Consider the following 72,089-nt stretch of genomic DNA (forward strand, 5'->3'; position numbering starts at 1 on the left):
TAATTAAAACTGAACCTAACCATCTTTCACTAAGAAGATTATTGCATTTGAAAACCTTTATGCATACGCATACGCATGCATATTTTTTTATAACAGGGGCAGAATCGTCTTAGGCAATGGTCAAAGGTCGAGACAAGGTTAAAGGCAAAAACCAATCGAGGTAAGACGACGACACAGCCACGATTTGCCACGTATTATTTGTTTCCTACTTTCAGGTACTTAGGGACGGACGCAAGTAGAGGTTAGGGTCACGACCGATAGATCGTCATCCCTTGCCTAGCTTTGGACAAATGGAAAGCGCCGCTGCAAGGCAGCCTAGTATCCTTTGAATTCCCGGTAGTTATTACTGTTGCGTCTTTAAAGTAAGTATTGAATGCCTAATCCACCCTAAGGGGGGTTCGAGTAAGCGAACCCGATCCACAGAAAGCATTATTTGTTTCCACCAAAAAAAAATAAAAAAATAGTACAGGTTAGCTCGCCTGGGCGAGCACCCCTGCACCCGCAAATAAAAAATGAGGGAGGGGGAGTTTTCTGCACCCCAAAAAACTTCCCCCCCCCCCCTCATTCAAAAAAGAAAGCTCACGGGAATTGAGGATTTTCACCCCTAGGCCACTATTTTTGCGCTTTTGCTTCCATTCTTAGTGTTGCTACTCACTCCATCAAGTAAGCATCTCATTCTTGAGCTTTCTAGCTTTCCATTGATGTATCTTGGTCTTCTTTTGGTGCTCTAAATTGTGTGAATATGCCCAAGTCTATGGGGCAATTTTGGCTTTGTTTCATGCTTGATTGGTGTGAGTTAGGGGGTTGTACGGGATGGCCCTAGGCCTAAGTTGCATTCTGGAGTAATGGGGCATGCCACATTGCCCCCATTCTCTTGCTATTCATGCCAAAACATGCGCCCACCAAGTGCTCGATGAAATGCCTCAATGACATATGGGCATGGTTTTGTAAGCTTGGGATTGTGGGACTGTTTTATATGTATAGGGACAGCATGAAGGATTTAAAATGAGTGCCCGAATGTGATTCTAGGCCTAGGAACCCAAGCTTTTAATTCCAATACAAAGAAGTATGACTTACGCCTAGGAATCTAAGTTTGGGTTTTGAATGCAAAAAGGCATGAATATTAGGACATGTTTGAGAGGTTTCTATTAGAATTTAAATTTGGCTGCCCCATGAGGAATACCTTGCACCTAGGTAGCATGGAAAATACCTTTCAACGGTATGTATATATGTGAATATGTATAGCATGGAAATGCCTTGCAAAGTGTGTGAATATATGGCATAAAAATACCTTGCAAAGTGTGAATGTATAGCAAATAATGCATTTCAAAAATCGGTATATGTAGGATAGGTAGCGTAAAAATGCCTTTCAAAATATGTATATTGGTGGATAGGTAGCATAAGGAGCCTTTCAAAAATGTACCCATGTCGAAAATGGCACGAGAATGCTTCCCAAATGAATATATGATGTGGAATTGCCTTTCAAGTGTAGATAGATGACATGAAAGTTCCTTCTCAAATAAATGCAAGTGTGTGCATGACATGAGTTTTGCTCTCCAATGTGCATATATAAACAAATATGAAACAACAAAAATGTATATATTAATAAAATACTCCAAATGTGCGTAGGTAGTTTGTGGTAGCAAAATACTTAGGATATGAACATGTGTAATTTTGACACAATACCTTGAGCATGCGTATATGTATTCTTTCCAAAAAATATATGTGTGGTAACTAGAATGTTTTGAATATCCTTGTGTGTTGATATAAATAGTAGGATATTTTACGCATACGCACGTTGGTAAATGTTCTTTTAAGGAAATGTGTGCACAAGTTTGTTCTAAATCGAAAAGATCAGCATACCATTTTTTCTTTAAAGTAGCATTTCCTTGTAAACTAAACTTTACAAATGTTTGTCCTCGCAGGAAATGGCTCCGAGAAAGCTTTCCGCAAAGAGATCTAGGAAGGACGTCGCGGCTGAAGGGACCAATGCCGCCCCCGAGTTTGACAGCCATCGTTTCAGGAGTGCTGAGCACCAACAACGTTTCGAGGCCATCAAAGGATGGTCGTTCCACCGAGAAAGACGCATCCAGCTCAGGGACGATGAGTACGCTGATTTTCAGGGAGAGATAGCTCGTCGGCGTTGGACATCACTGGTCACTCCCATGGCTAAGTTCGACCTAGATGTAGTCCTAGAGTTTTACACCAATGCTTGGCCCACGGAGGAGGGTCGTGCGGTCATGGGTAAGGGGCCAGTGGATTCCTTTTGATGCAGACGCCCTCAGCCTGTTCCTGGGAGACCCGCTAGTGTTAGAGGAGGGCCAAGAGTGCGAGTATAGTCAGAGAAGGAACCGGGCCGATGGATTTGAGGAGGAGGTCATTGCCCAGCTGCTATGCATACCGGGTCAGGATTTTTCCCGGACCGCTGCCGGGAGGCGGGTGTGGATCATGCGCACCAGCATGACCACCTTGACTCAGATGTGGATGACGTTGTTGCTCAGCAACGTCCTGCCCAGCGATCATAACTCCGACCTCCCTCTGCCAAAGTGTCAGCTGGTGTACGCCATCCTGACACGGATGAGTGTCCATGTGGCTCAGTTGATCGCTGACGCCATTTATTTATTTGCAGGTATGCCACCAACCAGGCACCCTCTAGACCCAGATAAGTCTAATAGGGCCCTGGGGTTTCCAGCGTTGATCACGGGCCTCTGCCAGTCATTCGGGGTTCCCGTCACACCTAGTAAGGTGATTCGACCGCCGATCACCCGGGCCTTTATTGAGAAGTATTGCATGCCTAGACAAGCGCAGGGTGATGCACCGCAGGCCGTAGACGCACCACCACCACCTCGTCAGGCTGATCCAGCTGGGTCATTTGGCATGGAGCAGTATGTACAGCACTTGGTTCGCCAGCAGCCGGCCAACCACAGGGGGTAGGTGCAAACCCATGAGTGTCTCTACCAGCTCAGCCTCAGTCTCTATCAGTTCAGGGCAGAGGTTGCATGGCCTGGAGATTGGCCTGAGGCCTAGGCAGGGGAGGCGCCCGTAGAGGCTCCCGATGATGCAGAGGAGGGCCGCATGGATGAGGAGATGACAAATTTACTCAATTTCTTGGGAGGGAGCGGAGCCACATGACCAGGGAATCCCCAGATTCATATTCTCTTTTATGTTTCCTCTTTTATCTGTTACATATCATTTTATTTTTATAACTTGAGGGACTAACGTTTGTTTTGGTTTTTTGATTGTCTTTTGTTTTGTGCATATGTTGTTGGACTGTTGCGTTAGTGCTTACTTCGTTATTGTCAATAATGTTTGTTGAAATTCCGGAACCGTGTAGAGTTTTCATTTAGGAACGTCGTCCTAAAAATAAAATGAACTAAAAAATCATGATAACGCCAAGAATAGAAAAAAAGAAAGAGGTGTTGTGAACAAATGTTGTGTCTATATATAAAGAAAAGAAAATAGTTTTTTATATGTAAAAAATGTATGGAAAGATTTTGTGTGTGTGTAAATAAGGTGTGAAAAGAAATTCTTGTGTGTGTGTTTAAATAAGGTGTGAAAAGAAATTCTTGTGTGTGAGCAACGAGTGTATACAAAGAAATTTTTGTATAAACCATGAGTGTATGTTGAAAAAACGAAAAAGAAATCTTTGAACAGGAATAGAGTTTGTATATAGACCGTGTTGATATAAGGAGAAAGAGTTTTAATGCGTGTGTATACAAAGAAAGTTTGTCGTGTATAGGAATGCAGGTGTACAAAGAAAAAGTTTTTCTCATAGATAATGATGGATGTATAGTTTTTGCAAACATAGAAAAAATAAAACAAAAAAAAAAGAAAAGAGAAAGAAAGACCTCGAAGGTTGGCATGTTATGGTCATAGGAAGCATAAATCATTCGTAGAGAGCAAACATATCTTTTGGAAGCAAGAGACTGACGCTAAGAGTTTATTTTCCTGAATAACCGAGATGAAAATGGATGGATTCGTTGAACTGATGAAAGAACATAATTTGGAAATATTGGGTCTACTTGTGTAAATCCCAAGCCTTAGTATCACGATGCCATAAACTGGATGCTTGAGTACCCACCTAGCTGTGGCCATGACTAATTATGCACGTTGTTTCCAAATCATCATTGTTACGCGTGCCTCGTGGAAATAATATGGAAATTCAACCCGAGACCGACACCTTGACACACGAATTTGTTTTGCCCTGGATATCAAAATCGGGCTCGCACGATGAAAAGACCATGTTGAGACACAACCTTAAGCTACTTTGAACCTTGGGCCGTGAAAATAATCCTCATCCTTTCCCCCGAAGAAAACGACAGCAGAATCTCCTCAAGGGAGAGCGAATAACGAATGCTAAAATCAGAATTCCCAATCAAAGATCGGAAAGGAAGAAATGAAAAGAAAGAAAAGAAAAGGAAAAGAAGGATTCCCGATTGAAGAACGAATGAAAGTAAAAAAGAAAAAAAGATCGGAGGAAAAACAGAATAATTCCCGATCAATACAGGAAATCAGGAAAGAGAACAGAAGATCTTCCGACCAGATAAATTTTTGACAGGGCAAATGACTGTCGGCAAAGGAAAACCCATTTTTAAAGTGGTTCTTTCTTTGGGATTGCCATTCAAAGTCGCTCTCAACTGGTCATATCCCGCCCCACATAAACAAAGAGGAAAAGACCGAAACACCCAGCTTCCTCTCCAAAAACACTACCCTTGAGGAAATCCTATTGATCCATGATCGTGCGTGTGATCTTTTGGTTCGATAGGAAGTCATGTGCAAAATAAAGTCATGGTGCAGCTATGGTTTGGGATTAGGGTAAAACACTTACCTGTGTGAGTCTTTATACACTATGAGTGATTTTATTCTCAGTTTCAGTTTGACCCGACGTTTCCCCTGAATGTTCATTTAAAAGCTAAATGTTGACATCTCGCCATTCGTTTTCAGTTACAAGGAAAATTACTTTTGGCATAAGCATATTGTTTCTCAAAAATATGGTGCTCTCGTGAATGATTTATTTTTCCTTATTAAAGCATGTTCGCCTTTTAGGTGAAAGAACCTGGCGGACCATTCGGTCCATCCTCAAATCTTATTCGGAGACCCATGAATTTATTGCCTAGCATTGTTCATGCGTCCTCCACCATCGAGTCTGGAGCCCCGCGAATTGATTGCCTAGCGCTGTTCGCCTATCCTCCACCCTCAAATCTTATTCGGAGACCCATGAATTGATTGCCTAGCGTTGTTCATGCGTCCTCCACCATCGAGTCTGGAGCCCCGCGAATTGATTGCCTAGAGCTGTTCGCCTATCCTCCACCCTCAAATCTTATTCGGAGACCCATGAATTGATTGCCTAGCGCTGTTCATGCGTCCTCCACCATCGAGTCTGGAGCCCCGCGAACTGATTGCCTAGCGCTATTCGCCTATCCTCCACCCTCAAATCTTATTCGGAGACCCATGAATTGATTTCCTAGTACAGTTCATGCGTCCTCCACCATCGAGTCTGGAGTCCCGCGAATTGATTGCCTAGCGTTGTTCGCCTGTCCTCCACCCTCAAATCTTATTCGGAGACCCATGAATTGATTGCCTAGCGCTGTTCATGCGTCCTCCACCATCGAGTCTGGAGCCCCGCGAATTGATTGCCTAGCGCTATTCGCCTATCCTCCACCCTCAAATCTTATTCGGAGACCCGTGAATTGATTTCCTAGTACAGTTCATGCGTCCTCCACCATCGAGTCTGGAGTCCCGCGAATTGATTGCCTAGCGCTGTTCGCCTATCCTCCACCCTCAAATCTTATTCGGAGACCCATGAATTAATTGCCTAGCACTATTCATGCGTCCTCCACCATCGAGTCTAGAGCCCCGCGAATTGATTGCCTAGCGCTGTTCGCCTATACTCCACCCTCAAATCTTATTCGGAGACCCATGAATTGATTGCCTAGCACTGTTCATGCGTCCTCCACCATTGAGTTTGGAGCCCCGCGAATTCATTTCCTAGTGCTGTTCGCCTATCCTCCACCCTCAAATCTTATTCGGAGACCCGTGAATTGATTGCCTAGCGCTGTTCATGCGTCCTCCACCATCGATTCTGGAGCCCCGCGAATTGATTGCCTAGCGCTGTTCGCCTATCCTCCACCCTCAAATCTTATTCGGAGACCTATGAATTGATTGCCTAGTGTTGTTCATGTGTCCTCCACCATCGAGTCTAGAGCCCCGCGAATTGAATGCCTAGCGCTGTTCGCCTATCCTCCACCCTCAAATCCTATTCGGAGCCCCGCGAATTGATTGCCTAGCGCTGTTCGCCTATCCTCCACCCTCAAATCCTATTCGGAGACCCATGAACTGACTGCCTAGCACTGTTCGCCTATCCTCCACCCTCAAATCCTATTCCGTTATCAAGCGCGGAACCTTCGGTGATTGGGAAATATGGTTTTTTTTAATTATTTTCCCAATTGGTTCGTTCGCCAAACATGTGTATATGTGTATATTATGTTATTGGTGTTTTTTGTTTGTGTTTTGTTTTGTGTTGTGCAGAGAAAAAGGAAGAGAGACGGGAATCGTCATAGACTAATCACGGAAAAGGCGAAGACGGACGAAATCAGTGTTTTATCTTTGCTTTCCTCTTATCTCCGATAAAAGGTAAGTAAAGAGGGACAACTGTCATACCCTAATTTCGTCCGGGGACTATTGTTTGATGGCATGCAACCTTTGGTTGACCGCTTCGAGGTACTTGGCACCCTTTGTTGCACAATACGTGAAGTTCTAAGACATGCTGGAAATCAAAAGGAAGCATTGTTACGCAATCCGTGAAATTCCGTAATGTGCCGGAAATCAAAAGGAAGTGTTGTTGCTCAATCCATGAGTTTCCGTAACATTCCGAAAGCTAAAAACGGAGTAATTGCATGATCTGTAAGGTTTTGTAACCTTACGGAAAGAAAAAAAGTGTCGTTACGAAATTCGTAAAGTTTCATAACGTTACGGAAAAAGAATCACCAAAAAAAGCAAAGGGGGTGTATTAGTAAAAAAAAGGGTGCAAATAGCAACCAGGCCCACTTGGGCCTTCCAGATTGTTCCTCTAGAAGGCGGTTGCTTCTGGAGGAAGAAACCTGGCTCGCCTGGGCGAGCTGGGTGGCAAGCTCCTCCCCTATTTTCCTATAAATAGAGGGAGGAGTGAAGAAGGAAAGGGTTAAGCCTTCTTGGCATTTCGTAATCACTTAAAATTAGTGAGGAAAATTGTTTCCGTGAAGAAAATCCAAGCCGAGGTGCTTCCGTAACATTTTCGTGGGTGATTTCGCGAAGATTTTCAACCGTTCTTCGTCGTTCTTCGGTCTTCAACTAGTAAGTTCCCGAAATCAAACTTTTCAATTCAATCTATGTACCCATGGTGGTCCCCATTTGTTTCGTGTACTTTTATTCTCGTTTCATTTACTTTCCGTACCCCCTTTAGACGTGCTTCAGTCATTTACTTAAGTCATTTTCTCGCCTAATCAAAAAATAAAATAAATTTCCACTGATCATTTGATTAGTAATATCTGTTAATTTCTGTTAAAATGAAATCCGACCGTTCGGTCATGCCGTAACCACGTTGGAAACCAAAAAGAGGTAAAATAATAATATAATAATAAAAAATATCTTTTAGTAAAATAAACCAAAAAAAAAAAATCAATCGGACGTTTCTCTTTGGGATTTCTCTTTCTTAATTGAATTGACTAATAACTAAAGTGAAACTAAGGCTAAAATCAACTCGAAAAGTCAAGCTCGTCCGCAAAAAATCACTAAAAAGGATTTTAAGGTTCAATACCTCAGTTTTTCTCAGCAAGTAAAAATGGGTCATTTTAAGGTCCAACGCCTTAAAAGGACCTCCTTCTAAGTAAAAAGAATCGCTTGATTCACGCTTTAGAAAGAACTACGTGGATCTGATTTCCTCTTCGATGGAGGGTACATAGGAGCAAGAGCCCCGCTTTTGTCGACTTGAAAAATAAAAAAGAAATAAAAGTTTAAGTACACAATTTCACACAATTCTAAAATTAAGGTTGTTGTCCTTTGGGACAAACGTGAGAGGTGCTAATACCTTTCTCAAACGTAAATACAACTCTCGAATCTGGAATATTCTTCATGACCGGTTTCCTTCGGTTTTTTCGACGTTTTCCACAAATAAACGTTGGTGGCGACTCCGCGCATTTTCCTCCTTCGGAAGATACACCCATGAGCTTCGCCTCGCTCGCCCGCAAAGGGTAGGTTGCGACATATGCTTTTATGTATTTTCCCTTTTTTATGTTTTTTTCTTTTTATGGGTCTTTTGTATTTTTTTATCTTTTTGTGGTCGACAAAGGTGTTTCCCTCACTCCTACGTATCCTCAATTGCGATGAGGAAATCAGGCCTACGTAGTTTTTTCAGAACTAAACGTTGGTTAATTTGTTTTTATCCTATTTTCGCAAGATTGATTTTAACTGAACATAAGTCGTTTAAGGCATTGGAATATTAAACTATCTTTTATTTTTTTTTAAAGGAGAGAAACGTTAAGGCATCGGAAGCGTTATGGAAGTACCTCGGCTTGGATTTTCTTCACGGAAACACGTTTTTTCACCCAAAACACCTTAAATGCATAGCATAGGGATCATGGACCCTTTGGAACAGCCCCCCTTAGCCTATTTATAGAAAAAGGGGGTGGTGCTTGCCGCCCAGCTTGCCCAGGCGAGCAGGTGGCTTCCTCAGGACGCTTTCTGAGGCACCCCCCTTTTTACTAAGTTCACCCCCTTTTTTCGTAATTTATGGAAAAGTTATGGAAGCATATCGGACTTGATTTTCTACTTTTTTCTCTTCCTTCTAACCCATCTTAAGTGAAATATGCTTATTCAAGGTTACGGGAATTTTACGGAAGCCTCGGAAACCATTTTTCAACAAAACGAGGGAGGAGGTTGCCGCCTAGGTGACCTAGGTTGCTTCTTCCTTAAGCAACCCAGCTTCCAAAATGTTTTGGCGTAGATTCAAAAATTTCTATTTACACCCCTATCTTGATAAGTTCACCTCCCGTTTTTGTGTTTTTTGGCTGTTTTCCTTCCAAATCCTCACGGAACTTTATGGATTCCACAGAGATGGATGTTAAGCCTTCTGAAGCGATCAAAAACGGTCCCCGAATGAAATTAGGGTGTAACAATCTATTTACACACACCCCACTTTGCTAAATATACTCCCATTTTCGTGTTTTTGGCCGGTTCTCTCCGAAACATCCTGAAACTTTATGGATTCCACGGTGATGGATGTTAAACATTTTGAAGTGGTCATACGAAGGTCGCATGCCGACAAACAATGGTCCCCGGACGAAATTAGGGTATGACAACTAGTATACTAGTGTAGACACCCACTAACAGTTTGAAGGGGATTTTTCTTCATTATTCAAGAAAATGCTTGTCTATGCTTGACAAAAAAATTACAATTTGAAATACTTTTGGGGGTTAAATTAAAAATCTGATCCCTAAATTTGATGCTACTTTTCATTTTTGTTCCTATATGGAAAAACATTTTATTTCTACATGAAAAGTCGATTACAAATTGTTTCATCGTTTGCCAACGTTATAAAGCTATTAGATTTAGTCCTTTTGCTTGCTAATATTTTTTTATTTTGTCCCTACACGAAACAGATATATACTTTGTTTTGATCCTTGCAAGATAGAGAGAGATTTCATCCACACACTTGTTGTTAAATCTAAGTATTTGGTAAATTTCCCATCGTGTTATTTATTGTTTTTGTAATTCTACTGATATACTTGATCATATCATTAATCATAATATTTTATTAATTTGGTTGCAGCTTGCAGCAAAGTTCCGTAACTGTGGACAAACATGTGTTTGTGCAAATAGAATTATTGTGCAAGAAGGTTAGATGAAAATGATAGTAAAATATCAATTTTACCATTACATTGCATTTATCTGATTTGCCATCTCTTAAAAACTTTTCATTTGAATATAACATGTTTATGGTTCTGAATTTATGAATACTTTTAGGAGAATTTGATACTTTGTTGTTTTCTAATAGCTCCTTCTCCTAAATGGTATGAGTTTCCGGAATGTGTTACAGTCACACAGTAGTTGTTTCATGAAAAGTGCTCTTGTATTAGCATTATTGATATAATCAAGATGACATTGTGAATCTTTGCAGAATGCTTACATAGCCTTTTGTAACCTTGTCATTATATTATATGGAATTTGTAGTGTTTTGAAAAATAAAAAAATTTCAGAATTGAAAACAGAACACAAGATAACGAATAAAGGGCATTACAATGACATTCTTATGAGATTTTTCCTCCGAAGTGTTTGTGTCCTATTGATTGTTTGGCTGTTTGAAGTTCACACCAATGTGAAAATGTGCATTTAGATACATTATTTGTTTAATATTTATTGTTTTTTTAACCAAGTTTCTTTGTGAAGATATATGTGAGAAGTTTGCAAATGCTTTACGTGATGTTGTTCATAATATGAAAGTCGGGGATGGTTTTAGTGAAGGTGTGTCACAGGTAGTTATTGGTCTTTCTATTTAAAATAATTTATATTAGTTTCTGTTTTTCTATTGAACCAACTGCCTGTGGATATTGCCTATCTTGCATCTCTGTTTTTCCATGGTAATATTCATTCATATGGACTTCAGGTACTTTCTGATAAATATTTCCTTTCCAATATTCCCGTTATAATATGTTTTTGAGTGTCATTACTCTGTAGAGTCCTCTCCTAAATTGATAGAAAATGAGTCATGGTGTAACTCATTTCATATCCATCTCTAAACAGGGTCCTCTAATAAATGAAGTTGTTGTAAAAAAGGTTTGTGTTTCTCTTAGTATTTCATTTTCTTTTTGCATTGTTTTGAAAAAGTGGAGACCAAACATCAGAGAGAGGATGTCAAGAGTTTGAATGGGAGAGTGGGGAGTTACAAATGAAGCAGCTGAAGAATAAATTTGGTAATAAAATGTGTAAACCAAAAAGGGTGTATTGCCTTTATAATTTTTATAGATTATAGATGAGGCTAATATCTACAAAATACAAACTGCGATTGAGTTTGGTAGAAACACAATTGTGCAGAACTATTGAATCTTTTCACTGCACTATCATTATATCTTCTGTAAAGCTAGTCTTCACCTCTCTTTGGTGATATGAGGATTCAAACCAATGTAGTTTATATAGTTTACAGTGTTGTGTTGCATACTTCCTATATTCTATATGTGTAGAAATTATGATATGGTTTATTTCACTTTGCCTTGTTATCATCAAATGGAATTTTGTTGTTAATTTTTGCTTGCTGGACTTTTTTTTTGTTAATTCACCTAAATGATTTGGCTTAAACTAGAGAGGAAGCATTTGGACTTGTTGCACCCCTTTTGTGATTCAAAACTAAAGAGGAAGCTATCAGAATTGCTAACGACACTAACACAGGTCGTTCGTTTGGTTCTTCTTTATACAGCCTTGAAGAATGGTTTTTGCTCTCCCTCCCCCTCCTATACAGCCTAGGTTAATAGTTTTGTCATATTTGGTCACTCTTGGTTTAATGCTGTGAAACTTTGGAACATGGAATTGCTTGTACATATGAAGGTTTGGGTTCATATGTATTTACAAACAGTATCCAACGATCGTGGCGTGTTGCTGAGGCTCTTGAATATGGACTAGTGGGTGTTAATGAAGGAGTAATTTCAACTGAGGTGCATCTCATTCCTTATTAAGTGATATCAAGTAACAATGGAATTTTTGTTGATGCATTTATCTACGTGCATGTGTTGATGTAGGTGGCTCCATTTGGTGGTTTTAAATAGTCTGGCCTCAGAAGAGAAGACTCCAAATATGGGATGGATGAATATTTAGAGGTAAGGACAAATCTAAAGTATTCATTTATGTAATTTTCCTGTTACTTAATAAAAGACTGCTTCATAATCCATAAGCATAGCCATTGATTATACTTGTGCAACTTTTGTCCTTTGAAGTTTGTAAAACTGAGTTTGGTTATGGTTTGAAGAATCTAGAAAAGATGGCATATTTGTGTAGAATTATGTGTGGTGGGTAGTTAGGGGATTGTGTTGAATTGTTAATAGCACTTTTAGATGTTTTGGGTCAGTGGGAATGGGCTGATACCCGGTATACAAAATAATGTTATTCTTCATTGGGTCTAAGATGTTTACCAAATAAAGTTTTCACAGTAAGATGATTCAGCTATTTCGTATATATACTAATAGAAACCTCCACATACCTTCCAAATAAAAAATAAATAAATTTATAGCATGAACGTGTTAAGCTCTCTATATATCTGAGATAAAAAACTCAATTAAAATATATCATGAAGATAAGTAACTTAACTGGATACAACACTGGTTGTTGGATTTGTCAACAACAATTTTTCAACTCTTTTAAACAACATTTTTTTATCCATTTTTGTTAGTGAATGTCAGTTCCATCCTTTAACATTTGTATTAATTTTCCATTAATTATCAGGCATGTTCTAGCATGAAAGTTTCATTGTTTCATTGATTATTGGTTTCTCTTCACAACTTACACCAAACTTATAGCATGACACTCAGTGAAAATGAACAGAAGATGATTTTGTGGGGAGAATTTCAGGGAAACCACTCACACAAGATGATTATTGTAGGTAAGCATAAGTTAATGACTTTTACCTACAGTTGGAGGTTGTAGGTACAAGTTAATGTTTTGACCTACAGTTAGAGATTATAGAAATAAGTTAATGGTTTTTACCTACACATATTGTGAATTGTATGAATGATATATAGCGACAATCAAATGTAATTGTAGGTGAAAGTAAATCCGTAGGTAAAACCTCCACTAACAGACTATAATCCATCACTGTATGTCCCCTCAAAGTTGACGATCAAAATATCCGTAGAACAAAGTCTTTATTACATTTACCTACGTATTTTTAACATCTAGTGATGATTTTTGTCCGTAGGCAAAAGTCATTTTTCTTGTAGTGAGAAAAAGTTTAACAAATTATAGAGATATATAAAGGGTATATTAATTAGGAAGTTACACGTAATATATTTTATGAAATTTAAAGTATTAATTAGATTTTTTAATACCAATGCCAAAACCTTAAATATCATATTAAAAAGGACTTGATGGAGTACATTGCTTTATATTTTGTATTTTTTTCCTCTCAGAAAAGAAAAAACTATCTTGATTTTTTTTTAGCTTTTAAAAATAAAAAGTTAACAAATATAACGTTCAAATGTTATTATTGATTTTGCATAGGCATTTCTCTGTAATATTGCAATAGCACATTCTACAGAGGAATATTAAAAGCCCTGCAATTCCTTCTTACATCACCTTCGTTTCCATCCAAAACACCAATGCTCCCCAACTTTATCATGGCATTTGCAAATCTCTCTTGAAATGTACCATCATTTGCCGCAAAATCCTCCACAATGTCCCTTGACAATGAGTCGAAAGCCAATTGCTGATCAAGGTGAAGTACCCCTCTCCTAAGCCTCATTTGGTTGTAAAATTGATTGTCAAATAAAAAAGAAGAGTTTTGATCCAAAAACACACGAGGGTCACTCAATGATGGCCTATTGGACTCACAAATTTGCACCAGCTTTGCATCCAATTCAGGATCCATTGTAGGATCAACTCTTCCTTGAACACTTGAAAGCCTCTCTTGAAACACACTACAGTGAGCAAAACCAACGGTGTGTCCTCCCAAAAGGGTCACCATGTCCTCTAGTGTCAACCCTCTTGCGGTGAAAAACTGAAGAGCACCTTGTACAGACAATGATGGTGCTGGAAGGATTACTAAGGAAGGATCGGCTAATAGACCATCTTTTCTTCCCGTGGGGATGCTGTACCTTATCCCTCCTGCCAGTGCCACTGCATCTCTTGTGGCAAGTGCTATGATATCTGCGCATGAAACAGTTAAAGGGCACGCTTGTTCTAAGATTGCTTTTGCTTCATCAATGATCTCAAATCCACGAACAGTTTGGTTTGGCCCTGCAATCTTCTCTGATGTTCTAGTGCTTGTTGGATCTATTAGTATTGAGGCATCACAACCCTGAAACCAAAATGCTAAAAAATATTAATTATATATAACATCATAATTTCGACAATCGATCTGCATGAAACATGGTAATTGTGGCATTATCAGTCACATTTATACATAATTTTTTAAAAGAAATTAACTTAAAACATCATAATTAACTTAAATTATCAGTCACCAGTTTAATTTATTAAATAGGGTGTGGGCGTGTTGTAAACTCCCTCACACGGGTATTTAGTTCCTACGTATTAACAAAGTCACAATTTATCCACTTTTATGGTTTTAAAAAGTTATTTGTGACCACAACATCATAATTTTTTTAATACTATTAATGATGACAATAAATTAAGCTGTAACTACAATTTAAAACCGTACGTAACAACATGGCATAGATAGCATTAATCAGATAGAAATTAATTAACTTAAATAACCTCATCTATATATTGAAAGAAAATGAGTGTGTAAATACGAACTAATTAACACGTTTTTCAACGAGTATATATAGTTTTGGTCTTACTCTAACAAAGCAATCGTGAAAGTGCATGCGAAGAAGGGCTGCGACAATGGATTTATCCTGGCTGAAACGCCTTTGCACAACTTCACCTACAATTGTCTCTGCTCTTGGACATGTTGCGGTATAGAATCCAACGCGCAGGTTAGCAAATGTGAACGGAAGGGCAAAGATGAAGAAGATTAAGATGGTAGTGAGCTTCATTTTGGGTATTGCACTGCCTTGAGTCTCTTGCAAATGCCATTTATTTCATTATAAATAACATTGTTTTGGTGATAAAACTTTATGGGCCATGCTATTAAATACTTCTTTCTTTTTCTTCTTCTTCTTTTTTTTTTTAATCAAAAACGTTTCATATTAAAAGAGATGATGCATGCAATTAGTTGTTGTTTTTGGCAGGATGCTAGAAGGGTCGGTTGCTTAAATATTTTCCTTTTTCCACATAACAACGATATTGAATACTATGATAGTGAGAATTAGCTACATTTATGTCCACTTTAGTTGTAGTTGATGGATTCATAAATCCTAGGCTGAATTTTTTTATAACTGTTTAAATGTTAAACTTTAATAAATAATAATTTTTTAAAAATTACTATTTTTACATATAAAATTAAAATTAACTAATAAACATATAATTAGTTTTATACAAATTAAATTTTCACTGATTATCACTTTAATCATTACAATAAAATAACAAATCCAACTAATTTTACATAATTTTATACTAATTAACATTAACCATTATTATAATAACAACATATAAAATACATGTCATATGATATTGAGAAAAAAGTTAGTTCATAGATTTATTTTTGAGTAAGGGAACTACACGATCTTCCGTCCTTATTTTTAAGATGAAGTTTTGAAAAAAAATATTTCTTTTTATAAGACTTGATTTCTCTCTCTTATGGAGATGGAATAAGATAGATAGACTTCCAATAACATTAAGGACAAATTTGGAAAGACAAATGCTAATTAGTGTTCTTTTGGCATTGCTTTAATAATTAAAAAAAAAGTATTTTTATTGAGATGTGTAAAATGTTATATGTGTAAATAGTTAGCAACACTCATTGAAAATATATAATTACAAACAAGTTTAATGTTAATAATTAAGTTTAACTAATTTTTTTAATAAGCATAAATTAGTCAATAATATTTGATAAATAAAAGTGAAGAGGGTATTTGTTTTTTTAAAGAGGGGGTGAGAGGAATTTTAATAAATGGGAAGGGAGGTAGTAATTTTCTTATTTATTACATAATGGAAGGAAAGATTTTAAAAAATTATTCTTCCTTTATATCCTTGTAATTTTAATTTGAAAACATTAGTATTTTTTAGTAAGCATATTTTAGTCATCAATTACCTACTATTATTATTATTATTATTATTATTATTATTATTATTATTATCTATACTAAGTCTTATAAATGAGATGTATATGGAAAAGGCTATTATGCCCATGCTCTAGTTGTTGACATGTGTTCAATTTATTGGTTTTTTGGGCATTTTTGTATCACACTTCCAGATCTGTTGGTTGCTCCACGTATTATTGCACGCGTCTTTTTTTTTCTTAAATTGCTTACAGGTGTCATGTGTTGCTGTATTGCCCGTCCATTCTTCACCAACTGCGTTTCCTTTCTTTCTTCTTCGTTGCGTTTTGCTTTCTTTCTTCTTTGTTGCCTTTGTTTCTTCTTCATTTTGCTTTCTCCGTTTCTTTCCTTTCTTTTTTTTTTGGTGTTTTTCATGTCAGGTCTGGGTTTTGTTTTCTTTATGCTTAAATACTTAAAGTTTGTTTTTTTTACTACCCTTTGGTTTTTCCCCTTTGTGAATCTTGAGACTTTGTGCATGGGTATGTATGGACTCTGGGTAATTTTAGTGTGTGACAGGTTTAAATTTTTTGTTGTTGTGGTTTTTGCTTTAGGGTTTTCAATTTGATTTGGGTTTTGGATTATGTGTATTTGGCAGTGGAATTTTGCAATTTGGATTAATGGGTTTCGACATTTGCATTGTGAATGGTTCGTGCACTCACGAATGGAGAAAGGGGTGGCCTCTGCGATCTGGTGGATTCGCTCAACTATGCTGCAAGTGTGGGTAAATTTGAATCCTTTTCTCATACTATGATACTATAGCTACACTTCCCACTGTGTCTTAGGGTCTGTGACACACAGACTCACTTCAAGTTCCCAGCTTTTGCCATTTTTTTCCACTCTCCTTTTTTGCATGTCGATTTTTTTTCCTCCATTAATTGGATTTAACCCCTTTGTATTTTTTTAATGGATTTTGGATTTAATAATAACTTCTTTATTTTTCAATTTGAAAAACTGTTGGTTTGTATGTGCTTGATCTTGATTATATAGTTTCTTTTCAATAAATAAATAAATTTTCAATTTTGGGTGTGGAGTGTTTTGACTAACTGACGCAATGCTCTTTTTTTTCTTTTTGCTTGCATGTGCTTGGCCTGTTTTAATAGATGATTTTGTTAAGCATATGCACAGGTTTGATTTCTTTATGGCCAAACAAAGCATCTTAAATTTTTAGGCAATTTTGCAATAAGCCAGTTTTAGGCATTGTTTTGTGATTAATTTTATATGTATTGGATTATATTGTCCAGCAGGATGCAAGGATCGTATTATGATTAATTTTAGGCAATTTTGCAATAAGCCAGTTTGGTACATTGTCCTGCAGGATGCAAGGATTGTATTATGATAATTCCAACTTCCATTGTAACTGTGATGATCCAGGATCTCACCCACGGATCTTTCATTCACGTTGTTCAGTAATTTTTTTAAATGTTTCCTTGCAAGACATCATTGAAATACCATCGTCTTGCCATCAGTAGTGCGCATAGAAATTATTGTGCGTCAAATAACATCAAAAGTCTTGATTTCCGAAGATGGAATGTGTAATGTTTTATTGTCCAGTGAACTAATTGGATTGTTGTGAGCCGAACGAGTAGGGCGTTCCTTTCCATTCATTCCGTTATGGATCAGTCGTGGTTTCACAAGTTCTACCAATGGTATAGACGAACCCATTGCTTCATAGAAATGCGTAATGTTAGTAACATTGATTTACTTAAAACTTCCTAGGATGTTTCCGGAGGATTTGTTGTTTTATTATTTTATTATCTTTATTTTTCCACTATATTAGGTCTGAAAAACTTTGGCTTTATTCAAAAAATTGCTAATCATCTTTTAATGAATATTTTTAAGTCATACTGCAGCTATGATTTTGTGTTCCTTTTAGTGTGTATTTGGTTCAAATTGTCTCAATGTCTCCAAAAAATTTACCGTGATTTTTCTTATTAATATAATCTTTTAAATTTTAGGCTAATTAAATTTCTTTTGCTCATCATTTTGTTGTTTCATTTAAAGTAACAACTATAATAATATTTTGTCTGACAAACGAATTGAATGGTCATTAAGGATAAAATAAATCAAGTTTGTTACTAAATTTCATAATTCCTACAGTACTCAAGAGTTTTGTAGACTAACTTGATAATTGATATTATATTATCTTTGTCATATGCAGGGTAAGTCAACAGAGAAGCAATGTCCCATTGTAATGAGTGTTAGTATCAGATTCTTGCCTTATCCATGACCAATGATTATTCTTTTCAAATTTTGTTAAGCTCAATCAAAATGGACTGAAGAACACTGCATGTGCAGTCATTTGGAGTTCATTGTTTGTTGGTACTTGGTGGCACTTAAAAAAATCAATTTGTTTAAAATATATTTTGTTGGTATCTAAGAGCACAATTGAACTTGATCCAGTCAATGCTTGTGATTCAAATTTGATCCACACTTGATATAAAGAATTCTACAAATTTTGTGAGCGTTATTTTGCTTTGTATTTAAAAACCCTGTTCAAAAGAAGTGTATATAACAATGTTTAAAACACACATTTTGTAACCTGTCCAAATTTTGTGAGCGTTATTTTGCTTTGTATTTACTGGGATCCGTTTTCAATTGTCTTTACAATGAGTTATGAACCTTTTTCATGTTAATGTAAACAAAACAAGTCTGAAAGCTTCTCTAAATTTATATTGCAAAACAGAGTATCTAGACATAGTTGTACTCAAATATATTATGTAGCTATCCTTAATGTTTTGTGTAATATATTTTCTGTTTCTCCTCTGGCAGCTTAAACGATGGGAGCGGAAGGAGTGTAAACCAAACAGTCTTCCTATCTTGCACAAAATGCAGGAGATGCGGTTTAAGTCATATTTGGACGAGAAAGGGGTAAAGTTGGGGAGATTACTGAAATCTTCAAGCATGACAACAGTGTTATAGTGAAAGATTTAAATTTGAAGACAAAGCATGTCAAGAGTAGAGAAGAGGGTGAACCGGGGCAAATTATTAAGGTTGTCTTCATTTCCCTTGCTTCATTGTTATAGTTATAAAGTCTTTTTTCCACTTTTGCATGCTCTTCAAGAAATGAAAGTAAGCTAAACAAACATCACAATTTCCCAAAATGATGTCCTTTTCTTTGTGGAGTTGTTTGTGCTGCTACCACACACAAAGGTCATTTCAACAACTATAGTAATTCCATTTTTCTGCGGTGCAGTTGTCATCCCAAGGACCAACACATGATGAGATTCATTTTGAGTTTTTGCGAAACCTAAGTGGGGACCCTTATATTCTGCGCACAAACATCTTCACCCAAGGCAAAGGTAACAGGGAGCAACAGTTCTATCTCTGGTTCGACCCCACCAGAAACTTCCACACTTATTCTATCATTTCGAAGCCCCAGCACATCATGTAAGTGATAATAAACAAATATTCAAAATACAAATTTTTGTTTATTAGTAAATAGTCTATCAACTAATATTGCAGAGTTCACTTTTCATTGCTTAATTTGCTTTCTAGATTATAATATATCTCATATTTATTGCTACTGGATGATACATAAATTAAATAAAAGGATGCAGACCTACGTTTTGGAAAATATTAAAATAAAGAAGCACGGATCTACGGAAGATTTCTTGAGCCTTCCTTACATTTGCACATTGCTTAATTGCTCCTTATGGACTTACTATGGAATCATAAAGGCTAGAGAGTACCTCGTGGCTACTGTCAATGGCTTTGGCATTGTGGTGGAGACAATCTATGTTATTCTATTTCTCATATATGCTCCAAAAGGGATAAGGGTATGTAGTATATATTTCATTTTTTTAAAGAACAAATGTTAATTATTAATATTCTTAGTTTTATTAGGAGAGAAAATCAAATTTATTTTTTCTCTCCTCTTTTTTCTTAACCATCCAACTTACCTTATATGTACTATATTAATGAATTAATTATATTATAACTATATAAGCCAGTTTCTAATTAATTCACCTTACAAAATCCCGTTTATTGTTAAGTGGTGATAGATTAATTTGAATATGATTTCAGGGTAGGACTGCCATTTTGGCTGTGATTTTGGATGTGGCAATTTCGGCAGAAGCAGTAGCTACTACTCAATTAGCATTGCAAGGAGAAGCTCGTGGTGGTGCTGTTGGTGTTATGGGAGCAGGCTTAAACATTGTTATATATTTCTCACCTCTCTGTCATGGTAAGTTGCACTAAATCTTAGCTTGCTATCATTAATTTCCAAAGCTCCATTATATCTCACTATATAATATTTGGAAAATGTTTATCAGTACGAATTCGTTCTGGCACGAAATGCTTTACCACCTCTCACCACCATTAATTTGTGTCAAAGGATTTGATTACAAAATTGTTCATCTAAACTCGACCAATCACATTTCAACTTTTATTTTCTTATAGTGTTCATGCATAAAACTTTCGTGCTACATAGCATTGCTGATAATATTTATAGAATTGAATTTATAGATAGATAGTAATTAATATCCATAAGTTTACATAGATTTAAACTTAGATATATAATTTACCTCTTATCTGACATATGGCAATTTCCAAAAATCTCAAATATCACTTTATTGATCACTCATTCATAGTCCTTCTCCATATAAGTATTTATGTTCTAGCATCTCTGCAACTAAATTGATCATTTCCCTGAGTAGTAATTTTCTTTCTCTCAGATATAATTTGGAAAGTGACATACCCTAATTTCGTCTAGGGACGATTTTTTGATGGCATGCAACCTTTGCTTGACCGCTTCGAGGAACTTGACACCCATCGTTAAGTAATCCGTGAAGTTCCGTGACATGTCGGGACTCGAAAGGAAACATTATTGCGCAATCTGTAAAGTTCCGTAACATTCCAGAAGCCGAAGAAGGGGTGGTTGCGTAATCCGTAAAGTTTCGTGACATTACAGAAAGAAAACAAGTATCGTTATGTAATCCGTAAGGTTCCGTAACGTTACGGAAAAAGAATCAGCAAAGAAGGGGGGTGAACTTATCAAGATAGGGGTGTAAATAGCAATTTGAATCTAGGCCCTTCCGGAACATTTTGGAAGTTGGGTTGCTTAAGGAGGAAGCAATTGGGCGACAAGCTCCTCCACGTTTTTGAAAAATGGTTCCTGGGGCTTCCCTGGCTTCTGTAAAATTTCTGAAAACCTTGGGTAAGCATATTCCACTTAACATTGGTGAAAGGGAAGAGAAAAAAAGATGAAAGTTAAGTCATATATGCTTCCGTAACTTTTCCGTAATTTACGAAAGAAGGTGGGGTGAACTTATCAAGATAGGGGTGTAAATAGCAATTCGAGTCTAGGTTCTTCTGGAACATTTTGGAAGTTGGGTTGCTTAAGGAGGAAGCAACTGTGCGGTAAGCTCCTCCACGTTTTTGAAAAATGGTTTCCGGGGCTTCCGTTGCTTCCGTAATGCTTCCGTAAAATTTCTGAAAACCTTGGGTAAGCATATTCCACTTAACATTAGTGAAAGGGAAGAGAAAAAAGATGAAGATCAAATCTGTAACACTTTCGTAAGGCTTCCGTAACTTTTCCGTAAAATACGAAAAGGGGGGTGAACTTAGTAATTCGGGTGCGCTTAGAAATCTTCTTCATTAAGTCTCTGGGCGGCAAGCACTTCCCTTTTTTCCTATAAATAGGGGAAGGGGGAGCTGTTTCAAAATGTTGAAGACCCCTTGACTATGCATTTCGGCTATTTTGGGCAAAAAACACGTTTTCGTGAAGAAAAATCGAGTCGAAGTGCTTCCGTAATGCTTCCGTAAGCGATTTTGTGGAAATTCTTCATCATTCTTAGTCGTTCTTCACCGTTCTTCATCCGTTCTTCGTTCGTTCTTCGTTCTTCAATGGGTAAGTTTTCGAATTCGAGACTTTCACTTCATTTCTTGTTTTGTGTACTTTCACTTTAATTTCATTTACTTTCAGTTTTCTTTTCTTCTGTTTTTAACGTGCTTTAGTCATTTTCTCGCCTAATCGAAAAATAAAATAATTTTTCACCGATCATTTGAATTGTAACATCCGTTAATTTCTGTTAAAATGAAATCCGACCGTTCGGTCATGTCGTAACCACGTTGGAAACCAAAAGAGGTAAAATAATAATATAATAATCAAAAACATTTTTTAGTAAAATAAATAAAAAAAATCAATCGGACGTGTTTCTTTGGGATTTCTCTTTCTTAAATTGAATCGACTAATAACCAAAGTGAAACTAAGACTAAAATCAATTCATAAACCAAACTTTTGTCATTGCCTAAAAAAGCCATTTTCAAAGGTCCAACGCCTTGAAATGGTCTTTTCCGCTTTTATTGGTTAAGTGTAGATTTCTAAAAAACCTAAAATCAATATGTAACTTTGTTACCTCTTTCAAAAATAAAGAAATCATTAATGGTCCAATGCCTTAATGTTTTCTCACTTTTCAAAAGAATCGAAAGATTGTCTAATGGTGCAACGCCTTAAATGACCTTTCATTCAATAAAAACATATCTTGCAAAAAAGGATAAAAAAATAACTTAACCAAAACGCTTTGTTCACAAAAGAACTACGTAGGTCTGATTTTCTCATCACAATTGAGGAATACGTAGGAGCAAAGGGAAACACCCTTGTCGACCACAAAAGGATAAAAATATAAAAAGGCATAAAAAAGACATAAGAACGTAAAAAGGGAAGATAACATAAATTGAAGTCATATTTGCACATTTGATTAAAGGCTGCCGTCTCTTGTGACGGACGTGTGGGGTACTAATACCTTCTTCGTGCGTAAATACAACTCCCGAACCTTTCACTTAAAGTTCGTAGATCACGTCTTTTCCGGTTTTTCCGACGTTTTCCTCAAATAAACGTTGGTGGCGACTTCACGCGTATTCCTTTCTTGGAAGATGCACCCGGGAGCCTTCCCGTCGAAGGGTAGGTTGCGACAATTGACGACTCCACTGGGGACTATTTTTTGAGAGTTAGGCCATTTAATCTTGTGCAATGTTTTATCATGACATCCTCCTTTGTTGGTTTCCCTTTATTTTCCTTATGTTATTGTGTATATAACTCTTTGATGCTTTTAGTGTGTTTTAAAAGGTATGCATGAGGTAAATATTTTCATTTGATGCACACAAACACCAACACTATTTGCACACACGGTGATTTGAAAAAGGGCCCTATACCCGGGTTCCTGGGAACATAAGAAGTGGAGGTGAATCTGTGATCATGCTAGGTCTCCGACTTGCTTGATTACAGTGAACCCTCATCTAGAGTTTTTCTCTTTGATAACATATTGTTGCTAGTAGTCCCTACTGCTGCAATATGTTCTTTGAAGGGGATGATACCTCTAGAGACAATCAAGATAGATATGACCACCTTGGGAAATATCACTAAAGGCCTTTTTAGCTCCCTCCCTTGTAGGTCCCTAAAATAGGGGCACGGAGTAAACACGCTACGTGCCATTTTTCACACTGCCATACATAAGTGTCATGTACCCTTTTGCTTGTATTTGTTTGTGAACATCCACATGTTGTGCCTTTCGCATATGCATCATGCACGGGTTCTGTCTTGATCCCCTCTCTTTGGCAAACCAACGAAGGGTCCGTCTCACCTTCTTAAATACATACGTCGGGCACCGTGCTACCCCGAGACGTTGTATCTAAAAAGGAGACAATTTCCTGGGCTCCCGCATTCATAAATTGCATTTGTGTCATATGCATCTCTTCATGCATTCATCCATTTCACCCATGATAGATGTCAGAGTTTTGATTCGCACCGATTTTGTTTTACTTTAGTAAAACATGGGATCAAGTCAAACACCTTTGCTTAAAAAGAGGTTCTATCAAGTCAAGGTCAAGAGCCTAGGGACCACTAGTCTAAAGGAGTTAGGGTAGTTAATGGGTCAGCTCCAGCGGCAAGATTTTCGCAAAGCTTACGGTAAAATCTGGGACCTAGCCATGGTAGAAGTCTCCACCGAGTCCATTGCCTCCCTCGCCCAGTATTATGATCAGCCGTTGAGGTGCTTCACTTTTGGGCACTTCCAGCTATCACCCATGGTGGAAGAATTCGAAGAAATCCTAGGATGTCCTCTAGGGGGAAGGAAACCATACCTCTTCTCAGGGTTCTATCCCTCATTAGTTAGAATTTCTAAAATAGTTCAAATCTCGGCGTAGGAATTAGACCGCCAAAAGCAAGTCGAAAAAAGGGTGGTCGGGATACAGAGAAAATGTTTGGAGGCAAAAGCAAGAATCTTGGCAGGTAGAAGCGAATGGGCCCCGTTCATACACGTTCTCGCACTGTTGATCTTTGGAGGAGTCCTCTTTCTGAATGCGGATGGGTTGGTGGACCTGGCAGTGATTGATGCTTTTCTCGCCTATCATAACCACAAGGAAAGCCCGGTTGTCGCTATGCTAGCCGACCTATATGACACCTTCGAATGAAGATGTGAGAAGAGCAGTACGAGGATTGTCTGTTGTACTCCTGCTCTTTATGTATGGTTGGTTTCACACTTTTTTCGCCAGGAGGTAAGGCATGTTTGCCCGTTAGAAGGTCACCGTTCATGCACAGAGAAAGGAGGCGCAAATTGGGACTAACTCTTATCAAACAAAGAAAGAGCGTCTGTCAACTGGTTCCCTCGATGGAAGGAAGGAAGAACCGGAGTTCTTATTTCATGCGGAGGATTTCCAAATGTTCCCTTGATGGGGACGAGGGGTTGCATCAGCTACAATCCCGTTCTTGCTATAAGACAACTTGGCTACCCTATGAGAGGGGCACCACTAGAGGATGAGCTCGCACCTGTCATTTCACGAGGCTTCAATAAGACCAACGTGGAGACACTTCAGAAGGTTCGCAAGGCATGGGAGGTGTTGCAAAAGAAGGACAAGGAACTCAGGGGCAGTAACAATGGGCTCATCGGTGGCTATCGTAAGTGGTTAAAAGCCCACGTGCAAGGTTTGGATTGCCTCCCAAGTTTGAGAACCACTAAAAGAGAGGAAGTTGAGGCACTGAAGGAAGACGAAGAAGTGCAGGCCCTTAGGGCGGAACTCGAGCAAGCCCAAACAGTTAAAGAAAGGTTCAAATCAGCAGCTCTGAAAATCTGAAAATAGAATACCAGACTGAGAGATGTAAATGTGGCTACCACCAAAGCCTTGGAACGAGAAACCAAGAGGGCTCGTAGGGAAGAACACGGTCGGAACAAGTTCCGAGGGGCTCTGTGGGGCAGTAACAACGAGCTTAAGCTCCAGAGAGAGGAAAGGGACCAATCGCGAGTAGACAATTTGATCTTGAAGGATGAGTTGAAGGCTTGCTCGAGGTCCAAGAAAAGTTTGTCTCAGCGGTTATGCAAGATAGAGACCAACATGTTAGCCATCATCAGCAAGTACCAAGAAGAACTAAATCTAGCCACGGCCCACGAGCATAGAGTGGCGGACGAGTATGCCCAAGTGTACACGGAAAAGGAGGCTAGAGGAAGGGTGATCGACTCGCTACATCAAGAGGCAACGATGTGGATGGACCGATTCGCTCTTACCTTGAATGGGAGTCAAGAGCTTCCCCGATTACTAGCCAAGGCTAAAGCGATGGCAAACACGTATGATAGACTTAATGACCCATATAATTAGAAACCGCTAGGAAGTTTGTATTGTCGCTCAAATCTTGACTAGTTATAAACTTTCTGAATAAAATGAGTTTATCCCGCGTTTTTACTCCAGTGCGAATCAAGTCACTCCCACATTTTATCTCTAGCAGGCATTGTATGTTGGTCTCGTCCTTTGTCACGGGAAGCCGGAAGGTCCATATCACCTTCTTAACTGTACACATGGGGCACTACGCCCCCAAATGCGCAAGTAAGAAGAGATAATCTTCCGGGCTCTCGTGTCCGTAAATGCATTCATATCATGCGTCGTATAAGCATCTCTTCATGGCATCATAATGAACATATCATTCCTGCATTTGTCCGTTATCATATTCCAGCCTCACATTTTGCATGAGTCATTGCATCATCATGCATATGTGTTCAATATACTTTTTGTTCTACAAACTGCATACCTTTTGTTTTCATGTTCGCTCATGCATGATCCTTGCATTTTCCTCTGCAAAACAAAAACAAAATGGGGAAGCATGAAAATTCACGATGCATTCTTAGTTGCATATATTCGGTACCATGAGCCAACCATGTTGGGATCATAAACCCGTTTCACTTAAAAACAAAATGATTGAACATGGTACCTAATGCATGGTTAACAAGGAAATGATGTTTCTTCGGGCATCTCAATTTCATAATTACATTTTCCATGCATAGCTTAAAGTATGCCCGAGTCATTCATCCCTATGAAAGGTTGTTGAAGTATTGGTGATCAGAATTACCATTCCTTGGATTATAGGATTGAACTAAGCTCATGCTTTTTCGAAAAAAGTTCATCAAGTCAAGTTGAAGTATGGAAGTAACCATCTTGCAAAAATTGGGGCAAAAGATGAATCGAGTTACATCACTGCTTCGTCTACTGCCAAACACATTTAGGATTGTTGATGTCCTTGTTACTTCCAGTTTCACCTTGACCAAGATGTCATGAACCATGTTGAAAAATCTAAATTGATTCAACCCCATGTCCTGCGTAAAAATTCACAATACTTCAACTGTGCATCATTCGCATACATCCATGCTTTTCATTGGTTGCATTGCTCATTGCATTCTTTCCTTGAAAAAAAAATGAACTTAATCATTATTATCAAAAAGAAAAAAACACGCTTTACGACACCCTTACCGAACCTGTGCTAGAGCTAGAGTAATGGGTGAAGTAGAAGAGGTGCAAGAGCAAATGAAGGTCGACATGGAGGCCTTGAAAGAGAAAATGGCCACAATTATGGAAGCCATGATGAGCATAAAGGAGATAATGGAGGTCAGTGAGGCTTACCGAACCCGTGCTAGAGCTAGAGTAATGGGTGAAGTAAAAGAGGTGCAAGAGCAAATGAAGGTCGACATGGAGGCCTTGAAAGAGAAAATGGCCACAATGATGGAGGCCATGATGAGCATAAAGGAGATAATGGAGGTCAATGCGGCTTACCGAACCCGTGCTAGAGCTAGAGTAATGGGTGAAGTAGAGGAGGTGCAAGAGCAGATGAAGGCCGACATGAAGGCCATGAAAGAGAAAATCGCCACAATGGTGGAGGCCATGATGAGCATGAAGAAGATAATGGAAGCCAATATGGTTGCAGTTGCCGCTACCAGCGCTGTTGCTAAGGTGAACTCGATGCCCCCATCTGATCTCAACCAAATGAATCATCCAACCTCAGATATGGTGGGCAAAGATTTGGGAAGTACGGACGGCCCCATGATGTGCAAATTTAAAACAAGCACGCCTTCTCGCCATATGACTCGCCTCCCTAGGAGGATGTCAATAACTCCGCTCCCATACTCATTGAAAGCCAACAACCTCAATCTGATCATGCACATGTCTCTCAACCCATGGGGGAGACACATGGAATGCCCCGCCACAATCTAGCCAACTTCGAGCCTTGCCTCGAATATGCCAATGAAGGGTAAGCAGTTGGTGATATACCCCTGCAAAACACTTTGGAGGGCCCTCAGTATCACCCACAACCACACCCCTTGCATTCCACAGCGGGTAAAAACCCTCATGCTATGGTAGAAACGGGAGAAGTTGGATCATCTAAGGGAAAGGCTCAAGGCCATTGAAGGAGGCCAAGATTATGCCTTTGCTAACCTAGAAGAGTTGTTCCTAGTACCTAATATCATCACCCCTCCCAAGTTCAAGGTGCCGGACTTTGACAAGTACAAGGGGACTACTTGCCCTAAGAACCATCTAAAGATGTGTTGCCGGAAGATGGGGGCATATGCAAAAGATGAGAAATTGCTGATACATTTTTCCAAGAAAGTCTTACTGGGACAACTGTCACCTGGTATACTAACTTAGGAACCTTCCTGAGTCCATTCTTGGAAGGACCTAATGGTTGCTTTCGTTAGGCAGTATCAGTACAATTCTGATATGACTACGGATAAGATGCAACTACAAAACATGTGCAAAAAGGGGGCATGAATCTTTCAAAGAATACACCCAAAGATGGAGGGATCTGGCAGCCCAAGTGGTTCCCTCAATGACGGAGAAAGAAATGATCACAATAATAGTAGACACATTACCAATGCTTTACTATGAAAAATGGTGGGGTGCACACCTTCAAGATTTGCTAATTTAGTTTTCACTTACGAAAGGATCAAAGTGGGTCTGAAAAGAGGCAAATTTAATCATCCTGCTTGGACAAATGGCAAAACTGGGGCAAATGAAGAGGGTGAGGATGACGGAGAAACCCATGCTGTGACTACCATTCCTATACGGCCAAGTTTCCCACCAACCCAACAATGTCATTACTCAACCCTTCTCCTTACTTACCACCCAGTTATCCACAAAGGCCATCCCTAAATCAACCACAAAACCCACCTACCACACAACCAATGCTAAACACCACCTTTAGCACGAACCAAAACACTAACCAAGGAAGGAATCTTGCAGCAAAAAGCCTATAGAATTCACCCTAATTTCGGTGTCCTATGCTGACTTGCTCCCATATCCACTCGATAATTCAATGGTTGCCATAACCCCTGCTAGGTTTCCTCAACCTCCATTTTTCCGAGGATACGACTCGAACGCAACATGTGCATATTATGTAGGAATTCTGGGACATTCCATTGAGCATTGTATGACCTTGAAGCGTAAGGTGCAAAGTCTAATTGATGCGGGTTGGCTGAAATTTGAGGAGAATCGCTTGTGAATCCTAACATTGACAAGCGACACCACACATGGGGAAATTTTGAAAGCTGTTGTTAGATGTCTCTAATGACTCATCAGGATTTTCAAGTTTATGCCATTATTGTAAACCACAATTACAATGCTAAATAATGGATGAATTTGACATCCTTTGTCTCTCTCATCCTTTCACAAACACATTTTTGCTTATTCAACTTCCACCGGAATGTGAGTGTAAGCCATTGGTTTGTTTGCTCAAAGCGACCTGCGCTCCTGAGTGTTGACTTCCAAGACCGTTCAATCAGAGATTACTCGTCCTGCACGTTGGAAAAAGGCATTTGATTGACTGTGTTTTCAAGTAAAAATATAAACATTCATGTGACCTCATTTTATCATTCTGGAAAGTTTGTCTTTTTTAGAGAGAAGTGAATTATCGAGAATAGGAGTCATTTGACTTAATCCATCAACTGAAAAAAAATCCTTCAATTATTTCTCTAGAATCAATAGCTTCTTTCGTTCTTCCTTGCTACAAGGTTGTGAAAATAAGACAACGATTGATACCTCGAAGCCCTACACTGGGGCAATGAGGGGCATTGTGCATGAACCTCAAGTGAACCTAAGGGCAGATTAGAAGTTCCCACCCAATAGGTTCCCAGCTACAAGGTCATGACGAAAGATAAAAATTGGTACCTCAAAGCCTTACACTGGGGCAATGAGGGGCACCGTGCATGATCCTTAAGTAAACCTAGGGGCAGATTAGAAGTTCTCACCCAATAGGTTCCCAACTACAAGGTCATGACGAAAGATAAAAATTGGTACCTCAAAGCCTTACACTGGGGCAATGAGGGGCATCGTGCATAAGCCTCAAGTGAACATAGGGGCAGATCAAAAGTTCTCACCCGTCGATGTTTTTAAACAAAAAAAGGGGGGGACAAACCCTAGGATTTCAATGGATTGATTAAACGTCAAACGGCTTCATTATCATCACTCCAAAATGGCCAAGTGGCTAAATCAAACAAAACATACACTTAGAGGGAGTTCCCGGAGAGATTTGCAAAAGATAGGATAAGGTTGCATGAATTATCACCTTTTTCAAATGGACAGTCAATTTGTGTTTTCCAAAAAAAATTAAATCAAAATCAAAATCACAAAACAAGGAAAGAATGACATGAACATTGTACAACTTTCCATTACATTGCATTATTTCATATGAAGTCCGCATTTACCAAATTTCACAACAAAGGTTGTATGCATCTGCATCCCTAAAAATCATGTTAACTACATAGATTTCCTACATCTAAATGTCCAATCTTGTGAATTTGGGATGACCGGCCCTTTCGATAAGTCGATCTCTTGATTTCTCATAAGGGTGGACCCTTGGGTACTAGTACCTATCTTCTTCAGAGGGCTTCATGTCCTCGCCATCAGAGGGCTGCACGCCCTCGCCTTCAGAGGGCCGCACGCCCTCGCCTTCATAGGGCTACACGCCCTCACCTTTAGAGGGCTGCACGCCCTCGCCTTTAGAGGACTATACATCCTCACCTTCTGAGGACTATACGTCCTCACATTCAGAGGACTACACATCCTCGCCTGCAGAGGACTACACATCCTCACCATCAGAGGACTACACGTCCTCACCTTCAGAGGGCTGCATGCCCTCAGCTTAAGAGGACTACACGTCCTCACCTTCATAGGGCTACATGCCCTCACCTTTAGAGGACTACACGTCCTCACCTTCATAGGGCTACATGCCCTCACCTTTAGAGGACTAGACTTCCTCACCTTCAGAGGACTAGACTTCCTCGCCTTTAGAGGACTAGATGTCCTCACCTTTAGAGGACTTCACGTCCTCACCTTCCTAGGGCTACATGCCCTCACCTTTAGAGGACTACACGTCCTCACCTTCCTAGGGCTACATGCCCTCACCTTTAGAGGACTAGACTTCCTCGCCTTCAGAGGACTAGACTTCCTCGCCTTTAGAGGACTAGACGTCCTCGCCTTCAGAGGGCTGCACGCCCTCGTCTTCAGAGGGCCGCACGCCCTCGCCTTCAGAGGATTACACGCCTTCACCATCAGAGGACTACACGTCCTTGCCTTCGTAGGGCTAGACGCCCTCACCTTCCGAGGACTATATGTCCTCACCTTCAGAGGACTACACGTCCTAACCTTCAGAGGACTACACGTCCTTGTCTTCAGAGGACAACACGTCCTCGCCTTCGCCTTCGTAGGGCTACATGCCCTCACCTTCAAAGGACTACACGTTCTCACCATCAGAGGGCTACACGCCCTCACCTTCAGAGGACTACACATCCTCCATTTCAGAGGACTACACGTCCTCGACTTCAGAGGGCTTCACGTCCTCGCCTTCAGAGAGCTGCACTTCCTCGCCTTCAGAGGACTGCACGTCCTCATCTTCAGAGGATTACACGTCCTCATCTTTAGAGGACTTCACGTCTTCGCCTTCAGAGGGCTGCATGTCCTCACCTTCAGAGGGCTGCACGTCCTCGCCTTCAGAGGGCTACGTGCTCTCACCTTCACTGGGATCCATATCCGCACATTAAGAGAATTTAAGGTCCTCTACCCTTAATGCTTAACCGACACTTGCACTCCCGGTTAAGGGGCCAGTAGTTTCCTTTTATCAGTTCCTGGGCTACCCCCTGATCCCGGAGGAGGGCCAACTCTCATACCCTAATTTCGTTCGGGGACTATTGCTTGATGGCATGCAACCTTTGATTGACCGCTTCGAAGCACTTAGCACCCTTTGTTGCACAATATGTGAAGTCCCGAGACGTGCCAGAAATCAAAAGAAAACATGGTTACGCGATCTGTGAAATTCCGTAATGTGGCGGAAACCAAAAGGAAGTATTGTTACGCAATCCGTGAGTTTCTGTAACTTCTTCGAAAGCTAAAAAAGAGTAAATATATGATTCATAAGGTTCCGTAGCCTTACGGAAAGAAAATAAGTATTGTTACGAAATTCGTAAAGTTTCATAATGTTACGGAAAAAGAATCACAAAAAAAGCAAAAGGGGGTGCATTTAGTAAAAAAGGGGTGTAAATAGCAACCAGGCCCACATGGGCCTTCCAGATTCTTCCTCCAGAAGGCGGTTGCTTCTGGAGGAAGCAACCTGGCTCGCCTGGGCGAGCTGGGTGGCAAGCTCTTCCCCTATTTTGCTATAAATAGGGGGAGGAATGAAGAAGGAAGGGGTTCAGCCTTCTTGGCATTTCGTATTCTCTTAAAATTGGTGAGGAAAATTGTTTCCGAGAAGAAAATCCAAGCCGAGGCGCTTCCGTAACGTTTCTGTGGGTAATTACGCGAAGATTTTCAACCGTTCTTCGACATTCATCGTTCGTTCTTCGTTTTCTTCGGTCTTCAACTGGTAAGTACCCCAAAACCGAGCTTTTCAATTCATTCTATGTACCCGTGGTGGTCCCCATTTGTTTCATGTACTTTTATTCTCGTTTTCATTTACTTTCCGTACCCCCTTTTGGCGTACTTCAGTCATCTATTTAAGTCATTTCTCGCCTAATAAAAAAATAAAATAAATTTCCACCGATCATTTGATTTGTAATATCCGTTAATTTCTGTTAAAATGAATTCCGACCGTTCGGTCGTGCCGTAACCACGTTGGAAATAAAAAAAGAGGTAAAATAATAATATAATAATAAAAAAATACCTTTTAGTAAAATGAAGCGAAAAAATCAATCGGACGTTTTCTCTTTGGGATTTCTCATTCTTAATTGAATTGACTAATAACTAAAGTGAAACTAAGACTAAAATCAACTCACCTAGTCAAGCTCGTTCAAAAAAGTCACTAAAAAGGGTTTGAAAGTTTATCATCTCAGTTTTCCTTACCAAGTAAATGGATCATTTTTAAGGTCCAACGCCTTAAAATGATCACCTTTCAAAAAAGAACTACGTAGGTCTGATTTCCTCTTAAGATGGAGGGTACGTAGGAGCAAGAGCCCCGCTTTTGTCGACCTCAAAAATAAAAAAGGAAATAAAAGTTAAGATAACACAATTTCACAATTCTGAAAAATAGGTTGTTGTCCTTTGAGACAAACGTGAGAGGTGCTAATACCTTCCTCAAACGTAAATACAACTTCCGAACTTAGAATTTTTGTTTTGACCGGTTTCCTTTGGTTTTTCCGACGTTTTCCACAAATAAACATTGGTGGCGACTCCGCGCATCTTTCCTCCTTTGGAAAGCGCACCCGTGAGCCTCGCCTCGCTCGCCCGCAAAAGGGCATGTTGCGACACCAACTATGCGAGCACAACGAGAAAGGGAGGCTATCACGCAGCTACTATGCATACCGGGGCAAGATTTCACCCGTGCCGCTGCAAAGAGACGAGTGTGGATCATGCGCACCAACATGACCACTCTTACACAGATATAAATGACGTTGCTACTTAGCAATATTCTGCCCAGCGACCATAATGCCGATCTCCCCCTGCGGAAGTATCAGTTGGTCTGTGCCATCCCGACATAGGTAGGTATGCATTATTTCCAACTAATTTCTAATGCCATCTACTATTTGCAGGGGTTGCACCCACAAGACACCCAGTGGACCCGGAGAAGTCCAACAGGGCCCTGGGGTTTCCAGCTCTGGTTACGGGCCTCTGTCAGTCCTACAGGGTGCCCGTTCCCCCCAGCAAGGTCATGCCACCATGACATAGGTAAGTGTACACATCGCTCAATTGATTTCTGATGTCATCTATTATTTGTAGGGGTAGCGCCCACAAGTCACCCAGTGGACCCGGAGGAGCCCAACAGGACCCTGGGGTTTCTAGCTCTGGTTACGGGCCTCTATCAGTCCTACAGGGCGCCCGTCCCCCCAGCAAGTTCATGCCGTCGTAACATAGGTAAGTATGCACATCGCTCAATTGATTTCTGATGTCATCTATTGTTTGCAGAGATCGTGCCCGCAAAACACCTAGTGGACCCGGAGAAGTCCAACAGGGTCTTGGGGTTTCCAGCTCTGATTACGGGCTTCTGTCAGTTCTACGGAGTGCCTGTCACCCTGGCAAGGTCATCAGGTCCCCTACTAATAAAGCTTTCATCAAGAAGTACTGCGCCCCCAGGCAAGCGCAGGGCGAAACACCACAACAGCTTGGGGATGGCTGGCAGCGGGCAACAAACGAACCACCACCACCTCTAGAGTTCATCTCAGCTCATCCACAAAAAAGGTTAGAGCATTGCCTACGACACATGGCCGACCAATAGGCGACCATAGTCCAAAGCCAAAGGTAAGCAAAGTACTAGGTCCGTGACCGACAAGTCATTATGCGTCTAGCTTAAGACGTTAAAGAAGCGCTACTAGGAGGCAGCCTAGTACCTTTTAAATCTCTGCTTGTTATTTGATCACCTTTGTTTCTCCAGTCATAGTAGGACACACCTAGTTGTTCATGATCCTAGGAATTTAAATAAAACAAGCACAAGCTCGGAAGGTAGTCATACCTCACAAAATATATATATGTATGTTTAGGTAGCAAGATACCTTGGATATGCATGTATATAGCAAAAATACCTCACAAAATATATATATGTATGTTTAGGTAGCAAGATACCTTGGATATGCATGTATGTGGCAAAAAATACCTCAATATATATATGTATGTTTAGGTAGCAAGATACCTTGGATATGCATGTATATAACAAGACTACCTCACAAAAATATACACATGTTTAGGTAGCAAAATACCTCATGAAAAAAAAACAAAAAGAGAACAAAAAATATATCTTTCGGCTGAAAAGCCAACATGCTTTTGAAGAGAAATAACTTCCAGCTTTTCTTTGAAAAAAAAAAGATTCACTGATCATAACTAGTTTTTTGAAAAAAATGTGTATACACTTGAAGGGTGAATGCTGTGAAAATTTTCCCGAACGCCCAAAATGGACTCAGATGAATGCATAAATTGATAAAGGAGCATATTTTGGAAACACTGGTTTTACTTAAAATAGGGAAAATGAATCCTGAGCCCTAGTGTCACATGACCATAAAAACTTGATGCTTGAGGCCACATGGGTGCATGCATGACCAGTTTTGCATAAAATTTCCTAATCATCATTGTTGCATGTGTATCATGGAAATAATGTGGGACATCCCCTTTATCCTTGAACCGCTGGCCAAACCCTGACATATATCATGACCAGCCGTTCTACAATCCTTGAGCCAAAATCCCAACTTATCATAAACCTTGACCCAGGGTGAGAATGTCAATCCTTGCCCTCGGAAAATTCCCAATCAAAGATTGGAAGAAAGCAAAATAAAAAAAGCAAAAGGAGAAAATTCCCGGTCAAAAAATCGGAAGAAAGCAAAAGGAGAAAATTCCCCGATCAAAGATTGAGAGAAAGCAAAAAAGACAGAAAATTCCCGATCAAACATCGGAAGAAAACAAAAGAAATATGCAGAAAGGTCTTTGGACCAGACAATATCTGAACAATACAAAATTGTCACCAAGTAAACAAGAAAAAGAAAGGAAACCACGACCTAAAGTGGTCCTCTCCCTTTGATTGCCAACCAAAATCCTGTGCGTCGGTGACTTGTTCACCTCACACTAAACAAAAACAGAAAAGGAAAGGCCAAGAACACTTAAAGCCAAAATTCCCACCAAAAAAAAACCCATTCCCAAGAAGAAGTCCTATTGATCCATGATCACGCATGTAATCTTTGATTTGATAGGAAATGATTTGCAAAGTCAAGTCATGACATATCTATGGTTCAGAATTAGGATAAAACACTTACCTGTGTGAGATTGATACACTTTGAGTGATTTTCTTCTATTTTTGTTGGACCCAGTGTTTCCTCTAAATGGTTGTTTAGAAACGAAATGCTAACATCCAAGGTCTCATTCATGATTATGAGAAAATTTCATCAGCATACTCTCCTTCCCCGATAGACACATTGTTTTTCATCAAAAATCATATGTTGCTCTGATCAGTTGGAAGTTTTATTACTTTACTAAAGCATGTTCGCATTTTAGTGAAGAAAACACCGAGACTATTTTAGTCTCACAGTTATCAAGGACTACGTAGGTCTGAGTTCCTCATCACAAATTGAGGATACATAGGAGCAAAAGCTGCTTTTGTCGACCACCCCACCTTTGTTACCGTGACCCAAGAGTCTGGTGGCATGGGGAGATACCTGACGGTAACCCACAAACTTTCTTTTGCTATCTCTAAGACTCAACGCATGATAGCATGCAGAGACTAACGTCGTCTTCTGCACCCTTTGTCAATCGCGGCCAACAAGCCCGTTGACACGTGGAGATTTACGTCATCTTCCGCGCAGACAACCTCTGTCAAGCACTAACCTGTGAAGTTAGGGGGCAGGCAGAAATACCCAAGTGGTTATCCATATAAACATTCTTTTGATATCTCTAAGACTCAACGCATGATAGCATGTAGAGACTAACATCGTATTCTGCACCCTTTGTCAATCGCGGCCAACAAGCCCGTTGACATGCAGAGATTTACGTCATCTTCCGCACAGACAACCTCTGTCAGTACTAACCCGTGAAGTTAGGGGGCAGGCAGAAATACCCAAGTGGTTATTCGTATAAACATTCTTTTGCTATCCATCAGACCCAGAGCACGATAGCATGCTGAGACTAACATCGTCTTCTGCACCTTTTGTCGTCCTGACCCGTGAAGTCAGGTGACATGCGGGGAACCTTATGGTCCCGCACCTTTTGCCAACCAGGGGTAAACGAGCCCGTTGACGTGCAGAGACTAACATCGTTTCCTGCACCTTTTGTCATCCTGACCCGTGAAGTCAGGTGACATGCGGGGCAACCTTATGGTCCCGCACCTTTTGTCAACCAGAGGCAAGCGAGCACATTGACATGCGGGGAACCATTTGGTCTCATACTTTTTTCACATTTTGTCATCCAGAGGCGGCGGGCCCGATGACATGCGAGGGAACCATTTGGTCCCGCATCTTTTTTTTCACTATCCAGAGACAATCAAGTCCGGAGCCCCGTGAATTGATTGCCCAGCGCTGTTCATCCATCCTCCACCATCAAGTCCGAAGCCCCATGAATTGATTGCCTAGCGCTGTTCATGCCTCCTCCATCATTGAGTCCGGAGCCCCATGAATTGATTGCCTAGCGCTGTTCATGCATCCTCCACCATCAAGTCCAGAGTCCCACGAATTGATTTCCTAGCGCTGTTCGTGCATCCTAAATCATCAAGTCCGGAGCCCCATGAATTGATTGCCTAGCGTTGTTCATGCATCCTCCACCATCAAGTCCGGAGCCCCACGAATTGATTGCCTAGCGCTGTTCATGCATCCTCCACCATCAAGTCCGGAGCCCCAGGAATTGATTGCATAGCACTGTTCGTGCATCATCCACCATCAAGTCCGGAGCCCCATGAATTGATTGCCTAGCGCTGTTCATGCATCATCCACCATTGAGTCTGGAGCCCCATGAATTGATTGCCATTCATGCATCCTCCACCATCGAGTCCGGAGCCCCACGAATTGATTGCCTAGCGCTGTTCGTGCATCCTCCACCATCAAATCTTATTCGGAGCCCCATGAATTGATTGCCATTCATGCATCCTCCACCATCGAGTCCGGAGCCCCACGAATTGATTGCCTAGCGCTGTTCGTGCATCCTCCACCATCAAATCTTATTCGGAGCCCCATGAATTGATTGTCATTCATGCATCCTCCACCATCGAGTCCGGAGCCCCACGAATTGATTGCCTAATGTTGTTCGTGCATCCTCCACCATCAAGTCTTATTCGTAGCCCCATGAATTGATTGCCATTCATGCATCCTCCACCATCGAGTCCGGAGCCCCACGAATTGATTGCCTAGCGCTACTCGTGCATCCTCCACCATCAAATCTTATTCGGAGCCCCTTGAATTGATTGCCATTCATGCATCCTCCACCATTGAGACCGGAACCCTATGAATTGATTGCCTAGCGCTGTTCATGCATCCCCCACCATCAAGTCTGGAGCCCCATGAATTGATTGCCATTCATGCATCCTCCACCATCAAGTCCGGAGCCCTACGAATTGATTGCCTAGCGCTGTTCGTGCATCCTCCACCATCAAATCTGAGTCTGGAGCCCCACGAATTGATTTCCTAGCGTTGTTCGTGCATCCTCCATCATCGAGTCCGAAGTCCCACGAATTGATTGCCTAACACTGTTCATGCGTCCTCTGTTATCAAGTATGGAGCCTCCGGTGAGGGGAAAATATGGTTGTTTTTATTCTCCCATTCGGTTCCTTCAACAAACATGTCTATACGTGTATATTATGTTATTTTTTTTTTGTTTGTTTTGTTTTGTGTTGTGTAGAGAAAGAAGAAGGAGATACGAGAGTCAATTATTTCAAATCGTTTTGGTTGGAACTATTGTGATTGAGATCAATTAAATCCCCATGATGGGCAAAGGATGGCCTTCGGGAATCATCATAGATTAATTACGGAAAAGGCTAAGACGGACGAAATTAGTGTCTTATCTTTACTTTCCTCCTATCTCCGATAAAAGGTATGTAAAGAGGGGCAACTGTCATACCCAAATTTTGTCCAGGGACGATTTTTTGATGGCATGCAACCTTCGCTTGACCGCTTCGAGACACCCATCGTTAAGCAATCCGTGAAGTTCCGCGACATGTCGGGAGTCGAAAGGAAACATTATTGCGCAATCCGTAAAGTTCCGTAACATTCCAGAAGCCAAAGAGGGGGTGGTTCCGTAATCTGTAAAGTTTCATGACATTACAGAAAGAAAACAAGTATCGTTACGTAATCCGTAAGGTTCCGTAACGTTACGGAAAAAGAATCAGCAAAGAAGTGGGGGTGAACTTATCAAGATAGGGGTGTAAATAGCAATTTGAATCTAGGCCCTTCCAGAACATTTTGGAAGTTGGGTTGCTTAAGGAGGAAGCAATTGGGCCGCAAGCTCCTCCACGTTTTTGAAAAATGGTTTTCGGGGCTTCCCTGGCTTCCGTAAAATTTCTGAAAACCTTGGGTAAGCATATTCCACTTAACATTGGTGAAAGAGAAGAGAAAAAAAGATGAAAGTTAAGTCATATATGCTTCCGTAACTTTTCCGTAAATTACGAAAGAAGGTGGGGTGAACTTATCAAGATAGGGGTGTAAATAGCAATTCGAGTCTAGGCCCTTCTAGAACATTTTCAAAGTTGGGTTGCTTAAGGAGGAAACAACTAGGCGGCAAGCTCCTCCACGTTTTTGAAAAATGGTTTCCGGGGCTTCCGTTGCTTCCGTAATGCTTCGTAAAATTTCCGAAAACCTTGGGTAAGCATATTCCACTTAACATTGGTGAAAGGGAAGAGAAAAAAGATGAAAATCAAATCCGAAACACTTCCGTAAGGCTTCCGTAACTTTTCCGTAAAATACGAAAAGGGGGTGAACTTAGTAATTCGGGTGCGCTTAGAAATCTTCTTCATTAAGTCTCTGGGCGGCAAGCACCTCCCTTTTTTCCTATAAATAGGGGAGGGGGGAGTTGTTTCAAAATGTTGAAGACCCCTTGGCTATGCATTTCGGCTATTTTGGGCAAAAAACACGTTTTCGTGAAGAAAAATCGAGTCGAAGTGCTTTCGTAACGCTTTCGTAAGCGATTCTGTGGAAATTCTTCATCGTTCTTCGTCGTTCTTCACCGTTCTTCATCCGTTCTTCGTTCGTTCTTCGTTCTTCAATGGGTAAGTTTTCGAATTCGAGACTTTCAATTCATTTCTTGTTTTGTGTACTTTCACTTTAATTTCGTTTACTTTCAGTTTTCTTTTCTTCTGTTTTTAACGTGCTTTAGTCATTTACTTAAGTCATTTTCTCGCCTAATCAAAAAATAATATAAATTTCCATCGATCATTTGAATTGTAACATCCGTTAATTTCTGTTAAAATGAAATCCGACCGTTAGGTCATGCCGTAACCACATTGGAACCCAAAAGGAGGTAAAATAATAATATAATAATAAAAAATATCTTTTAGTAAAATAAATAAAAAAAAATAATCGGACGTGTTTCTTTGGGATTTCTCTTTCTTAAATCGAATCGACTAATAACCAAAGTGAAACTAAGGCTAAAATCAATTCATAAACCAAACTTTTGTCATCGCCTAAAAAAGCCATTTTCAAAGGTCCAACGCCTTGAAATGGTCTTTTCCGCTTTTATTGGTTAAGTGTAGATTTCTAAAAAGCCTAAAATCAATATGTAACTTTGTTACCTCTTTCAAAAATAAAGAAATTATTAATGGTCCAATGCCTTAATGTTTTCTCACTTTTCAAAAGAATTGAAAGATTGTCTAATGGTCCAACGCCTTAAATGACCTTTCATTCAATAAAAACATATCTTGCAAAAAAGGATAAAAAAATAACTTAACCAAAACACTTTGTTCACAAAAGAACTACGTAGGTCTGATTTTCTCATCACAATTGAGGAATACATAGGAGCAAAGGGAAACGCCCTTGTCGACCACAAAAAGATAAAAATATAAAAAGACATAAAAAAGACATAAGAACGTAAAAAGGGAAGATAACATAAATTGAAGTCATATTTCCACATTTGATTAAAGGTTGCCGTCTCTTGTGACGAACGTGTGGGGTGCTAATACATTCCCCGTGCGTAAATACAACTCCCGAACCTTTCACTTAAAGTTCGTAGATCACGTCTTTTCCGATTTTTCCGACGTTTTCCTCAAATAAACGTTGGTGGCGACTCCGCGCGTATTCCTTTCTTGGAAGACGCACCCGCGAGCCCCGCGTCGCCCTCCCGCCAAAGGGTAGGTTGTGACAGAAAGATCGGACGAGGAAATATAGATTGATTATATTTCTTGAAGGAGACTACCAATTTAGGGTTGTAACATGCGTTGAGATGCTTGAAAGGCCAAGTTAACTCTATTATAAGGGAAAGGAGCTTCTATTTTTACTGCAACAAAAATCTTGGGCATGATATGGACATCTACATGTACAGGTAATTGCTTTTTTCTATATCCATCCCCATAAACACCATTGCCATTAATCAATGGTAATATTATAGGCATGAATGCATGTCAAGCTCATGAAAATTTGACCTATTTCTGGAATACGAATTTTAATCTCTGCATGAAATTTGATAGCATACCTATATCATATTGTTGATCGCTTGATGGACAAAGTTTCAAATTTGTTATCTTTTTCGCCTATTAACTGATGACAAAATATTGTATTTTTCCTGCGTGATTGTTTTAGGATAAAAAGACTGATTATGAATGAAATTAAGTGAAAAAATATTGGGTGATTAATCTAAACAGCTTATGAGTATGATTATAATTCAGGGGAGAGAGGGCATTTTGCAGTCGTGAATGCCGTGACCAGGGAATGATGTTGGAGGAAGGTGGAGATATGCTAAGTGCATTTTGTGGCACTTTTAAAATTATTTATTTTTCACATGGGATATATTTTCATTCCAGCATTTTAATAGATTTGTATTTAGAATTGTATACTTATATGTGTATAGTTTCTTTTTTAAATAACACTGATATTCAAGCACTATGAATATATATATATGTGTATACTAGCAATGTATAGTTTGTATCCCCAAAAAAATTCCAATGCTTTTGTTTCGTCCTTCTATATTTCCTATGTTTGTGTCACTTTCAATCTCACTCCATCTTATACAGGATATAGTAACTATCACAAACTAAACTACACACACAAGATTCGGGGTTTGATCAACCATCATGTCTGACGAAGTCAACAACGTTTTCAAGAAATATCTCAACCAACTTCAGCTTCATCCTCTCAGAACCAAGGTTTCTAATCTCCCTTTTCACCCGCTTTTCATTTTTTTCACTTTAATTTCTAAGAGAATGATTGGGTTGAATTGAGAGAAAGAAAGAAAATTTTTTTATGTATTTATTTTTCACTTTGGTTGTTAAGAGACTAATGGGGCTGTTAAAAAAACAAAACTTTTGCAGTTTTAGGCGATTATTGTGGCAGTTTTGGCTGGTTTTAGTGATGCAGTGGCACAGAAGTTATCTGGGCCAAGAAACTTCAGTTAGAAGGGTACTTCTTTTCATGGTATGTCCATTTGACTTAACTGTGCTTCTTCTAAATTATTTATTATATGTGGGAAATCACTGTTTCAATTTCATTTTCAATTTGGACATTATCTATATGTCTGGATCGAATTTTCTAACAACCAGAATTTTCCATGAAGGTAACTAGAGTATGGTCTTTACCATTAACCATTTCATAACTCTCAAACAATGATCATATGAAAAAAAATACTATGCTACCTGTTTCACTTTTTCTGAAAAGATGAAGCAGAAATGAAGTTTGTAGTGAAATTTTTTTAGTACTGAGCAGTTTTGAAATCAAATTGATTTGCAGCTCTATGGTTTTGCCTACTCTGGGCCCTTTGGACATTTTCTCCACAAATTGATGGATAAAATATTTAAGGGGGAGAAAGGTAATGACACTGTTGCTAAGAAGGTATTGTAAGCTTGTGATGTTGTTGTTTGTTGGTTTGGCCTCTGGCTCTTTCACTTATAGGGACAATATTTTGTATTGTGTTATGTTTTGTGGTACAAGTTTCTAACTAATGCTCTCATGAATGAAATATACTATTATTAGGTGCTCTCAACCATGGGTATTTTAGGGATCATTTGATGTAGCTATATGTTTAAGGACACCCTCCCAAGACCAACTAAACCTTGACGTCCTATAACTATACCACCTAGCTAACTGCATTTTGATGATGTCCATCAGTCACCACGTCAGACACATGTAGGCTGAAGTAGTAACTTGTGGTTTTGTGGAATTGTGTCCCCAGGATTAGACCTCTCCAGAGGAGCATTCCGAAACAATTATTTGGTCTGGAAAAGGTACTTTGTTGTAATTTTATTTTCATTCTTTTGAAATTTCCTGTTTATTGAAGTAGAAATAAATCATACTTTGACTGTCTGATTTAGGTGGTCTCCAATGTTATCTTTTTCATGTCCATTCTTTGTTAATTTTAGTTAATCGCAGGTATATTAGGCATTAAAAGCTTAATAGATTGTAGAAGCTGCTCAAAGAACAGTTCCTGTTTTCCTGTACCAATTGACAAATCACAGATGTTTTCAAAGCACTGGCTCTTGGAGCATTTTCTGTTTTCATAACTCATGAGTATATGAAAATCTGAACACCGTAATATCAAATTAAAATGCTGAATACTAAATCCATTAAGTGATAAAATTGATACGAGTAGGTTGTCTTATGTTATCAACTCGCTGATAATTTAGTTTGTTCAATTAATATTAATGTATGAGAGATGTAGTAAATCATACTATCTTCTACAGATAAGGATATGAAGCTGATCTTAGATATTTCCTGGGAATTTGAATAGCTTATATGCCAAGGAAATGTTACCGTTTCTGATAGCAACCTGGACTATGAGGAACATGGAGAACATAACAACAAAGTGGACCACAACAGGTCCAGTAGGACCATCAGAAAGCCTACATGCTTCAAGGATTTTATTTGAACCCACTATCCCATTCCGCAATAAAGGAATGTTTTCATTCTGTTATGATAATTCTATTATTAGTGATTAGCACTACAGGGCCAAAGTTAATTTTATCTTTGTGTAGGAGTTAGCATATAAATTTAATAGAGTGGGAATGAAATAGACACAAAAAATATTCAGTTTTACCTTCCTATTTTTCCTCATCTTCTATCCTTTACTAAGCTTTGGGGTCTATAAGTTTTTCCCTACTAACTTGAACCTTAGATATATTATCCGAAATACTACTTTGGAAAATTTACTACTGTAGTTCCAACTAATTTTAATAACACTTAATTTAATTATTATTGGTTTTTCTCGAAAATTAAAAAACCCAACTACATGTTATATAGAGATAAATAAGAACTATAAAAACTTGCTAATACATGCTATCTAATAATTTTTCCTAACTTTGACAATTTGAACTCGAGCATATAATTAAATGTTTCAGAAGAGGCTACATATTAGCAATATGATCTTTCACTATATGGTCATGATATGCAATACCATATTTCGGGTATGAATACGTTTTCCCTTGGTCTCAAACCTAAAACAATGAACAAAAACTAAATATGAGCTATTACTTGATTTAGTAAGTAGAGTAACTTTTGTACATAAAATAAAATTTACCTGCTTCTTATACTATTTTAATCTACGTTAAATTTTCTTTTAATTATCTTTTAAAAAACTTTTTTTTTTTTAATCTAGGTTAGGATAATTGCCTTCCAAGCAATAGACCCGGGAGGGCGAGCCCTGGTGCAGCGGTAAAGTTGTGCCTTGGTGACTTGTTGGTCATGGGTTCGAATCTGGAAACGGCCTCTTTGCATATGCAAGGGTAAGGCTGCGTACAACATCCCTCCCCCATACCTTCGCATAGCGAAGAGCCTCTGGGCAATGGGGTACGAAGTTTTTTTTTTATCTTTTAAAAAACTATTAATTATACTAACAAATACTATATTTAAGACTAATGTTATCTTTTTCTGGAAATGAGCAGGAGCGAAATGATTAACATGTATTAAGGAGAGATCTTCTCCTTTCAACCAACCCCACCTCCATGTTATGCTTGCAACTTTGTGGAAGGCCTCAGAAGCATGCTTTTGAGTAGCCACTAATATATTGTACTATTTTTCTTTTAACTCTTTTAAAATGTTAAGAAAACCTTTGTCGTTGGAGATCAAAAACACGTGCGCTGGTGGTGGGTGTTTAGAACTCCAATTCTCGAGTTTCTTCTAAAGACGTCTGTCCGCGCTATTTTTTCCTGTTGTAAGCAAAAAATTACATGAAGATCGTAAAGTGTAGATGAATTACATACAATATTCATACCTTTAGTTTTGGTGTAACGGATGCTTGTGAGACGAAGAAGTTCCTTAAAGTTTCGTTTTGAGAAAGAAGTACTATGATCGAACGCGTAGATGTTATCACCTTCGATCCCATTTACTGTCAACGCCTCCTTGATGGCAGGGAAGACGTTACGAACTTGGAAACCGGCGGGTACAAAGCAGTTTTCTGTATCCCACCAGACTGACACGGGTGCCTTTCATCACGAATACAGCTTATTGGTCTGATGCCCCAAAGAAAGGTGTCTGGGAGCTGTGAGGCAAGAAAATCTACTTAAGCAAATTGAGGCACATTATTTGAAGTTTATAAGGTATAGAGTTACTAGTGATCTTGGCCCTGTATTAGTTTATAAGAAACACCAAGTTTTAAAGTTACCAGAAATTTTTTGTTCTTAGCCCTGTATTAATATTGATATATAATGTTGCAAATATTTTATAAGATAGCATATATTGATGTTTGTCTAGATTCAAGTGATACAATATCATAATATGTGCCAGGTTATAGTTCTTAGACATTGTGTCATTCTCAAGTTAACCAGGTCACAATCTATTAGTTCATGTAAGTTTTCCACATTAGGTATACTGAGTGCCTGTAAAATGAGTCAATGCTGAGAATACATACCTAAACCAATGGGATCAGAACCCTTCATAATTTTCAGCCTTTTGCAAGTGCCAATGAACATTCTGCAACAAAAGTAGAATTTGTAGTTGAGTGTATAAAGTATGCAAACCAGTAGGGCAAAGTAAAAATCTCATCCCATTAGTCATTCAGTTCATTTTTTTGGTACAAACACAGAATAATCTCCATGAACACTTGATGTCACCATAGAAAAGCAAATTAACACGAGCCAACAGGTAATATAGTTGAATTAGACTTAAATATCCTATTCAGCAGCAAGAACCATGGTCATGATCAAATGTATGTATTGATGAAAAAGCATAGTCATGATCAAATGTTGGTGTCTTCAATAAACATGTTCTTCAATATGATATAGCTCATACATCAACTGTTAATTCTTAATACTCTGATAAGGAAATGTATCTTTCATTTTTTTTAAAAGGAGATGCCATCGGTAACTGCTGGCTGTTACCAAACCATATTAAATAATTTCATATTAGGGACTATACTGATTATTTCAACTGTTGTTTTCATATGGTGTTTATTTGTGCATGTTAATCTTCCTCATGAAATTTTGTTATTCATCATTGTATTAGTGTAACAATGAAAACACTATTATTGTGTTGTCGACCAATGCCACAATTAAAGAGGACCACCCTGTACTATGATATATAGTTACTTATGTTGGCTTTCTTTCACAACAAATATGTTGTTTGATTATTTTATTTTCTATGTAGTTGTTTGGTTATTCATATTTTTTCCTGGTATTGATTTCTTCAGTCGGAGACGAGTCTTTCTTACATACATTTTTTAAGCATTCGAAAAAGCTGAAATATTGTTTAATTCCCTCTATGTTTGATCAACAATTGTAGGTTATATGCATCTAAATGTCCTAATCTAGAATTACACATACCTCTAAAATGACTAAACAAAATTACAATATATATCTTCATTTCTATCAGATCATGCCATTTTTGTATCATTTCGCCAACCTGGAATGCTGTTTAATTTCCTCCATGTTTGATCAGCAATGCCAGAACCTAATATATTGTTTCGACAATTTTATTGCTAATCTAGAATTGCATATGCCTCTAAAATTACTAAACATAATTACACTTTATGTACCTGCTTTATAGATTAAATTTAATTGCTTTGTTTCTTCCTAAGTCCACATGTTTGATTATTATCTATCTAAATAACACAACTATGTTGCTTTTTATGTCCAATCTCATTCTGGGTGGAACTTCCATTTATCAGAAAACCAGCAATCATGCAGTTCAGAGCCACATTCCACAATGATAGGGTAATATTGCATTGAAACTCATTTCTTTGCTTTTTTTTTTTTTGCAGATTATTTATTATAATTTTACACACAATATTTTCTTGCAGGACATAATAAAAGTCCCATTTTTTTACCACATTAGGTGGGCACCAAAATATCTCGAATATGTCCGCTTCAAATATAATGGAGCTATATACCAAATCCAAGTCAGACTCCATAAGGGAAAAGTTTTTTTTGCTGAAGGACTGAAACAGTTTAGAAAAGAATTAGCCATTTATGAATCTACCATCATTCATTTCTTTGCCATTGACCACATCTTAGTATTCGACCTTCATTTCAGTCCACCACTAGAACAGCAGACCTCCGAAAGATCATGGATGATATCCATGCAGCATATTTGGACACTTGAAATAACGCAATCAATGATTGACGCACTGCACCCTTTGGTAATGATAACAAAATTTTTATTATGACTTATATAAATACAAACTTAAATATAATTATTATTTATCCTCTTTTGTAGAATCTTTCAAGCTGTGTAACTAGACATCTAAATGGCTGCGATCAACACATGACAATCCTTAGAAGATTAGGGCCTCCGTTACAGTGGAATGTTATTGTTCTTGATATTGGTTGGAATTGGTGAAAAATATGTTGTGCAACCTTGGTATAAATTCCTTGAAGAAAGTAATTTTTCTCATGGTGATGAAATCTCATTCTACTACAGACATCATGAACAAATTTGGGAAATTATTATTAGAAGTCAAAAGGATTGGGACAACAGTGATACTGATAGTGACTAAATTAAGTTTAGGTTTTTTGTTTTGTTTACTAACATTGCCTTGGTCAATGAGTAATCTAGCTTTTTTTAATGCAAATAATCTAATTATTATTAATGTTACATATATTTTTATTTTTGTACTATTTTTCATTTTAATATTGTATTATAGAATAAATAAATATTCATACAAAATAAATTACAAGTGACCCATGCATACGCACGGGTTACCAACTAGTTATTAAAAAAGTATGTCCGGTCAAGTGTCAATATTTGTGCACCACGCGTCACCATTAGTGAAATTTTAAAAAACTTTTTCTTTTACTTTTGTCTTTCTTCCTTTTTAGTTTTATTGTTTCTTTTTGTTTTATTTATATTTTTTCTTTCTTTTCTATTTTTACTTTTTCTTATTCTTTTTTAATGTTTTCTTTTTCTTTTTAACTTTTTTATTTCTTGATTTCTTTTATGTTTTTGCTTTCATGTTTTTTGTTTTAACTTTTTTTTCTTTTTATAGTTTTATAATTTTACATTATCCTCTAATCTCAAACTTTTATGTATGATAAATTTATTGATTTTTATAATAACTAGTAAGTTATCCGTGTGATTGTACCATTCACACTGGTTTCTATCCACATTTCGAAAAGATTTATAGATATACTAATAAGTTAATATATATTATAATAAAACAAATAACATAAGAAGGGAGTTGAATTATGTTTTTACAAATTTTAATCTTTACTTTAAAATAAAAAACACGTTTATTGTCTGATATATATTTTACTAAAACAAATAAAAGATCTTTTGAGAAAAGCTCTATCAGACAATGGAAAAACAATTTTCTTAATAGATATAAGAACTAAAAACAAATTTGAATCCTTTTGTCAGTCAACACAAAAAAGGTAGTAATGAATAACACATGCTTAGAGGTTATACTGGTTTGTCTCTATCCCGTGACTACGTCTAGTTCTAGGCAACCCACCAAGTTTTCACTAACTTATCAAAAGTTACAAAGTATTCTTCACTGTCACTTCTGGCTCTTACAAAGGCAAACTCTACCCCAAGCGTTACTTAACCAAGTATTCTTTGTCCTACCAAGTCACAACTAGGTCTTAACAAATCAACAGAATTTGTTAGAAGTTTGCACATTGACAAATATCAGATGGTCTTATAGATAGATATATCTCTCATTAGTTTTTTCTCTCAAGGTTTACAAGGTGTTTTGAGAGCTTAGTATATATATAAAAATTTACAGAAAGTATTTTACAAGAAAGAATGACTAAATAATTTGCAAGTAGGTTTGTATCGTGTTTCTTCAAAGTTTCTTCTATTTTTAGCCTTCATCTTCAAGTATTCGTTGTCTCACAATGGGTGGATTCTTCACTCTATTCTTTGTTTGAAGTCTTGAGGCCATTGGAGCATTTAATGCTTGCATTAAATGCAAGTTCCTTCTTCATGCAAAGTCTAGGTTGATAAATTGGTGTGTTCTACACTTCCGTAGCAAAGTCACTTCTTCAATCATAACAAGTTTGCACCAGTAGAGTGTGTCTTTTGATGAAGATCAACACTTCCAGATTGTGAACTTCATTTATTCTTCATTGGACTTTTAAAGATCCTAGGAGAATGTTTTTTGCAAGAAAGAATCTCAGACATACAATATTAAATGAAGGTCTTAAATGCACTACTTAATGTTATGCCATATCATCTTATGAGTCATCTGAAAGCTTAGATGCAGGAATACAAACCATGATTTGATAGCACATTAGACACAACTTTTATCGTTTGTATTTATTTTCATTTAATCAAAATAATTAGGAGTCTTGATTTGTATTTAAGACATAAATGTCTTTTAACTTAAAAATTATGTTCATTAATGTAACACACACCTATTAGTTTATTATCGAGTTTAGTTTGAAATTTAGCCACAATTAAGTTTTTGTTCCTCTTCAAGAATATCTTTTATGGGAAATTTTTTTTATTCTATAATTCTTGTAATTATAATCATTAATGTTCAATTATGCCATCAAATTTTCTTTTGTGAAGGGTTTAAATTATTATTTTCTATTTAAAGATTTATACTAAAATTAAAATATAAAATAAATTTTAACATCAAACATGTGGATGAATTGGCTTGGATGTATAAATGACAGTGGGTTGGGGTGTAGCGGGGTGAGGCAGGATAGGCATGAGCTAGAGTTCTCCATACGGGTTGGTATTTATATAGGTGTACTAAAGTATAGGGTAAATGCCCACTTCCGTCATTGAATTTTTTAGGTGTTGACAGTTAGCTCCCAGAAAGATGGAAATTAAAATTTTGTTCCTTTGAATTTGCAAAAAGTGCAACAAATTAGTTCTATGGTTAGTTTTATTCGTTATCTCAAATGATTGTGCCTATGTGGCACTTTCAGTGATGATGTGATAGTTGATGATTGTCACATGTCATATGCGTGACTGCCATGTGCATTTCAAAAGGTTGACTTTTTCGATTTGGTCTCTAAACTTAACTACTTGCTGTCATTTTAGTTTCTAAACTTAACCACTTACTGACATTTTGGTCTCTAAACTTAACTATCTACTATCATTTTGGTCCTGAAAGCACTTTTGAATTTTTAATTAAGTTTCACATTACATATTTTCATGTAGGTGAGTTTCTTAACATTAACATACGAAAGTTAATGATGAGATGAATTTTTCTCACTTTTTACACTATAGGGACTTGTCGCAACCTACCCTTCAGAGGGAGGGCGACGCGAGACTCACGGGTGCGTCTTCCAAGGGAGGAAAACGTGTGGAGTAGCCACTAACGTTTATTTTGAGGAAAACATTAGAAAAATCAAAAGTGGGTCTACGAACTTTAAGTATGAAAGGTTCAGGAGTTGTTTTTACACACGGGGAAGGTATTAGCACCCCACACGTCCGTCACAAGGGATGACAACTTTTAATTAAATATGCATTACCATGACTTCCAATTGTTTTATTTTCCCTTTTTTTATGTTTTTTTATCTTTTGGGGTCAACAAAAGCGGTGCTTTTGCTCCTACGTATCCTCGATTTGTGAGGAGGAACTTAGACCTACGTAGTTCTTTGAAAAGCAATAAAGTTACACGATGTGTTGATTTTATACTTTTGAACGGTCCATTGTAACTGATAAAAGCAAAGGGGACCGTTTAAGGCGTTGAACCTTAAAATGGTTTCAAGTGACCTTTTTGCGGACACAGCTTGATTTGTGAATTGATTTTAGCCTTAGTTTCACTTGATTATTATCAACTCATTTAAAGGAACTTTCAAAGTAAAATGTCTGATTAGGGCTTTTTTATTATTTTATTATTTATTTTCATATATTTTGATTATTTTATTATTGTTTTTGCTTTTTTTTTATTTAACTGAGGTTATGACATGAATGATCGGTTGGATTTTGTTTTAATAGAGATTAAATGAGATTACAACACAAATGATCGGTTGAAATTCATTTTATCAATTACTAAACGAGATAACGACTTAAATGATCGGTCGAAACTCGTTAAAAATGGAAGAAAAGAATACCGAAAGTAAGCAAAGTAAAAATGAAAGCATACAAAACAAGAATGGACCACTGAGGGTGCATAGAATGAATTGAAAGCTTCGAATTCGAAAACTTATCAGATGAAGATTGAAGAAGAACAAACGAAGAACGGCGAAGAACTTCCACGAAATCGCTTATGGAAACTTCTCATAGGTGTTATGGAAGCAACTCGGCTTGGATTTTTCCTTTCTTTCTCTTCTCCTCACTAAATTCAAGTGAAAACTTAGTGCAAAAATTGTTGGACCTCTTAAACTCAGCCCCTTTCCCCTATTTATAGGAGAAAATGGGAGGTGGTTGCCACACAGCTTGCCCAGGCGAGCTGGGTTGCTTACACTAGAAGCAACCTTTTCTCCAGAATCTTCTGGATGAGCCCAAATGGGTCCAGTTTCTATTTATATCCCCATTTTGCTAAATACACCCTTATTTTTGTGTTTTTGGCTGATTTCTTTCCAAAACATCGTGAAACTTTATGGATTACGCAACGATGCTTGTTTAAGTATCCCAAAGTGACCAACCAAGGTCCGCATACTGACAACAAGTGTCCTCGGACAAAATTAGGATATGACAGTTGCCCCTCTTTACTTATCTTTTATTGGAGATAAAAGAGAAGTAAACATAAGACACAAATTTTGTTGGAGCTGAACCTCTCAATCAAAAAGAGCAGAAAAGAGCATCAGGGGCATCAACAAAAACCTTAGTGCCTTGAAAGTGATAAAATTGGATAGGCATGACGTCTCTGCATGCTATCGAACTTGATTGTCTCTAGTAAGCAGAAAAGAGTCTTTGCGCGTTATCGGACTTGATCATCTCTGGATGACATAGGTAAATCTACAAAAATCTTCAAAATGATTAGAAGTGGAGGACCATCCTCATCCCGGATATCATCGGACTTGCCTGTCTCTGGATGATAAAGGGGACTTTGATAGTCTTTGGATAGGAAGGGTGCGAATGACCACATGATGTCTCCGCGTGTCATCGGACTTGCTGTCTGTAGATGACGAAGGTGAGACTAAAGTTGTCTTGATCAACGGGCTCGCTTGCCTCTGGTTGACAAAGATGGCAGATGTCCATGATTGGTCTCAGCGCGTCATCGGCCTTGCCGTCTCTGGATGACAAAGGTGCGGATAACCATGAGGTGTCTTTGCATGCTATCGGACTCGATTGTCTCTAGATAGCAAAGAGTGTGTGACCATTACAGTCTTTACGTGCCATCGGACTTGATTGTCTCGGGAAGGCAATAAAAAGGGGCTACGATGGTCCCGATCGATAGATGTTGAGTCTTTGACGAAAATGCGCAAGTGACCATGTTGGTCTTTGCGTGTCAACGAGCTCTCTTGCCTCCGGTTGACAAAGGCAGCGGATGACCACGATTGGTCTTTGCGTGTCATCGGACTTGCCGTCTCTGGATGATGAAGGTGAGACTAAAGTAGTCTCGATCAATGGGCTCGCTGGGCTCTGGTTGACGAATGTGACGGATGACCATGAATGGTCTCGCCTGTCATCGGACTTGGTTGTCTCTGGATGACAAAGAGGAAACTAAAGTAGTCTCCTTTTTCTTTCACTAAAATGCAAACATGTTTTAGCGAAGAAACAAACTTCCAACCGACCAAAGCAACATATATTTTTCAAGAAAAACAATGTGTCTATTGGGGGAGGGAAGCATGCTAATATAATTTTTCTCATAATCACAAATGAGATTTAGGATGTTAGCATTTCACTTATAAACGATCATTTAGAGGAAACACTGGGTCCAACACAAAATAGAAGAAAATCACTCAAAGTGTATAAACCTCACACAGACAAGTGTTTGATCCTAATTCCAAACCATAGATATGTCATGACTTGATTTTGCAAATCATTTCCTATCAAATCAAAGATTACATGCGTGATCATGGATCAATAGGGATTTTTCGGGAACGGTGTTTTTGGTGGGAAACTTGGCTCTAGGCATTTTGACCTGTTCCTTTTCTCTGTTTTTGTTTAGTGCAGGGCGAAAAAAGTCGCCGGCGCACAAAAGTTTGGTTGGTAATCAAGGAGGGGACAACTTCATGTGTCGCAAGTCGCGATTTCCTTTCTTTCCTTTCTTGCTCGTGACATTTTCGTATTTTGTTCAGATATTGTCTAGTCTAAAGACCTTTCTGTTCACTTCCTTGTCTTCTTCCAATCTTGACAGGGAATTTCCTTTTCTTTTTCTTTTCTTTTGCTTTCTTCCGATCTTTGGTTGGGAATTTCTTTTTTTGCTTTCTTCCGATCTTTGGTCAGGAATCTTCTTTTTTCTTTCGCTTTCTTCCGATCCTCGATCGGGAATTTTTCTCTTGAAGCATATTTGTCGCTTAACAGTGAATGGATCTTCTTTCTTGGGGAGATCCTTCTGTTCCTTCTTCCGCGGGCCAGGGCAAAATTTCCCTTCCTGGGTAAAGGCTGGTGGAAGGGTGAGATTTTGGCTCGAAGGCCTTGCAGAAAGGCTGGACATGATGTATGTCAATGCATTGGTTTGGCCAGCGGTTCAGGGATAAGGGAATGTCCCACATCATTTCCATGACACTCATGCAACAATGATGATTTAGAAATTCATGAAAAACTGGTCATGCATGCACCCATGTGGACACTCAAGCACCAAGTTTTGTGGTTATGTGACACTAGGACTCAAGATTCATTTTTCCTATTTAAGTCAACCCAGTGTTTCCAAAACATGCTCCTTTATCAATTCATGCATTCATCCGAATCTGTTTTGGGGGTTTGAAAAAAACACATAGCATTCACCCTTCGGGTGTACACATATTTTTTTCTCAAAAATATGCTCGTGTTCTGAATGGAAAGTTCATTTTCTTTCAAAAGCGTGTTGGCTTTTTATTTAACCAAATTATTTTTCTTTTTAGCCATTTTCTTAACAAAAGAGTAAAAACAGCTTGTATCCTGGGCACAATTGATATCTGAGATTACATTTTTGAAAAAGTCATGCGAACGAGAGTACGCAAGGCCTGCACACATTTCTTTTTTGCATTTTAGACAAATCATCGTAAAGTAAGTACGACCATATGCTAGAAGCGGTAATTGTGACAGATAAATGAAACAATGACGACATGTTCGACTTAACCACAAAGGACAGTAACGTCAAATCACAATGTCAAAGTAACCGAAAGTCGTAATGATAGATCACAATGAAAATAACAAAATAACTGAAAACCATAATGTCAGATCACCATGGAAATAACAAAATAACTAAAAGCAATAATGTCAGATCACAATGGAAATAACAAAATAACTGAAAGCAGTAATGTCAGATCACCATGGAAATAACAAAATAACTGAAAGCAGTAATGTCAGATCACCATGGAAATAACAAAATAACTGAAAGCAGTAATGTTAGATCACAATGGAAATAACAAAATAACTGAAAGTAGTAATGTTCAATGAGGAGAAATCACAGGTCTGACGATCTCAGTCATGTGGCTCCGCTCCCGCCCAGGAAGTCGAGCAAGTAAGCCATATCCTCATCTTCCTGGGCTCCATCCGCATCTTCAGGGGTCCTTGCAGGTCCTACCTTTGTCTAAGTATCGGGCCAGTCTCCAGGCCACGCGACCACAACCCCAAACTGCTCTGGAGTAGGACATATGTAAGGGTTGGAACCTTGGCCTTGCTGGCTGAGGGTGTATCTGTGAAAATACTCATGCAACCGCACCAGTCCCCGGTGGTTGGCCGCCTGCTGGCTGGCCACATGTCATATATAGTGCTCCAACCTCTGTAGGTGAGCCGAGGTGGACTCTGGAGGTGGTGGTGGTGCGTCTGCTGCTGATCCTCTCCAAGCTGTTGTGGTGCCTCGCCCTACGCCTGCCTAGGGGTACAGTACTTCTCGATGAGGGCTCTGGTGATAGGTAGTTGGATGACCTTGCTGGGAGCGACAAGCACTCCGTAAAACTAGCAGAGGTTCGTGATCAGAGCTGGGAACCCCAGGGCCCTATTGGACTTCTTCGGGTCCAAAGGGTGCCTCGCAGGTGTTGTTCCTGCAAACAGATAGATGGCGTTAGCAATCAACTGAGCCACGTGAATGCTCATCCGTGTCAGGATGGCATACACCAGCTGACACTTCGGCAGGGGGAGGTCAGAGTTGTGGTCGCTGGGCAGGATGTTGCTGAGCAACAACGTCATCCATATCTGAGTCAGGGTGGTCATGCTAGTATGTATGATCCACACCCATTTTCTTGCAGCAGTTCGGGCGAAATCCTACCCCGGTATACACAATAGCTGAGCAATAGCCTCCTCATCAAAGCTGGAAGCCTGGTTCCTCCTCTGACCGTATTCACACTGTTGGCCTTCCTCCAAGATCAACGGGTGGTCCAAGAATTGGTTGAGGGCATTTGCATCGAAGGGGATCCACTGACCCCTCACCCATGAGCTCATATCCTGAACCCCCTCCTCGATGGGCCAGGCGTTGGCATAGAATTCAATGACTATCTCCGAGTCGAATTTAGCCATGGGGGTGACAAGTGGTGCCAAGCGCCTGCGAGTTACTTCTTCCTGGAAATTAGGGTACTCGTCCTCCCTATGCTGGACCTGCCTCTCTCTGTGAAATGACCATCCCTTGATGACCTCGAAGCATTGCTGATGCTTGGCACTCCGAAATCGATGCCGGTCAAAACCCGAGGCAGCACTGGAGCTTTCTCCAATGGCATCCTTTCTGGACCTCTTCGTGGAAAGCTTCTTCGAAGCCATCTCATGTGAAAACAAACATTTGGAAAGTTAGTTTACAGGGAATTACCATTTTACAAGCAAAGTCTGGTAACAATGGCCTATGACTCTTTCCGGAAGTGAATCTAGAGCAACTCATATACGTATATTTAAGGCATTTTCGCTACCTATTGGCAAGGCATTTTGCTAATTACATCAACAAGGCCTTTTGCTACCCAACGTGCAACATTTACATTTTAGGAGGCATTTTTGCTACCTATCTAACTTAACAAGGTACTTTGTTACCTAAATTAATTAGATTAACAAGGCATCTTAATTAAATTGACAAGGTATTTTGCTACCTAACATGCAATACATATACATTTTGTGAGGCATTTTCTTTGCAAAATATATATACATTTTATGAGGCATTTTGTTACCTATCTTAACTAAAACCCACAAAGTATCTAAATTACTTAAATTAATAGGGTATCTTTGCTACCTAAGTTAATTAAATCCACAAGGTATTTGGCTACCTATCATGCAATATATACATTTATGAGGCATTTTTGCTACCTAACACGCAATATATACATACATTCAATTATTTTCAAAGAAAGTATTTTTGCTACCCACAATTAACAAAGGCATTTTTTCTACCTAAGTTATTTGAGCTACCTATCCTACACCTACAAGCACATGATGGACAATCATTTCCAACCTCTAGGTGCACGACCAATATCATGGTGCAACCCAAAGTTGATTGTTTTGGCCTAAAAGGTAAGCTTCACCTAATAAGCACTCACTCTTGTATTTCCTTGTATCCAAAAAATAATCCTTGGTTCCTAGGCCTAAGGTATCACTCTAGTCCTCATGAAAACTGCCTACACACTTCAAAATGGCAAACATTCGCATACCAAATTGTTCCATAGGTTATTCCTCACAAAATCATGCGCAAATGCTATTGAGACATTTCAACGAGAACTTGGTGGGTGCTTGTTTAGGCATGAATAGCAAGGGAACAGGGGCAATGTAGCATGCCCAAAAATTTTAGAATACAACTTAGGCCTAAGGCCATTGCCTACAACCTTCCAACTCAACCAAAACAAGCATCAATTCAAAGATAAAGTGCCTCATGGTTTTGAGCATAAATGGGCAAATGAAGCATCAAAATATACCAAAGGAAAGCTAGAGAGCCAAAGCATGAGGTGCTTACTTGTTGGAGTGAGTAGGAGTACCAAATGGAACCAAAAACATGGACAATGGTGGTTTAGGGGCCAAAAAAGCAGCAAATCCCGTAGGTGCAGTGTTTTTTGAGTGAGGGGGGAGTTTTGGGGTGAATGAAACTTCACCCCAGTCCCCTTTTTAAAAATATTTTTCGTGCAGGGGGTGCTCGCCCAGGCGAGCTCAGCTCGCCTAAGCGAGCTAAACCTGTGCATTTTTTTTTGCAAGAATTCTTTGCAAAATTGTGTTTAACCTCTGGGTTGGTACTTGTTTTTATTCTAATTTTACGAGTAAGAATAAACTAGGCATATTCAACTATGACTTTAGAAAAATAGATGAATAAACAACAAGCAGAAACTTTAAAGGATAGTAGGCTACCTCCCAGTAGCACTTCTTTAACGTCTTGAGTCAGACATGGGATAATGATCTGCAGACCACGGGCCTGGTGTCTGCTCGTACTCGTCCCTAAGTTCCTGGAAGTAGGAAATGGCACCACGCAGTAAAACATGACTATGCTACCACTTACCTTGGTTTCTCTTTTTCTTACATTCAGCACGGTATTGACCATTGCTCGAAACAAATCCTTTCCTATCCTTCGATTCACAGGATAAAAATATGCATGTGCATGCGTATCCATGAGCAGTTCAATCACAATAACTTTAAACAAAAGTCTATCATGTTCAATTTTACTTAAGCGCTTGTAGCAACCCTATGGGTCGAGCGAAAAGGCTCGGACCATCAAAAGAATACGCATCTTAAAGCAATAATAGACACAACGTGAGGGTTGAAAAATGAATCATCAATCTGAAGTTCATTAGATGTTGTGACCAAAGTTTAAGAAGGACAGGAAACTCTGGGGGAACCATAGAATACAAACATGCAGTGACTTTCCTAATTGCCCCAAGTGTTAAGCGTAGTATCGCTTGACTACATCGACGTTCATAGGTGAAGGAAACTCCTCGTCATCCATGTTGGCGAGCACCAGGGCTCCTCTGGAGGAGGCCTTCTTTACGATGAATGGCCCTTCATAGTTTGGAGCCCACTTTCCCCTATTGTCCTTTAGGGCTTGGGATACCTTCTTCAGCACAAGGTCTCCCTCGTTGAATTTGCGTGGGCGTACCTTCTTTTTGAAAGCATTCTTTACCCGTCTCTGGTATAGACGTCCGTGGCTCATAGCTGCCAGCCGCTTGGCTTCTATAAGATTGAGTTCATCAAAGCGTGCTTTGGCCCAATTCTATTCTTTCAACCCGGACTCCGCCAGGATCCTCAAAGAAGGGACTTCCACCTCAAATGGTAGCACAACTTCCATTCCATACACCAATGAAAATGGCGTTGCCCCGGTTGACATGCATATCGAGGTTTGATAACCATGCAACATGAAAGGGACAATTTCATGCCAATCCTTATATGACACGGTCATCTTTTGAATAATCTTCTTGATATTCTTGTTGGCCGCCTCTATTTCCCCATTCATCTTGGGCCTGTAAGGCATGGAATTGTGGTGTTGGATCTTGAAGTCCTCGCACATTTCCTTCATCATTTTGTTATTCAGATTGGTGGCATTTTCTGTGATAATCTTCCTTGGTAACCCATATCGGTAGATTATCTCCCTTTTGATGAACCTGACTACCACGCTCCTCGTGACAGTGGAGTATGAGGTGGCTTTGACCCACTTGGTAAAGTAGTCGATCGCAACTAAGATGAAGTGATGTCCGTTTGAAGCCTTGGGCTCAATGGCCCTGATCACATCTATTCCCCACATGGAGAAGGGCCACAACGCTGCCAAAACGTTCAAAGGCATGGGCGGAGCGTTGACGTTGTCCGCAAACATCTGACACTTATGACACTTTCTCACGTGGAGGCAATAGTCGCTCTCCATGGTGATCCAATAATAGCCCGCCCTCAGAATCTTTCTAGCCATGGTGTGCCCGTTAGCGTGTGTTCCAAAGGAACCCTCGTGGAATTCCATTAGCATTCGCTTAGCCTCCTTAGCATCCACGCATCGGAGTAAAACCATGTCATGGTTTCTTTTGTACAATATGTTTCCATTCAAGAAGAAACCGGCTGCCAATCTCCTTAACGTTCTCTTGTCGTTGTTGGAAGCCTCCTGTGGGTATTCCTTGCTTTCGACGTATCGCTTGATGTTGAAATACCAAGGTTTACCATCATGTTCTTCTTCTATCAGACAACAATGTGCGGGCTTGTCGCGACATCTGAACTCAATGTACGACAAGTCTCTGTGCGGAGTCAGCTGAAAAATGGATGCTTAAGTGGCAAGCGCATCGACCATTTGATTTTCCTCTCGGGGAACATGGTGGAAAGAGACTTCATCGAAGAACCCAGCCAACTTCTTGATGTAATTTTGGTAGGGTATCAACTTATGATCCCTAGTTTTTCATTCTCCTCTAAGTTGGTGAATCACTAAGGCTGAGTCTTCGTACACCTTGAGCAGCTTGACGTTGAATAAGGCCATAATGTCCTGATCCGGGAACTCAGGATGCATGGGCTGGTAATCATTGAGAGGTTGTTGAGCCAAATAGTCCGCCAAGGCACTTCCCTTTATCGGCTTTTGGGTGACGTAGACTATGTCGAACTTGGATAGCAAAACCTGCCACCGAGCGATCCGCCCCGTGAGAGCGGGCTTCTCGAAGATGTACTTGAATGAGTCCATCTTGGATACCAACCAGGTGGTATGGCTCAACATGTACTGCCTTAGACGATGGGACGCCCGTACCAAGGTGCAACATGTTCTTTCCAATAGAGAATAGTTCATCTCACAGGTCGTGAACTTTTTACTTAAGTAATAGACAAGCCGTTCTCTTAAGTAATAGGCAGCTCGTTCTAGTTTTCCCAGCATGCACCCCATCGACTCATCCAACACCGTCATGTACAGGATAAGAGGTCTCCTAGGTACCGGTGGCATAAGTACCAGAGGGTTCATAAGGCACTGTTTGATCCTTCCAAATTCCTCTTGACAGTCATCATTCCAACAAATGGACTCGTTCTTGCGCAAGAGCTTGAAGAGCGGCTCATAGGTAGCCGTGAGCTGCAATATGAACCTTGCAATGTAGTTCAAATTCCCCAAGAAACCTCGAACTTGCTTTTCGGTGCACGGCTTCGGCATTTCAAGGATGGCGTTTACCTTTTTGGGGTCCACCTCTATCCCCTTTTGACTTACAACGAAGCCCAGCAATTTTCCTGATTTGACTTCGAAGGTGCACTTGGCGGGGTTCAACCTTAACGGGTACTTCTGTAGTCTCTCAAACAACTTTCGCAAGTTGATGAGATGTTCTTCTTCAGTTTTGAACTTGGCGATCATGTCATCCACGTAGACTTCAATTTCTCTGTGCATCATGTCATGGAACAAAGTTACCATAGCCCATTGATAGGTTGCCCCAACGTTTTTTAGTCCAAAGGACATCACCTTATAATAGAATGTTCCCCACAAGGTGACGAACGTAGTCTTCTCCATGTCCTCTGGTGCCATCTTTATTTGATTGTAGCTCGAGAAATCGTCCATGAAGGAAAACAAAGTGAAACTAGCTGTGTTGTCCACAAGGATGTCGATGTGCGGCAAAGAAAAGTTATCCTTGGGACTGGCTCGGTTTAGGTCCCGATAGTCCACACATATTTGTACCTCCAGTCTTTCTTAGGGACTGGCACAATGTAGGCCACCCACTTAGGGTATCGAGCCACTGCCAAGAAGCCAACGTTGAACTGCTTTTTCACTTCCTCTTTGATTTTCAAAGACATCTCGGGATTCATTCTTCTTAGCTTTTGTTTCACCGGGGAACAACTGGAGTTCAAAGGCAACCTATGTTACACAATGTCGCGGCTCAAACCAGGCATATCTTCGTAGGACCAAGCAAAGACGTCTTGGTAGTCCCATAGTAGAGCCACTAATTCCTCACAGATAGGTGTGGTCATACCCGTACCCACCTTTATTTCTTTCTTTCCATCGCCAACACCTAGGTTTAAGATCTCTGTTTCTTCTTGGTGTGACTTCATCTCTTGGTCTTCCTGAGCGATTATCCTTTCTAGCTTTGAGAAAAACCCTATATCTTCTTCTTCCTCATCCTCTGCTCGACTTGCTTCTCGCTCAAAATTGATGGCTGGGTCCTCAGTATTAGTACCTTCACAGGACTCGTTGTCGGATCTGTATCATTTAAACGCAATAGAAATAAACATGCAAATGAATGAGAATGGGTGACGGCACAAGAACAGATGAAGAAAGATCTTTATATTATAATCTTTGAGATCAAAAGACATAATGCCTTAACAAGGAGAAAAAACCCTAGAGCCTAGGCCCAGCCGTAGGGTTAAAACTAAAAAGTTACATTATATTCGTCATGTAAACTTCAAGTCGTTCCACCACTTGCCAGTTCCCTAGCTGGAAATCGGGAAGGCATGGTTGCACCAAGCCCAACCGCCTTTGAGGGGCTTCGTCGAATATCGCGGTGACTTGCTCTTCGTGTCTTAAGCCCATGCTCACGAAGCTTCTACTGATGTGGCAAGGTGGGACCTCTCTTGCTTGTGGTCTTGGCTGCGAGCCCTGACCCTTGTTCCTCCTTTCCAAGATGTTTTTCCTCACATCAGCCTGTGTGGGTTTATAGCCTAACCTGAATCTCTCGTGGTTTCCCTTGATGTCTACTACGCCGGCCATGCCATCATTATTCTTGCCCAAACCCATTCCGGGCTCATAGTCATGCACTAACATTACCCAGACCACCATCATTGTCGTGCCAAACATGCGGAGCTGCATTGGGAGGGATTTTATGGAAGCATTGCTTACCACCTCAAAGGACTGGAAAATCGTTTCCAATGACTCTTCCGTGGCTTCCACATATGGCATAGAGGAGGGGCAGCTCACCAGAACATCTTCTTCCCCCGAAACAATGATCAAATGCCCTTCCACCACGAATTTCAGTTTTTGGTGGAATATTGAGGGGACAACTCCCACCGAGTGAATCCATGGTCGGCCCAACAAGCAACTATAGGCTGGGTTAATATCCGTCACTTGAAAGGTAACCTGGTAGGTGTGGGGCCCTATCTAAATTGAGAGGTCGATCTCCCCTCTTACTTCCCAGCGACCGCCATCAAAAGCCCAGACCACCATAGAGCTTGGCCTCAGGTGAGAGGCATCGAATGACAGTTTTTCCAATGTGCTTTTGGGCATTACGTTTAGACTCAAGCCATTGTCGATGTGCACCTTGGCCATGATGTGTTCCATGCATTTGACCGATACATGCAGAGCTCTATTATGCCCTCGTCCTTCGGCAGGAATCTCCTCCTTGGCGAAGGTGAGGTAGTTGTTGGCTGTGATGTTGTTGACAATCCCCTCAAAGCCTTCTACAGAGATGTCTTGGGCCACATGGGCCTTGTTCAAAACCTTAACCAACAATGATCAGTGAGACTCAAAGCTCATGAGCAATTCTAGTAGGGAGACCCTAGCCGGGGTCTTGTTGAGTTGTTCGATAATCTTGAACTCGCTCTGTTGGATAATGCGGAGGAACTCGTTGGACTCCTCCAATGATACCTCCCTTCCACTGAAACCCTCCTTTCTCTTGGTGAACCTCCCTATCGAAACATCCTCGTCCGACACGGGGCTTGCTTTGTTGGTTTGTTCTTTGATCACCTTCGCTTTCCCTTTAGCATTCACGGGCCGTGCCGGTAGGTCAGGTGGTGCGAAAATGTGACCGCTGTGGGTCACGCCGCTTAGGCAGGTGATATTGGTCACTTTTGCTGACAGTGAGTCAATGTCGGTGGTCTCTTCCTTCCTTTTGCTTGGCTTTGGAGGGGCATACCTCCACGGGACCGCATTGCTGTTCTTATAGGGGAAAGGGACATGTTTATTGCCCGACATTGTTGAAGGGCCTCGGTGCCTTCGGGGAGCAGCATCCCTGGTGAAATGTATCACCAAAGGCTTAGGCTTCTTAGGACTCTCCTTATATGCTAACTGTATGCAGGAATGTTATTCCCTTTCGTCCTCGTTGCTGATCTCAAGCCGTCTGCCGTAATAGCTCCTTGTCGCAACCTACCCATCGGCGGGAGGGCGGCGCGAGGGCTCACAGGTGCGTCTTCCAAGGGAGGAAAATGCGCGGAGTCACCACCAACGTTTATTCGAGGAAAACATCGGAAAAACCGGAAAGGTGTGGTCTACGAACTTTAAGTGTGAAAGGTTCGGGAGTTGTATTTATGCACGGGGAAGGTATTAGCACCCCACGCGTTCGTCACAAAGGACGGCAACCTTTAATCAAGTGTGCAAATATGACTTCAAAATTTATTTTTTCCTTTTTTTATGTTTTTTTGCTTTTTATGGGTCTTTTTTGTATTTTTTATTTTTTTGTGGTTGACAAGGGTGTTTCCCTCGCTCCTACGTATCGTCAGTTGCGATGAGAAAATCAGACCTACGTAGTTCTTTAAGAACTGAACGTTGGTTAATTTGTTTTTATCTTTTGCAAGATATATTTTGACCAAACAAAAGTCGTTTAAGGCATTGGACCATTTAAACGAACTTTTGATTCTTTTGAAAGGAGAGAAAAAATGTTAAGATGTTGGACCATTAACGATCTCTTGGTTTTTTGAAAGTAGCAACAAAGTTTACACGTTGATTTTATGCTTTCGAAAGTTCATGTTAACCAATAAAAGCAAAGAGGACCGTTTAAGGCGTTGGACCTTAAAATGGTTTTTAGTGATTTTTTGTGGACAAAACTTGATTTGCAAGTTGATTTTAGCCTTTGTTTCACTTTGGTTATTAGTCAATTGATCCAAGGAAACTTCCAAAGAAAAAACGTCCGCTTGATTTTTTTTTGATTATTTTATTCAAAGATATTTTGATTATTTTATTATTATTTTGCCCTTTTTGGATTAAAACGTGGTTACGGCGTGAATGATCGGTTGGATTTTATTTTAACAGAGATTAAACGATATTACAACTCAAATGATTGGTGGAAATTCATTTTATTATTTATTAGATGAGAAAACGGCTTAAATAAATGGTTAAAGCACGTTAAAAAGGGAGTACGAAAAACAAACGAAAATAAAAATAAAAGCACGCGAAACAAGTGGGGACCACTAAGGGTGCATAAAATGAATTGAAAGATTCGATTTCGGGAACTTACTGGTTGAAGACCGAAGAACGGTGAAGAACGGTGAAAAACCTTCACGAAATCGCTTACGAAAACGTCTCGGAAGCGTTACGGAAGCGCCTCGGCTTGAATTTTCTTCACGGAAACAATATTCCTCACTAATTTCAAGAGAATCCTAAATACCAAAAGGGCTGAACGAAATTACTCAGCCCTCTTTCCCCTATTTATAGGGAAAAAGAGGGAGGTGGTTGCCGCCTAGCTCGCCCAGGCGAGCTGGGTTGCTTCCACCAGAAGGCACCGCCTTCTGTTGGAACCCCCTAGAAGGCCCAAGTGGGCTTGGTTGCTATTTGCACACCCCTTTTTAATAAATACACCCCTATTTTGCTTTTTTTGCTGATTCCTTTTTCGTAATGTTACGGAACTTTACGGATTACGTAACGACACTTATTTTCTTTCTGGAATGTTGCGAAACCTTACGGATTATGCAACAATGCCTTTTTTGACCTTTGGAATGTTGCAGAACTTTACGGATTGTGCAACAATGCTTCCTTTCAACTTTCGGCATGCCGCAGAACTTCACGGATTGCCTAATGATGGGATTTAAGTACCTCAAAGCGGTCAAGCGAAGGTTGCATGCCACCAAACAATGGTCCCCGGACGAAATTAGGGTATGACAGCTTCCCCTCTTTAATTATCTTTTATTGGAGATAAAAGCGAAGTAAAGATAAGATAATTTCGTTCGAGAGGAACGTCATTTGGCCGGTCAATATCCTCGCAAGCGGAACCTATCATTCAAAAAGAAAAGAAAAGGCATTAGAAGCGTCAACAAACTTCAGTGTCTTGAAAGCGACAAAGTTGGACAACTACGACACTTCCCTTCGCCATTGCACTCGATCGTCCCTGCCCAGCAGAGAAGAACCTCGCGCATCGCCGGGCTTGAATGTTTCCGAACGACGAGAGTAAAACCTGCAAAAAATTTGAAAATAATCAGAACCGAACGACCAACATCATCCTGATGTCGTCGAATTTGTTCCCCTCGGTTGATGAAAGGTGTGGATGACTATAAGGTATCTTCGCCTGCCACCTGACTTGTTGTCCCTAGATGGCAAAAGGTGCAGAAGACGATGTTAGTCTCTACGCGTCAACGGGCTCGTTTGCCCCTGGTTGACGAAAGGTGCGGGTAACCATACGGTAACACCGCATGTCACCTGACTTTACGGGTCAGGACGACAAAAGGTGCAGAAGAAGATGCTAGTCTCTGCACGTCAACGGGCTCGTTTGCCCCTGGTTGACGAAAGGTGCTGGTAACCATACGGTAACCCCGCATGTCACCTGACTTCACAGGTCAAGACGATAATAGGTGCAAAAGACGATGTTAGCCTCTGCATATCAACGGGCTCGTTTGCCCCTGGTTGGCGAAAGGTGCGGGTAACCATACGGTAACCCCGCATGTCACCTGACTTCACAGGTCAGGACAACAAGGTGCAGAAGACGATGTTAGTCTCTGCTTGCTATCGTGCTTTGAGTCTTACGGATAGCGAAAGAATGTTTATAGGATAACAACTTGGGTATCTCCGCCTGCCCCCTAACTTCATGGGTTAGTATTGACAGAAATTGTATGTGTACAGATAACACTCGGGGTATCTCTGTACGTCACCTGACTTCACGGGTCAGGATGACAGAAAGCGCGGAAGACGACGTAAATCTCTGCGTGTCAATGGGCTCATTGGCCGCGATTGATAAAGAGTGCAGAAGAAGACGTTAGTCTCTGCTTGCTATCATGCTTTGAGTCTTACGGATAGCAAAAGAGCGTTTATACGGATAACAACTTGGGTATCTCCGAATGCCATCTAACTTCACGGGCTAGTATTAACAGAAATTGTCTTTGTACGGATAACCACTCGGGGTATCTGCGTACGTCACCTGACTTCACGGGTCAGGATGACAAAAAGCGCGGAAGATGACGTAAATCTCCGCGTGTCAACGGGCTCGTTGGCCGCGATTGACAAAGGGTGCAGAAGACGACATTAGTCTCTGCATGCTATCGTGCTTTGAGTCTTACGGATAGCGAAAGAGTTTTTATACGGATAACCACTTGGGTTTCTCCGCCTACCCCCTAACTTCACGGGTTAGTATTTACTGAAATTGTCTGTGTACGGATAATACCCGGGGTATCTCCGTACGTCACCTGACTTCATGGGTCAGGATGACAGAAAGCGTGGAAGACAACGGAAATCTCTACTTGTCAACGGGCTCGTTGGCCATGATTGACAAAGGGTGCAGAAGATGACGTTAGTCTCTGCTTGCTATCGTGCTTTGAGTCTTACGGATAGCGAAAGAGTTTTTATACGGATAACCACTTGGGTTTCTCCGCCTACCCCCTAACTTCACGGGTTAGTGTTAACAGAAATTGTCTTTGTACAGATAACCCCTCGGGGTATCTCCATACGTCACCTGACTTCACGGGTCAGGATGACAGAAAACGTGGAAGATGACGTAAATCTCCGCGTGTCAACAGGCTCGTTGGCCGCGATTAACAAAGGGTGCAGAAGACGACGTTAGTCTCTACTTTCTATCGTGCTTTGAGTCTTATGGATAGCGAAAGAGTGTTTATACGGATAACCTCTTGGGTATCTCCGCCTGCCACCTAACTTCACGGGTTAGTATTAACAGAAATTGTCTTTGTACGGATAACCACTCGGGGTATCTCCGTACGTCACCTGACTTCACGGGTCAAGATGATAGAAAGCGCAGAAGACAACGTAAATCTCCGCATGTCAACGGGCTCGTTGGCCGCGATTGACAAAGGGTGCAAAAGACGACATTAGTCTCTGCATGCTATCGTATTATGAGTCTTATGGATAGCGAAAGAGTGTTTATACAGATAACCACTTGGGTATCTCTGCCTGCCACCTAACTTCATGGGTTAGTATTAACAGAAATTGTCTTTGTACGAATAACCACTCGGGGTATCTCCGTACGCCACCTGACTTCATGGGTCAAGATAACAAAAAGTGTGGGGCAGTCAACAAAAGCGAGGCTCTTGCTCCTAAGTATCCTCAATTTGTGATGAGGAACTCAGACCTACGTAGTTCTTTCTTTGGCGGTGTGAGACTAAAATAGTCTCTACCGGAAGATGCTGACATGTCCGGAAAGGGGACAGATGACCACACTGGTCTCTACTTGTCAATCAGACTTGGGGTCTTCGAATGATGAGGTGCGGATAACTGTAAGGTGTCTCCGCATGCTACCAGACTCTTGGGTCATGATAGCTAAAGGTAGGGTGGTCGACAAAAGCGGGGCTTTTGCTCTTACGTATCCTCAATTTGTGATGAGGAAGTCAGACCTACATAGTTCTTGCTTGCGAGACAAAAATGGCCTCGCCGTTCTTTAACTAAAATGTGAACATGCTTTAGTAAAGAAACAAAACTTCCAACTGATCAGAGCAACATATAATTTTGATGAAAAACAATATGCCTATTGGGGAAGGAGAGTATGCTGATGAAATTTTCTCACAACCATAAATGAGATTTTGGATGTTAGCGATTCGTCTCTAACGAGCATTTAGAGGGAACACCGGGTCCAACAAAATAGAAGAAAATCACTCAAAGTGTATCAATCTCACACAGGTAAGTGTTTCATCCTAATTCCGAACCATAGATATGTCATGACTTAATTTTGCAAATCATTTCCTTTCAAATCAAAGATTATATGCGTGATCATGGATCAATTGGACTTTTTCTTGGGGCATAGTGTTTTTGGAGGGGATTTTGGCTCTGAGTGTTTTGGCCTTTTCCTTTTCTATTTTTGTTTAGTGCGAGGTGAAAAAGTCACTGACGCACAGGATTTTGGTTGGCAATCAAAGGGAGAGGACCACTTCAGGTCGTGGTTTCCTTTCTTTCCTTATTTGGTGGTGACAATTCTGTATTGTTCAGATATTGTCTGGCCCAAAGACCTTTCTGCATATTTCTTTTGTTTTCTTCCGATCTTTGATCGGGAATTTTCTTTCTTTTTTTGCTTTCTCCCAATCTTTGATTGGGAGTTTTCTTCTTTTGCTTTCTTCCGACCCTTGATCGGGAACTTTCTTTTTTTTGTCTTCTTCTGAGAGCAAGGATGGGCATTCTCACCCAGGGTCAAGGTTTATGGTGAGTTAGGATTTTGGCTTAAAGCTTGTAGAACAGCTGGATGTGATATATGCCAGGGTGTTGGTTTGGCCAGCGATTCGGGGATAAAGGAGATGTCCCACATTATTTCCATGATACACATGCAACAATGATGATTAGGAAATTTTATGTAAAACTGGTCATGCATGCACCTATGTGGACACTCAAGCATCAATTTTTTATGGTCATGTGACACTAGGGCTGAGGATTCATTTTCCCTACTTAAGTCAACCCGATGTTTCCAAAATATGCTCATTGATCAATTCATGCATTCATTCGAGTCCATTTTGGGTGTTTCGGGAAATTTTCGCAGCATTCACCCTTCAGGTCCATACACATTTTTTCAAAACTGGTGTTATGATCAGTGAATCTTTTTCAAAAGAAAAGTTGGAAGTTATTTCTTTTCAAAAGCGTGCTGGTTTTTCAGCTAGACAATTTATTTTTCTTTTTCTTCATCTATTAAGTTATTATTATTTGTTTATTTCCTTTTTGCTAAAAAGGTCGTGCGAATGAGGGCACACACTGCCTACTCACGTCAAACCACAAGGTAAACGAAAAAACATACAATGGTAAGTCGCAATAAAAACAGTGACGAAATAACTGAGAGCCATAACGCCAAATTATAGCAGAAACAGAAACAATAACTGAAAGCAGTAATGTTAATGACAACAAAAACAATAACCGAAAGCAGTAATGTTAATAACAAAAAGTGCGGCGACCTTGGTCATGTGGCTCCGCTCCCTCCCAAGAAACCGAGCAGGTCAGTCATATCTTCATCCATATGGGATTCATCCGCCTCACTGGGGGATCCTGCAGGCTCCTCTCCTGCCTGGGCATCGGGCCAGCCTCCAGGCCATGTGACCTCAGTCCCAAACTGCTCTGGGGTAGGGCTTACAAAAGGGGCGACACCCTGCCCCTGCTGACTGAGGCTGAACCGATAGAGACACTCATGTATCTGCACCTACCCACGGTGGTTAGCTGTTTACTGGCGAACCAAATGTTGTAGATAGCGCTCCACGCCCAGTGGCCCAGTGCGTGTAGCCCTCTGAAGGCGAGGACGTGGAGTCCTCTGAAGGTGAGGATGTGTAGTCCTCTGAAGGCGAGGACGTGTAGTCCTCTGAAGGCGAGGGCATGCAGCCCTCTGATGGCGAGGACGTGTAGTCTTTTGAAGGCGAGGGCATGTAGCCCTCTGAAGGCGAGGGCATGTAGCCCTTTGAAAGTGAGGGCGTGCAGCCCTCTGAAGGTGAGGACGTGGAGTCCTCTGAAGGTGAGGACGTGTAGTCCTCTGAAGGCGAGGACGTGTAGTCCTCTAAAGGCGAGGGCATGCAGCCCTCTGATGGCGAGGACGTGTAGTCTTTTGAAGGCGAGGGCATGTAGCCCTCTGAAGGCGAGGGCATGTAGCCCTCTGAAAGTGAGGGCGTGCAGCCCTTTGAAGGCGAGGACGTGTAGCCCTCTAAAGGCGAGGGCGTGTAGCCCTTTGAAAGTGTGGGTACTAGTACCTGTCATACCCTAATTCCGTCCGGGGACCATTGTTTGATGGCATGCAACCTTTGTTTGACTGCTTCGAGGTACTAGGCACCCTTTGTTGCACAATATGTGAAGTTCCGTGACATGCCGGAGATCAAAAGGAAGCATTGTTACATAATCCGTGAGATTCCGTAACATGCCGAAAATCAAAAGGAAGCATTGTTACGCAATCCATGAGGTTCTGTAACATTCTGAAAGCCAAAAAAGGAGTAATTACGTGACCCGTAAGGTTCCGTAACCTTACGGAAAGAAAACAAGTATCGTTACGAAATTCGTAAAGTTTCGTAACGTTACGGAAAAAGAATCACCAAAAAAAGAAGGGGGTGTACTTAGTAAAAAACGGGGTGCAAATAGCAACCAGGCCCACTTGGGCCTTCCAGAATGTTCCTCCAGAAGGCAGTTGCTTCTGGAGGAAACAACTTGGCTCACCTGGGCGAGCCGGGTGGCAAGCTCCTCCCCTATTTTCCTATAAATAGAGGGAGGAGTGAAGGAGAAAGGGGTTCAACCCTTCTGGTATTTCGAGATCACTTAAAATTAGTGAAAAAAATTGTTTCCGTGAAGAAAATCCAAGCCGAGGTGCTTCCGTAACGTTTCCATGGGTGATTTCGCGAAGATTTTCAACCGTTCTTCGTCGTTCTTCGGTCTTTAATCGGTAAGTCCCCGAAATCGAACTTTTCAATTCATTCTATGTACCCTTGGTGGTCCCCATTTGTTTCGCGTACTTTTATTTTCATTTCATTTACTTTCCGTACCCCCTTTTGACGTGCTTTAGTCATTTACTTAAGTCATTTTCTCGCCTAATCAAAATATAAAATAAATTTTCACCGATCATTTGATTTATAATATCCGTTAATTTCTGTTAAAATGAAATCCGACTGTTTGGTCATGCCGTAACCACGTTGGAAACCAAAAGGAGGTAAAATAATAATATAATAATCAAAAAATATCTTTTTGTAAAATAAACCAAAAAAATCAATCAGACATTTCTCTTTGGGATTTCTCTTTCTTAATTGAATTGACTAATACCAAAAGTGAAACTAAGGCTAAAATCAACTCGCAAAGTCAAGCTCGTCCGCAAAAAATCAATAAAAAGGATTTTAAGGTTCGATACCTCAGTTTTTCTCACCAAGTAAAAATGGATCATTTTAAGGTCCAACGCCTTAAAAAGACCACCTTCCAAGTAAAAAGAATCGCTTGATTTGCCCTTTAGAAAGAACTACGTAGGTCTGATTTCTTCTTCGATGGAGGGTACGTAGGAGCAAGAGCCCCGCTTTTGTCGACCTCAAAAATTAAAAAGAAATAAAAGTTTAGGTACACAATTTCACACAATTCTAATTTAAGGCTGTTGTCCTTTGGGACAAACGTGAGAGGTGCTAATACCTTCCTCAAACGTAAATACAACTACCAAATCTGGAATATTCTTCATGACCGGTTTCCTTCGGTTTTTCCGATGTTTTCCACAAATAAAGTTGGTGGTGACTCCGCGCATTTTCCTTCTTTGGAAGACGCACCCGAGAGCCTCGCCTCGCTCGCCCGCAAAAGGGTAGGTTGCGACAGTTGGCGACTCCACTGTCGACTATTTTTGTGAGTTGGGCCTATTTTAGGAAAGTGTGGAATTGTGAAACTTTTGTGTGTGCATTTTTTCTTGAACTGTGTAAAAATAATAAATGTTGTCTTTTCCACATTTTTACACTGCATTCTAAGCACCCACGGGTTTGAGTAAAAAAGGGGCCTTATACCTGGGTTCATGGAAATCTAAAGAGTGGAGGTGGATCTATGGTCATGCTAGGTCTCCGACTTGCTTGATAATAGTGAAACCTTGTCTAGAGCTTTCTCTGTTTATAATGTGTTGTCGCTGGTATTCCATACCGCCACAATATTACTATCTTGAGTGATGATACCTCTAGAAAACAGCCATGTGAAATATGGATTGTTGGGAGTAGTTATTAGAGACCCGTAGATATTATCCTATAGGTCCCTAAAATAGGGGCACAAAGTGAACACGCTGTGTGCCTTTTAAACATTGTCATGCATATAACCTAAATGTCATGTATGCCTTTGCTGTATGATTATTTGTGGATATTGCCATGCTGTGTACATCCCCGTGTTATGCTTTTTTGTGTCTGCTTCATGTCGTCATGCACGCGTTGTATGTTGGTTTCGTCTTTTGTCATGGGAAGCCGGAAGGTCCATATCACCTTCTTTACTACACACATTGGGAACTGCGTCCCCGAATGTGCAAGTAAGAAGAGATGATTTTTCGGGTTCTCGTGTCCGAAAATGCATTCATATCATGCATCTCTTCAAGGCATCATAATGAACATATTATTCCTGCATTTGTCCGTTATCATATTCCAGCGTCACATTTTGCATGAGTCATTGCATCATCATACATATGCATTCTACATACAATTTGTTCTACAAACTACATACCTTTTGTTTTCATGCATGATCCTTGCATTTTCCTCTGCAAAACAAAAAACAAAAAAAGGGAAGCATGAAAATTCACGCTGCATGCTTAGTTGCATATGTTCGGTACCATGAGCCAACCATGTTGGGATCATAAACCCATTTCACTTAAAAACAAAATGATTGAACATGGTACCTAATGCATGGTTAACTAAGAAAAGATGTTTCTTTGGGCATCTCAATCTCATAATTACATTTTCCATGCATAGCATGCGTATTCCCGAGTCTTTCATCCCTATGAAATGTTGTTG

The 72,089-nt window shown here is 40.0% G+C and overlaps 3 protein-coding genes across 8 annotated transcripts; 2 read left to right on the forward strand and 1 right to left on the reverse strand.

The window, feature by feature from the left end:
• Positions 1 to 13,197: 13,197 nt before the first annotated feature.
• On the reverse strand, positions 13,198 to 14,801 carry LOC100816459 (peroxidase 44). Its single transcript, XM_003555032.5, has 2 exons — positions 14,539 to 14,801; positions 13,198 to 14,036 (listed from the first exon to the last, which is right to left on the reverse strand). Exons 1-2 carry the CDS (start codon positions 14,734 to 14,736, stop codon positions 13,272 to 13,274), a joined length of 963 nt encoding a protein of 320 aa, XP_003555080.1. The 5' UTR covers positions 14,737 to 14,801; the 3' UTR covers positions 13,198 to 13,271.
• A 1,249-nt stretch (positions 14,802 to 16,050) lies between these two features.
• Positions 16,051 to 20,715, forward strand: LOC100816986 (bidirectional sugar transporter SWEET17). 2 transcript variants are annotated; one of them, XM_026127193.2, is made up of 9 exons: positions 16,051 to 16,379; positions 16,496 to 16,621; positions 17,216 to 17,546; positions 18,059 to 18,097; positions 18,670 to 18,890; positions 19,094 to 19,287; positions 19,451 to 19,676; positions 19,924 to 20,083; positions 20,612 to 20,671. In XM_026127193.2, coding segments are annotated over exons 6-9 (402 nt in total). In that variant the 5' UTR covers positions 16,051 to 16,379; positions 16,496 to 16,621; positions 17,216 to 17,546; positions 18,059 to 18,097; positions 18,670 to 18,890; positions 19,094 to 19,285; the 3' UTR covers positions 20,626 to 20,671. The 2 variants fall into 2 exon arrangements, with proteins under 2 accessions (XP_025982978.1, XP_025982977.1); XM_026127192.2 differs by having other exon boundaries at positions 16,054 to 16,379; positions 20,574 to 20,715.
• Positions 20,716 to 33,526: 12,811 nt separating this feature from the next.
• On the forward strand, positions 33,527 to 47,241 carry LOC113000470 (uncharacterized). 5 transcript variants are annotated; one of them, XM_041012980.1, is made up of 8 exons: positions 33,527 to 33,876; positions 41,261 to 41,392; positions 41,558 to 41,660; positions 41,973 to 42,051; positions 42,415 to 42,466; positions 46,339 to 46,384; positions 46,471 to 46,809; positions 46,887 to 47,241. In XM_041012980.1, exons 3-8 carry the CDS (start codon positions 41,598 to 41,600, stop codon positions 47,007 to 47,009), a joined length of 702 nt encoding a protein of 233 aa, XP_040868914.1. In that variant the 5' UTR covers positions 33,527 to 33,876; positions 41,261 to 41,392; positions 41,558 to 41,597; the 3' UTR covers positions 47,010 to 47,241. The 5 variants fall into 5 exon arrangements, 3 of the variants coding, with proteins under 3 accessions (XP_040868914.1, XP_025982976.1, XP_040868915.1); XR_005890104.1 differs by lacking the exon at positions 33,527 to 33,876 and adding an exon at positions 40,272 to 40,572 and having other exon boundaries at positions 42,216 to 42,466; XM_026127191.2 differs by lacking the exon at positions 33,527 to 33,876 and adding an exon at positions 40,272 to 40,572.
• Positions 47,242 to 72,089: the final 24,848 nt, after the last annotated feature.

The sequence above is a fragment of the Glycine max genome, chromosome 19 (genome assembly GCF_000004515.6).
Source record: "Glycine max cultivar Williams 82 chromosome 19, Glycine_max_v4.0, whole genome shotgun sequence".
NCBI lineage: Eukaryota > Viridiplantae > Streptophyta > Magnoliopsida > Fabales > Fabaceae > Glycine > Glycine max.

Coding starts and splice junctions, on each gene's coding strand:
- LOC100816459 (XM_003555032.5), bottom strand. CDS start 14,736: ATGAAGCTCACTACCATCTTAATCTTCTTCATCTTTGCCCTTCCGTTC. Junction 14,037..14,538: donor TTCACGATTGCTTTGTTAGA/GTAAGACCAAAA, acceptor TTTTGGTTTCAG/GGTTGTGATGCCTCAATACT.
- LOC113000470 (XM_041012980.1), top strand. CDS start 41,598: ATGCAGTGGCACAGAAGTTATCTGGGCCAAGAAACTTCAGTTAGAAGG. Junction 41,661..41,972: donor GAAGGGTACTTCTTTTCATG/GTATGTCCATTT, acceptor ATTGATTTGCAG/CTCTATGGTTTTGCCTACTC. Junction 42,467..46,338: donor AATTATTTGGTCTGGAAAAG/GTACTTTGTTGT, acceptor TCCATTTATCAG/AAAACCAGCAATCATGCAGT.
- LOC100816986 (XM_026127192.2), top strand. Junction 19,677..19,923: donor ATGCTCCAAAAGGGATAAGG/GTATGTAGTATA, acceptor ATATGATTTCAG/GGTAGGACTGCCATTTTGGC. Junction 20,084..20,573: donor TTTCTCACCTCTCTGTCATG/GTAAGTTGCACT, acceptor TCTTTCTCTCAG/ATATAATTTGGAAAGTGACA.